This window comes from Pinus tabuliformis, chromosome 9 (assembly GCF_031772625.1).
Source record: "Pinus tabuliformis cultivar Carrire ecotype Pingquan chromosome 9, CPIR1, whole genome shotgun sequence".
Taxonomy (NCBI): domain Eukaryota; kingdom Viridiplantae; phylum Streptophyta; class Pinopsida; order Pinales; family Pinaceae; genus Pinus; species Pinus tabuliformis.
This window is the reverse complement of record NC_142307.1, coordinates 38,566,948-38,639,036: the sequence shown is the minus strand read 5'-3', so window position 1 is coordinate 38,639,036 and position 72,089 is coordinate 38,566,948. Positions and strand designations below refer to the sequence as shown.

General features: G+C 35.9%; 1 protein-coding gene across 5 annotated transcripts; it reads left to right on the top strand.

Annotated features, from left to right (window-relative positions):
* Positions 1 to 16,305: 16,305 nt before the first annotated feature.
* Positions 16,306 to 58,524, top strand: LOC149147031 (high mobility group B protein 9-like). 5 transcript variants are annotated; one of them, XM_089439486.1, is made up of 8 exons: positions 16,306 to 16,536; positions 16,758 to 16,884; positions 17,246 to 17,882; positions 49,707 to 49,785; positions 56,518 to 56,680; positions 56,853 to 56,936; positions 57,054 to 57,460; positions 57,566 to 58,524. In XM_089439486.1, the coding sequence occupies exons 3-8, from the start codon at positions 17,296 to 17,298 to the stop codon at positions 57,932 to 57,934; spliced, it is 1,689 nt and encodes a 562-aa protein (XP_089295612.1). In that variant the 5' UTR covers positions 16,306 to 16,536; positions 16,758 to 16,884; positions 17,246 to 17,295; the 3' UTR covers positions 57,935 to 58,524. The 5 variants fall into 5 exon arrangements, with proteins under 5 accessions (XP_089295612.1, XP_089295613.1, XP_089295616.1 ...); XM_089439487.1 differs by having other exon boundaries at positions 16,758 to 17,108; XM_089439490.1 differs by lacking the exon at positions 16,758 to 16,884.
* The last annotated feature ends 13,565 nt before the right edge of the window (positions 58,525 to 72,089 follow it).

Genomic DNA, 72,089 nt, shown 5'->3' with positions numbered 1-72,089 from the left:
GGGCTATCAAAGCTAAATATCTTAGTAACTGTCATGCTTTTTGGGATATCAAAGATGGCACAAATACGACATTCTGGGAAGACTCTTAGAAACAATTCTCGCGCTTAAAAGAGTCTCAACAGTTTCAACCCATACAAACACTTTCCAAAAGCCTTGGTGCTCATAGGTTGGTATATTTTTGGAAACCTCTCACAGAGAATCAAGAATGGAGGGTGTGGAAGGATAGAGATGATTGGCCACGCAATGATGACAACTACCCCTAGAAGGAATTTAAAGAATTACTAGATAGGAGACAGATCAAAGTATCTCAACATCAGGATATTTTACGATGGGGACATCAATAATCGGGTATATTTTCGTTAAAATAAGCATACAACATAATTGCAAGTCTCCATACACGTGACAATGCAGTTTTCTGGAAGAAACTGTGGGACAACAAATGCTGGCCAAAACTTACTACTTTTCTTTGGTTGCTTGCACAGGGATGTACCCTTACATGGGAATGCTTATGAAGAAAAGGCTATGAGGGACTATCGACTTTATCTCTATACTTTCAAGCAGAAGAGATGATGCAACACATTTTTATGACTTGCACATTTGCGTGCTGCGCTTGGGACATTATCTCACAAATCATTTGATGCCCTCGACCTTATTTCAGAACAATTATAAATATATTAACTCAATGCTTTGAAAATAATTTCAATAATCCTATTGCCTTACGAGCTTGGCGATTGGCCTTTGGCTTTGTATTATGTAATTTACGAAAAGAATGAAATTTCAGAGCATTTGCTACAGAAAAGAGGGATTTTCTAGTTTATAAGAGATCATCATTGGAAATATTTGAGAAACGATTGTTGCATCCCCTTTTACAAAGGATGATTGATCAGTTGTTGAGACAGAGGATTACATTTTCAAAAAATTGGATCTATATCCCTCTATGTTTATCTCTTCTTCCTCTCTGCTGCTCGGACTAAAGCATCACGGCCCCAATATTTTCACACCTCCTCCAGAAGGTTTTAGGATATTAAACTTTGACGGAGCATCGAAAGGGAACCCGAGGTTGATTGACTATGGAGGCATCTTTCAACATGAGAATTATTTGCCAATGCATGTATGTGCATTCTCCTACAACATTACAACAATAAAATATGGCATAATTTCTTTGCCTGGAGAAAGAACTGAAAATTGTTGCTCAAAACGGATATAAGTTGCTACAGGTACATTGTGACTCTCAACTTTCCATACAATGCTTACAAAAAATGTTACATGGCCAACCAAAAAACAAGTTAAGTCACAATTGGCAACTACATGAGGTGATTACGAGTATTAAAAACTTGCTTACTTCCTTTTAGTATATTATTCCACACCACACACAATGGGAAGGTAATAGGGTGGCAGGCATATTAGCTGATTGGAGCAACCAATATCAATGCCTAGCCTTCGATGAATCTTGGTCGACTGCGGCCCTCATTGAGGATATTCATCAAATCCAACAATCCATGCAATATGATAAGTCACAAGTAGAGGGAAGCATCCCTGATGGGGGTGAAATTAATGCTTCAAAGGCGTGACGATTACCATGATTAACATGCGTGAAATGACAGTGGTGAAAAGGAAGGTGTGCATGGGCACAAGAGCCAAGGTATCCACCTATCCTAACCTCGTCCTCATGTGGCATCCACACCGCCTTCAAGCTCAAATGCATCAACCATCATCAAATCAATTTAAATGTGGGCATGTGGTGGGAGAGGGGTCTTAGTACGACATTCCCCTTATTTGTTGTTTTCGACCATTGTAGCTGATCATGGATTCATATAAATGAATATTGCATATGAATTGGGCTTTTAATGTGGGTATTAACATGCATCCCATGTCACACACTTGTCCTTATATGGTTTTTGCTTCCTTAGGCCTTCTCTCTTGCCCCTTCGATCCTCTCTTGTTGGTTTTCCTTTATAAACATATGGACCTTGTCCCAGGGGAGAGAATTTTCAATATGAATAGCAGGACCACAGAATATTTCCAACTCTCCTTCGGCTCTTGGTTACCAATGTTGGAGCGCAATGATTTATGCGAAGGTCTGTTTATGTATTCCCAACCTTTACATTCATTTCTTGTTGTCAATTCACTAGCTATTGTGTATCGTTTCACTTTGTCTTTATATCTAGTTATCGCAGGTGCCCATGTTCTTTGTTTAGTTTCTCCATAACATAGCAATGGGTCCCTCCTTTGAGCTAGTCGTTGTGTTACCCACTGTGTCCTCCTAAATTGCTGACTCTACAGGTATATCATTTAGGTTTCCCATATTGGTATGTGGTGTCTGGTATTCAGACATATTTTTGATATGGTGTTGATAGTATCACGGGTCGTGTCTTAGATAATCTGTGTCTCCTAGTTCCAAACCGTTAGTTTCTTCTGCAAATTCAGTTTGAAAGGGAGGTGTACCTAGTAAGTCATTTAGGGTCATTCTTCCTTTCTGTGGTTAAAGATGCCCTCATTTCGTTCATTCTTCACACTTTTGTAATATTGCTTGATATTATCCCTAATTGTCATCTCATGTTCTACCCATCCTAACCTATTTACACACATTTCCCTTACTATTTCATGGCTCCTAGACAACGTCTACCTAGTCTTCGGGGTGGCACCTTAGGTGCATCCTCCTCTCGTCGTCAATGTCTCTTTGGTTGGCACTCTGTGGCTTATCGTTTTGATTTTGTCCCCCCTAAAGTGAGGAACGAGATTCTTCACTTGGAAGCTAATGAATTTGGGGATCGAACATACTTTTATGACTTACAAATTTTGAAAAAGGAGGCTTCATTTTCTTCACTCATTAGTTGTGCATCCTTAGCTAGAAACCTTGCTTCACATGATCATCCATGACCAAAAAATCGAGAACTATTAGTTATTTGCAGGACAAGAGGAGATTAAACGAATTCTTTGGGACATTAGATACAATATGAACGATATTGTGGCCAGATTAACACGGGTGGAGTGCTATGCGGTGTCTGATTCTGACTTCGGATCAGATTTGCAACCTCACACACCAATTGTTATCAATGCTCTAGCAGAGGATCCACCCCAAGGAAACAATACTTGCTGAGGTTTTGCAAATGGGGTAGCAAGCTAAGTGGGCTTGATTGTGGGGAAAACTCCACAGTTAAGCGCGCTTGATCGAGAGGCAATCTGGGATGGGTGACCTCCTAGGAAGTCCTGGTTACCGGGTGCAAGCCTCGGAAGTGATGATTGACGCTATGTGATTCATTTCACTAGTTTCAATCCCACTTCTTCAGCCCTGTAAGCATCACCTAATGCAATGAGTGTTAAGTGGACTATTCAAAAATCATGATAAATTAGTCAGTTACGACTACCTCTCATGGAAATGGCCATAGATGAATGACTTACTTAACACAGTTGAATCCCCAAAATGATATCTAATATAATGCACTGCGAAAACCCCCAATACTTAATTCAAAAGAGTGAAGGGAACTCTACTTGAATGGTTCATGAGGCACAATACTTGCTAAGGTTTTGAAAATGGGGTAGCAAGCTAAGTGGGCTTGATTGTGGGGAAGACTCCACAGTTAAGCACACTTGAGCCAGAGGCGATCTAGGATGGGTGACCTCCCGGGAAGTCTTGGTTACTGGGTGCAAGCCCCGGAGGTGATGATTGATGCTATGTGATTTATTTCACTAGTTTCAATCCCACTTCTTCACCCCTATGAGCATCACCCGATGCAATGAGTGCTAAGTAGACTGTTGAAAAACCATGAGAAATTAGTCAGTTACGACTACCTCTCATGGAAATGGTCATAGATGAATGGCTCACTTAACACAATTGAATCCCAAAAATGATATCTCTCCGTTGGGCCTAGTAATCCGGGTTTGGGATATGCGGTAAAGCCTGGAGAGTGGGTCTCGGTTTAGGGCCTAGTGATTCGGGTTTGGATTGCGGTAAAGCCTGAGAGACTAGGAGACAAGAAAATTTCTCACGCTGTAGGTGGAGAAATTCGGTGGCATCCATGCTTGTTTGGCCTAGTGATCGGGTGAAGATCACAGTAAAGCCTATTATGATGTGTTCATTGTGTTGACCTAGTGATCATGGATAGATTACGGTAAAGCATGGTTTCTATTGATGATGTGAGGTGGCTTAGCCTTGGTATGCCTTGGTTGAGTTCTTTTGGTTTGAGTCCCACATTCATGCTTGGAATATGGCATGGGGGTGAATGACTGAAGAGAGATTTGGCTCATCCATTTTATGGTCGGGTGGAACGTGGTACTCCCATTTCCGGTTGGTTGATTGCATTTATTAATGAGAAATCCATTCCCTTGATTTCTATGTGCAAATGTATTGATGTATATATGGATTTGGATGGCTGATATGTTTATGGTATTTTTGTTCCTATTGTGTTGGTTATATGTACATTTGTGACAACGGCTATGTATGGATCTCAGCATGTTTTTACTTATATTTGAATGGATATGGTATCTATGACCTAATAAGTGATAAACCAACAAATGGCGTGAGGGAATAATGGTTCATAATGATTCTCAGATAAGTATGAGATCCCTACACTTAATTATGTTGTTTACACCTGTAGGCTGGATGTTGACAATATGTTTGATGAAATGCCTGTTATGGCTAGTATGGGTATGGTTAAGGTCTTGATCAACTATTTACTTTTGCATCATTGTTTCCCTGTACTTTACTTGATTTTGAGCTTTCATTCCATTCTGGGCAGTGGCCTAGGCTCTGGGCCTGAAAAAGTGGCTTAAATCCTGGGGTCGTTGGCACAGAACTGGCAAGTTTGGTCCACATTTGCTGGCATGTAGGCCTATGAGAGTGACTTTAGGTTTGTGGTCGCTCCCTTTCCCATAACATGAGAGTGATTATGGCCTCAGAGGTCCAGAACAACAGTAGGACCTAGGGACAAGTTGTCTGAGTGGTTGACTTGTCTCCTGAGGGTTACGTTGATGATGTTGGATGACTATGTGTGATGTTCCTTTGATTCCACTCCCTTAAGGTTACCTAGGAGGTTGAATCTGATCATAGTAACCTCTCGTTTCATGTTTACCCCAGTTGGCATGGTTACTTGGGTGGATGTGGGAGGAGGGTGTTACAAAACTAAGCAGGCATTTAGAGAGATGTAAAAGCTTAGAAAACATGACATCAATGTAATCATTATATTTTTATCTTATAGATTGTTAAATGTTGGGTGAGTAGAGTAACTTGGCAAAGAGATCTCACAAAAGATCTAAGAGAAAGCTATAATGAAAAAATATTCACCTTTGGGACATATTAGTTGGGGGTAAGAAATTTGTTTGTTTGTAATATTTATTTGAAATGTAAAATTGCCTCATTACCAAAATGGAGTTCCACCTATTATACCTATTCATTAGGCCTTGAAACACATGTTATCATCGAGATCGTAGTTACAAATTTCTACTCGAGTAGTGTATTCTGTGAGTGATATCTTTGAATTCAAAGAATCTATGTTTAAGTAGCCCTTCTTGTCTACAAATGACGAGGTTGCAGTTACCAGTTCAAGATATGTAATTATAGGCTTGCAATTTTTTTTCTATGTTTTCATTAGTTGTTGTCACTTGATGTTTTTGACACTTGATTTATATGTTGCTATTGCTTGGGATTTATATGTCACTACTATATTTTGGGTTACATTTAATTTGGATTGATTTACTTGCAGGCATTTGGTTGGGCATATTTCAATAATCGACACAACACATGGGAGAAATTGTATGTCTATTGGATTACTCCCTTCATTGGATCCATTTTAGTAGCTTGGACTTTAAGACTCATTTCTCCACCCAGTTCATCAAAAAAGGAGAATAAATGATAAGCATGTCTTCCCACAAATTATCTACCTTTTCTCTCTTCAGAATTAAAGTAGAATTAGAATATATTTGAGGAGAATTCAGCTAAAAATTGTCACATTTGGTTTTTGATAGACTAAATTGGGATTTCCATAACACCATGGTCATGAAGGTGAGCATTTATTTGTAATCAAATTTTTAATTTATGCCTTCTGTTATTTATTTGATCTTAGTTCCCAACAATATTTGTTTGAATGGAAAAGGGAAAAGTGAATATGCATATCCTGCCAGATTGAAATCTCCAAAACGAGGTCATTCTTCTGAGTCCATGATGCTTGCTTAAAATGACACTCTATTTGGTATTGCAGTAAAAGACTATCGTTGTATATTTTGCAAATTCTCTTTATCATTGTTAAAAAACATGTACATGGGTACTTTTATTCCCTAGGGAATCCTTGTATCCACCATATTGGGCATCCTAATGGTATTCTCTACCAAGGGAAATTGATGTACACCTGTGCCCATGTTTCAAACAGTTTCATCCTTTTTGCACTGACACCTGCACCCACACCTACCTATGCACACATAGGTGAGAAACATTGACTTCATCTTCTTTTATCACCTTGAATGGGTCATCTCTTACATTATAGGAGCATCAATTTAGTTGGATTACATTTATAAGTGCATCACTTTAGAACTTTAATATCTTAACCAACCTTGCATTGTTTGGGCCTTGGTAGTAGGAAGGATATAGTTGCATTTATTGATCAATTTAATCATAGTAACAATCACACTGGAAAAAGAGATGAAATAAATATATGCTTCTAATAATGTACGAAGCACTCAGATTTTGTATATCAAAATTTACTGGCATAATATTAGTGATGGAAAAAGCTGAAAAAATCCCTGAGAAAATCCCTTCAAAAATATGAAGAAGAGGTCTTCAACACCCTTTTCATGAAGAAGTAGAGTAACAGAGAGCTAACAACACTCTGTTGTACCATTCAAGTTGGGTTCAAATAATCAAGCTACAAGGTAAGTGATTATCTATACCTAATATCATAGGTTATAACTTAATACCAATCACACAACTTAAGTAGATCCATGGAATTAGTACTATTAGCTTCCACTGAATATGTGATTAATGATACCAAGTTAAAGTTATAGGCCCCTGTAGCCAAGTTAAAGTTGCAATTACAATGTTGTTGAATATAATCCAACCATGCCGATGGGGCCAATCTTGTCCAAAGTGTGTGAATCACTTGGGCATCCACTAGGCTTATGGACTACAATTGTTTATCTCTTGAAAACCTTAGCTGGGGAAAAATGATTCCTCGTCCAAAAAAAGCAAGAGGGCCAACATTTATGTTGAATCTCCCTAGAATGATTTTCATTTTCACATTTATGTTCTTATTTTTTTCAAAAGTCATTTTTTGGGTTCTCAATCGCTTCATATCATGAATGGGCTATCAGCTGCAATTAATTTTCCTTATGGGTTTTTGTGGCCAATTTTTTTTCTTCTTGTTTTCATGGGGATGTCTTCTTGTTTGATGTTATTCAATGTGCCTCTTGAATATATTGCAAGCTATAAAATGCATAGATGTTTTTACTTGATTATCCCGATTCAAATGAAAGTTTTCTTTTATGATATGGAGGGATTTGTTATGATTCACCAAGGCCATGGAGCTATTTATCTCACTCTCTCTCTCTCTCTTTCACGCACACACACACACATACACGTGCATATGCATTTAAGCACTATTTGTTGTTTAAACCTAATTAAATCAACATTTTCATTGTGATGAGATTGGTAATTGATACATTCTGGTGAAGTTTTAGAGCATACATCATTTAGAGGCTTTTGGAATTAAGGCATTTCCCATGTCATTTGCTTCAGCTTAATAATGGCTTAGAAAATTTTGTATTTTTATGGATAAAAAATGGACTTTATGTTTGAATTTGTCTGCTTATTACTCATGAATGACATAAAATATGGAGTAGTCTGCTTCAATAGATGCCTTCACCCAATAAATATTGGTCCATTGCATCATTCTTAGTGGTCATTGTAGCTTAATTTTAATGTATATGTTTTCATATTAGGAACCCATAAGTTTGTATCTGAACGAGAGTTGTTTGGATTCTTTGAGAATGATGACATGCAATTTTCAGTCCCCAAATAGGATATACAAGTTACAAGTAACCCCTTGTTGTAGCACATGTGGACCATAAGCTCATAAACTCGAGTTCTAGTTATTATTGGGTTACTCAAAGAAATCCACTTGCATTACTTCTTGTTCTCTATATTTTTTTCAAGAGAGACATGGGCAATGAAAAGTGCAACAACTTAGTCTTCTGCCTACCTTACAAAACCTTTGAAATCTTCCTTACTCAGGAAAAACATATCTTGAAAATGAAACCCCATACATAGTGTTGGACCTCACAGGTATTTTAGTGCACAAAGAACACCACCCTAAAAATTCTATACTCTTAATCACAAAAATAAAATTATGACAACATGTTGGAATTGACATAAAAATGACTCAAACTGCACATACATTATCTTGAATCCATTCTAACAAAAACTATTATCAATTGCATTGTTAATTGAAGGTAATATGATATTATTTGTGCTATGAAATATTTGATTTAAATAATTACTTATAACAATTGTGAATGGTGCACTTCCAGAGCATTTTCATAAATCCTTTGGAGTTAACGTGTTGTGCATTACCTTCATTTTGAACATATTCTTGAATATTGGCTTCGTTAGAATCTCCCTCGAACATACCATACGATAAAAAAAAAACGTTAGTAAAGAAACAAAAGTGCATAAAATTTTTACTTCTTTCTTCTATGCTATTGCCTTATGACGTTTCCTTTGCAACATTTGGTGCAATTGCTAGTTTTATTATTTTTAAATGTAACACTATGCTACATTTCCCTCACAACGGACTATAAAACACCTCTCAAGTAATATACCATATAAAATTGATATTTTACCATGTAAAAATTTTACATTAAATTTTTTCATATTAATTATGACGACATCAATGAAATTATCTTTATAGTATTTAATATTACATTATTTTTATATGAAATTATCTTTATATTACTCAATATCATATTCATCTTTGTATTACTTAATATTATATATATATTTTTATAAATATATTGGATTGCTTGATTTTATTATTTTAGGAGTTTTTTTTAGAAATTTGTCTTTTGGATTCATCACATAAATCTTTTATATTTAAAAGATTTAAGAGAGATCCGAAATTACTCTATTCACAAAAATATCCATTCAAATATTTTTAATTTGATAATCTTGGTATGATGCTCAATTTAATTTTTCCCCTGACATAAATTTATGCCAATTTCACCGAAATTTATATCCATTTCATAGTGATATTGATATGAAATTAAAATTTGATAAATTTTAATACAAAAGTATTAAAACGTTGACAAAATTTAATTTTTAATATTTATATTAAATTGTGTTGATATAATTTAATTTAGAGAGTTTTATTTTAATTTATGATAATTGGGAGAATATAATTTATTTATTTATTTTTAACTATGTTAAAAGTTGGTGTGGTGTGATATGATCCTCGAATAATTGTGACTATTTAAATATTAAATTAGAGCATGCATATAAATCAAATGGTTGACAAATGTGTATAAACATCAAATTATTCATATTAAGCATAATGATTTAAATAATAAAACTACCCCAATCATATAAATTAAAGGTTAACAAATGTCTATAAACATCGATTCATAATAATCATTGAGACACATACCTCGTGACACATCTCATATTGTATACGGAAAAAAAATTAAAAACTTGAGTTTAAGTTGTTTAATTTGTAGAATTTGAGTGCGCTATGATTAATGTTGAATCCATTTATGCATTCAAAAATGTATTTTAAGTAATAAAAAAATCACATTTATGCATTCAAAAATGTATTTTAAGTAATAAAAAAATCACATTCTTGAAATTGTACTACAGATTTCAGTGAAAAACTATTTCGTTTATAAGTTAGACTATGCTTATATATATAATAAGCAATAAGAGTTCAATAACACTTGTTAATATGACATTTTTTTAATTAAATTAAAAGATGTAATAACAAAATGCATATTAAATCAATAATAAAGTTCAATGAAACTTGCCCACTCGTGTAGAATAGACGCTGATGGGGTGTGTTGTTAAGTCACTTCGTGACGTGAAGGTCACCGGTTCGAAACCTCGTGGGCAAAAATCCAGTCATGTTAAGGGCTGGTGTCGCCCCCGAGTCATGATGGATGGCTTAGATGCCCGTGGATCAAGCTTTCTCAAGCCACAAGTCAAACTTGATGTAATATGTGCTTGATGTAATCTGTGATGAACTCATACCACTAGACAAAAAATAAAAGAAAAGAGTTCGATGGAACTTTCAAATATATTTTTTGTTTTTTAAATTAAATTGAAAAGCAAAAAGAACATAATTCATTTTGAGATAAATCTAAACTATTATTCAAATATCAAATCTCTACCATCCATCTAATAATTATTGATAATTAAATTAAAATTTTGAAACTTTTATTTCAAAATGGCTTAGTTTAATTAATAGATGAAATGACTTTTTTTGGATATTTCTTTCTAGTTAATTTTGACAATCTTTTTTTTAAAACTTGAATTTAAGCCATTTACTCTACAGAATGCGAATGCCCCACACATTTTTCAAGATGTTGAATTTATTTATACATTCAAAAACATACTTTAAATAATAAAAAATAAAAATCTTGATTAAAATTATATCACAAAATTACAATAAAAAAATTATTTCATTGGGTTTCGAAATAAACGAGTCTAATTACTTACAAATTTTAAAAACCCTATTTTAATATAAATAAACCTATCCACATAAATAAAATATTGTAGTTAGACTTTAAAACACTGGCTACTCATCAAAAATAAAAATAAAAATGACGAGATCTAGAAAGCGATGCTAGACTAGGAGAGACTAGTCTAGTTGCAATGTTAAAAGAAATCCCAACATGTAATTAATTTAAAAGCAATTTAATTATTCCATATTTTGTATTTTTAATCTTCAATTTTGTTTAAAATTATAAAAATTTATTAAAATTTAAATAACAAAAAATTTAAGTTTAAATTTTGTAATGTATATTATTAGTATATTTTATCATTAATCACATAATTGGGATTTGGGTAAAGTTTCAAACCAATTAATGTGATTTATTCTTACTATAAAAGTGAAAAAATCAATCAATCTTCAAAAAATTAACCATTAGTAAATTAGCTATTCAATTAGTTAAAATAATATTATAAATTAGTTGTTAGAAATTAGTTACTAAAATATTATTTTAGTTATAAAGTAGCGATTAGGAAATAAAGTCGCTGTTAAGAATTTATTTATTTTAATTATATATATTAAATAAATAAATTTATAATATTATAAGAATTAAATAATAATTAAGAATTAGCCGTTAGTAAATAATTTTTTAAATAATACAAATAATATTTAGTTATAAACTTAGTCTTAATTTATTTTAAATTATATAAATCTTCATTAAATAAATTGAATTATAAGAATTAAATAAAATTAATCATACTATAAGGGTTAAAATAAAATATTTACTGAAATAAGTTTAATATAAGACACCACTGCATGGTTAAACCATAGGGATATTTACGAGAATGTTGCATTGCAAAACATTAAGAATATTGTTACTTCTAAGTTCAAAAAAAAATGTGGTGTGAGAAAGATTTAGCAGCTAAAACAAAATTAAGATATTATAAGGAGGTCATCAATCCCACCCTAGAAGATCAGAAGTATATCTTTGTTTTAACTAGCTAAAAGAAGAAAATTAATATGGCCAAGATTAGAACGAATTCTCATGAGCTCCATAGTGAAAGGGGTCGTTGGGCAGTTCAAGAACATCCAGGATGAAAATCACTTCCTCTTAGAGTGCCTCGCGTACAACCACATTAGATCTCAGTTTCATAATCTTTGTTGCAATACTGACCTTCCTAGGCTTTTACGATGTCAAAATTATAGTGAGCTTGGGAGTTTTCTCTCCAAGCTTTTTGAGCATAGGAATAAAATCTTAAATAATTCGTTTCTTTAGGTCCAATAGACCAAAGTTTGGTCTCAGTGGACGTTAACCAGCACCATCATCATCATCAAGAAATTTTAAATTTAAAAAAAATAACTTAATTTAATTAATAGATGAAATGATTTTTTTGAGCTAGTTAATTTTGACCAAAATCTAACAATTTTTTAAAAAAACTTGAATTTAAGTCATTTACTTTATAGAATACGAACACCCCACACATATTCCAGGATGCTGAATCTATTTATACATTCAAAAACATATTTTAAATAATAAATAATAAAAATCTTAATTAAAATTACATCACAAAATAAAAAAATATTTTAATGTTTTTCAAAATAAACACATCTATCTACATACAAATTTTAAAAACCCTATTTTAACATAAATAAACCTATCTACATAAATGATGATGATGATGGTTAAAGTCCACTGAGACCAAATATAAAATATATAAATATCGTAGTTAGACTTTAGAATACTGGACACTCATCAACAATCAAAATAAAAATGACGAGATCTAGAAATCGAAGGACTACCCCTAGTTTCAAAGTTGAAGAAATCCCATCACGAATAAAACTTTATGTAATTATTTTAAAAGCAATTTAATTATTCGATGTTTTGTTTACCTTTGCACGCTTCCCTTACCTTTTGGGAGGCCTACGCCCCATAGAAACTGTCTACTTGAGACTGTCCCTTGGCCCGTATTAAAATTTAAATAAAAGAAATTTAGGTTTAAATTCTGGAATGTATATCATTAATATGTTTTATATTTTTTAAGATATTAAATTTATTTATAAATAGTAATGTTTTTGGAATTAATCAAATTGTTGGGATTTGGGTGATTCTTCTAATCAACTAATGTGGTCTATCCTCACAATAAAGGTGAACAAATCAACTCATTCTAAAGAATAAATAATATGAATACATCATGAAATTAATCATTAGTAAATTAATTATTCAGTTAATTAAAATAATATTATAAATTAGTTGTTAGAAATTAGTTACTAAAATATTATTTTAGTTATAAAGTAACCGTTAGGAAAAAAAGTAGCGGTTAGGAATTTATTTATTTTAATTATATATATTAAATAAATAAATTTATAATATTATAAGAATTAAATAATAATTAGAAATTATCAGTTAGTAAATAATTTATTAAATAATACAAATAATATTTAGTTATAAACTTAGTCTTAATTTATTTTAAATTATATAAATTTTCATTAAATAAATTAAATTATAAGAATTAAATAAAATTAATCATACTACAAAGGTTAAAATAAAATATTTACTTAAATAAGTTTAATATAAGAAATTTTAATTTTTAAAGAAAATGACTTAGTTTAATTAATAGATGAAATGACTTTTTTTTGGGTATTTTTTTTCTAGTTAATTTTGACCAAAATTCAACAATTTTTTAAAAAACTTGAATATAAGTCATTTACTCTATAGAATGCTGAATCTATTTATACATTCAAAAACATATTTAAATAAAAAAAAATAAAAATCTTGATTGAAATTATATCACAAAATTACAATGAAAAAGCTATTTCATTGCCTTCCAAAATAAACACATCTATGTGCATATAAATTTTAGAAACCTTATTTTAACATAAATAAACCTATCCACATAAATATAAAATATTGTAGTTAGACTTTAGAATACTTGACACTCTTAAAAAATAAAAATATAAGTGATGAGATCTAGAAAGCTAGAGACTCCATCAAACTTTATGTAATTAATTTAAAAGCAATTTAATTATTCCATGCTTTGTTTTTTTTAATGGTCAGATTTGTTTAAAATTATAAAAAATTATTAAAATTTAAATAACAAAAAATTTAAGTTTAAATTTTGTAATGTATTTCATTTGTATGTTTTTATCATTTTTAAGATATATATATTTTTTGTAAGCTTGGTAGGACTCTCCTATTTTCCAGTTTACATGTCCATATGGGAGGAGGGTAGCACAAAATTCGAACCTAAGATCTCCCGTTCGGTAAGACTTCATTCCACAGACGCTATCCCAAGTGGACAAGATATTAAATTTATTTATAAATAGTAATGTCTTTCGAATTAATCACATCATTGGGATTTGGGTGACGTTTTGAACTAATTAATGTTGGGATTTGGGTGACATTTTGAACTAACTAATGTGGTTTGACAAAGGTGAAAAAATCAATCAATCCTCAAAAATAAATATAGATGCATCAAGACTCAGATTTAGCCTTTAGTAAATTAGTTATTCAATTAATTAAAATAATATTATAATTAGAAATTAGTTACTAAAATATTATTTTCGTTATAAAGTAACTGTTAGGAAATAAAGTAGTGGTTAGGAATTTATTTATTTTAATTATATATATTAAATACATTAATTTATAATATTATAAGAATTAAATAATAATTAGGAATTATCAGTTAGTAAATAATACAAATAATATTTAGTTATAAACTTAGTCTTAATTTATTTTAAATTATATAAATCTTCATTAAATAAATTAAATTATAAGAATTAAAAAAAAAAGAGACACAGGTGGAATCAAGAAGAGTGGGCTGAAATCCAATTCCTACTTAATTTCCAACCATCATCCCTCTTGAGATTGATTGCATGCCTCTGAATCTAGATAGCCTCTCTAACCTTCCTATGGTGGAAGTGATCAACCATAGGAATGACTCAATGTAGACATGGTGCTTGGATTTCTCCGCATGTTCAGGTGGAGCTGATGAGCGGGAACAATTGTGCCTGATGTCTGCTGCATGCTCATGGATTCTTTGGTTAATGGAGTGACTGGTTTCTCCAATTTATGGAATCTCACATGAACAAGGGATCAAGTAGATACCTTTTATGTCTTTAGGGTCTTTAATAGATCCAAGAAAATTTCTAATGGTATTCAGAGGTTTGAACGAAGATGAAACATTATTCTTTTTAAGGATATGGGCAATCTTGTCTGTGGTCCCTTGGATAAACGGGAGATGAATCTTAGAGATAGGATCAACACGAGCAGTGTTATCCCTTAATTCTTTACAAACTTTTTGAAAGGCCTAAAGGCCTTGAGGCCTAAAAGCCTTGAGGCCTTGAGTTTTGCCGTATCCATTATTTTCAAAAACTTCAAGAAGATGATATTTCTCCTGCTTCAGGTGGTTCTCATAAGAGATTCTCAGAGCACCTGTTGCAAGAGTGCTAAGAACAACAAATTTATGCACTGGAAAATGATGAGAACTAGCATGAAGATGCTGTTCCATGTGAGTTTTTTAGCGAAAAACTTGGTGAGAAATGGAACCATCATTCATTATGGAGAGGAGAATGTCAAGGAAGGGAAGACACCCATTCACCTCAACCCTACATTGGACAAACTGGTCGCTCCATTAACCAGAGAATCCATGAGCATGCAGAAGACATGAAGCACAATCCTTCCCGCTCATTAGCTCTAGCTGAAGAAATCCAAGCACCACCAGAGTCATTGCTAAGGTTGATCACTTACACCCCTCTTTTTTTTTAATATGGATCAATTTTATATTTGGATTCTCTTTAAAAATTTATAATTTGTTATATTAAACTTATTTAAGTAAATATTCTATTTTAACCTTTGTTGTATGATTAATTTTATTTATTTAATGAAGATTTATATAATTTAAAATAAGTTAAGGCTAAGTTCACAACTAAATGTTATTTGTATTATTTAATAACGGTTAATTCCTAATTTGAAACAAGTTTATTATTTAATTCTTGTAATATTACAAATTAATTTATTTAATATATATAATTGAAATAAATAATTTTTTAATAGCTACTTTATAACTAAAATAATATTTTAGTAACTAATTACTAACAACTAATTTATAATATTATTTTAATTAATTGAATAACTAATTTACTAATAACTAATTTCTAAGGGTTAATTTTGGGACTATGATACATCCATGCTATTTATTTTTGAAGATCTAACTACATTAATTGGTTCGAAATATCGACTAAATTTTAATATCTGAAAACATTACTATTTACTATATAAATCACCAAAACCTGAGGTCTATAATTTATGCATATTAAAAATAATAAAAAATTATAATCACAAAACATTATATAATAAAATAAAAATAAAAAGAAAATGAAAATATAAAATACCACCTCATTAATTATAAATATATTTATCATTTTGAAAAAGATATTTGAGACCATAAATGACCAGTCTCCAAAATTATTAAAAACGTATCTCCGAAATAATTGCGAAGCATATAATTTAAAGGCTGAAATTTAGCCATTCAAGAAACTGACACCATCAACCGCGGCGCCGTTAAGATGAACGGCGAAACTTCACGACGTTTTGGGCCTTTTAGTCAGCCGTTTTTTAAATTTTAATTTATCACAATTTGCGAGGTTTTGTGGTTTTGCGGTTTTCGATGTCGAAATCTTGGCGTGGTAGCGATCGACGGGTTGGAGTTTTGGTGGCCGCCGTTGTTTTTGGGGGAATTGAATTTGGTCCGAAATTGTGCTAAATTGGGCCGATTTTGACTCAGTCCTTTAATAGATTCCCATTCCGTGAATGGGTTGTGTTCAGATTCCAACTTAAGACATTAATTGTGAGGTGGGTGGAGTTGATGTTGATGGTTTGAGTAACCTGTTTATGAGTAGCAAATTGGCCGTGTTTTGAGTTGTATTTTGAATGCTCTGAGAGCCCGTTTCGTCATTTTCCCGTGATTTTTTGGAAGGTCATTGAAGGTTTTTGGGTATGTTATCTTGAAATGTTTTTATGAATGTCCTGCAAGTCTATTGAAACATTTGGGATTGTTTGGGTTCCCATTGCAGGTCCCAGGGGTTTGTTTGGCCGAGCTCTGAAGGTTTTAGGACTCCAATGAAGCATGTTTCAGGCCTTTTTGAGTACCCACTTAATGTTCTGGGTCCTTTAGGCTTAGTTTTGAAAGTTTTTGTCAAGGTATTAGGAACCGTTGAGCCTTTCTGTTTTGGATGTTTACGAAGGTCTTGAATGCATGGAAGCTGCTATCAGCCATTTTAATATAGTTTGATATCCAATGAAGTTCAAGTGCCATTGTACTTTGATGAAGGTTTTCCTACCTGCATTTTGAATATTCGTTAAATGACTGTTACAGAGGACCCCACTATGTGTCCCTTCAGGGCCCATTCATATTATCCGCTACAGTAACTTCTCATCGTATTGTCTTATGTTCTTTATTTTTTATCTCTGTTGTAGAATGTCTCAGAAAGTGTTGCAGTCTGAGAGTTTTTTTATTTAGTATATTTCTCAGCGCTTTTGTGTTCTTTGTGTTTTCTTGTAGTATATGCAGCATCCGTTGATTCTCGACTGTATATTAAATACCCACCTGCAATGTCTATACAATCTCCCCCCCGTCGTCCTCATTCCCAAGCTCCTGTGCTGGAGCACCAATCCGATCCACAGCAGCAGCAGCACCATCAAGAACACACACAACAACAATCATCATCTGAATATCCACATCAGCAACAACCGCATCCAAATCCGCATCACCATCACCATTCCCATGAACAACAGCATCACCATCAGCCAAACGAACATCAGTATCAGCAACACCCTTATCAGCATCAGAAACACCCACATCACCACCATCATTATCATCATCAACAACTGGTAAATGCAGAGACAGTATGTGTATATCCTGAAGTCAGAACAGCTATTATTCCTACTGTGCATGCTGTAACAGACCAAATGCAGCTGGCGTCTTCTTCAATCCATCTGGGCAGCACTTGTGGTTCTTCATCAGGCAATGCTCAATCACCGCAACAACAACAGATTGTGCATACTCCTGCTATTATTCGTCCCATTGCTCAGCATGTTTATCCTCCACCTCTTGCTAGCCATGAAGAAGTTTTGGCCAACAGGGACTTGTTTATGAGCACACTTACGAAACTTCACACGACACTTGGAACCAGGTTGATGTAAGTTTCTATCCTCTTCTTTCTTCAACACCATGCAATCTTCATTTTCGATTGCCAAAGGCTCCAAGATTACAATTTTTTTGGGTCGAGAAATGGCTAAGATTACGTTTTTGATATACTTGACATCTTTTTGTGGGTTCCTTCTAACGCTATAAATACATGCATTTCTATATGGGTTCTTAGGTATCTTTACTTGCATCTCTTTCTTTGAAAGAAGCTCGGTATATTAGAGACTTGGTCCAACTGGTTGGACAATTGTTCCAATTTTAAGCATATGCGGTTTTGCTAATTTGTATTTGCTTCCATGAAGATCAACTAGTTTCAGAACTCTAAATTTGAAATCTTTTACCTGTAAACTTTAAACTTAAACCTTTTACTTGTAGACATGTCCTTAACCAAAAGTCCGGACAGGGTTCTCTGGCAAGGTACCCACGCCATTAGTTTTTTATTCTGATGACAACAGCTTGCTATGGAATAGCTATATTTTGACGTCATTAAGTCACTCTGGAAGATCTTCCCAACTGCATCAAATGTTCTAGAATATTTTCGAAATGGTAATAAGAAAAAAAAAAAATCAATTTTGCCGCAACATTTTCTTTATTTGCTGTTATGTACAAAGAATATCAGTCTTGGTATGTTGAGTGCCTACTATACATACAGTTGTACTTTCGAAAGTTTTAGCTTTTTTGACAGTACTTCCTTTAAGCTCAATGAAAAATGTTACAACTGGCACAAAAATGTCAGGCAGCCCAAGTGGCATTGCTTGTGCGGGTGAAATAAACCTCAAGGTGGTATCCATTCTGTTATGATACTACAAAAGGGGTGAACTCCTGTCATAAGCACCTAGAATTTTCTCCTAGCCCCAATTGCTTATCTATTTCTCTGGGGAATTGAACCTTGGCAGGTGACATAACTCAACCTTTGTCTTCACCGCTGAACCACAAACCCTACTGGAAATCTTGAAAGTTGAAACCAATGATTTTATCAAACCTATGGGCAAGAAGGTCATCTTTGCCATGTAAGCTTTTCTTTCGGTTTCATTTTTGTCAAAAAGAAGCATGTGCTTTTTGATCAACATCTCGAGCACATGCCCTTCATATTGTAATCCTTGTTCTTTTGTCGAAATCTTTCTTTTATGTGTGTTGTCTCGGATCTTTGTAGTGTGTAGAACCTTTTTTGAGTCATCACTTTATGTTTCGTGAATTGCAGTAAAAAAGTTGAGCCAACACTGCATGTTCTTCTGATGATAAATACGAAGAGCGTGGACTAAGGTCCTATTGACTACATCAGTCTAGCCATTAGTTTCTGATGGAAAGAAGTAAAATACCGTGGCTGACAGCCAACCATCTTCCTTAATGATTTCCAAAAGTGGCTCAAAAGTATAGAATCCCAATATGATACAATGGTGCAAGGCAAACCAAATTTGATCCAAACATGTTGAAAAAACATCTTGGCAAACTGTAGGAACATTGACTGATTTGTAGTATGGAATGAAAAAAGCCATCTTAGAAAAGCTGCAAACCACCACACATATACAATGATTTTGTCAATGAGTGGTAGATAATCTTCTAATGAAATTCATGGAAATGGATTTTGTCATGTTCCCAATAAATAAATTTTCAAAGTAAATCCTCAATTTTGCAATTTTGGCTTTGAGAAAAGATTTTCGTGTGTAAATTTAGGAAAAGTGGGTTGAGGAGTCACTTAATTTTTGGAGAAAAGGAGGAAATAAATATAGATAAAAAAGGAAAATTATTTTGTTAGTGGAATGTGGGGGCCACTAAAAGGGGATTCCGATTTCCTTGAGATATTCGCACTAGGAAAGGAGGGAGGAAGAAAAGGGAGTTCAAATTAGTGAAGAAGGGCGACCCAACAAGGGAAAAGGGACCAACATCTATTTTTTTTTTCTCCGCAAAGACTAAAATCTATTAACTGAAAAGAGGAGTAATTTTACAAGGAGTTGAGGCCTTAGAGAACAGAACCCGAGAGCACTCAACACAACAGAACTGCCCCAGTACAGAAGGAACCTAGGGAGACCAGTTACAAAGAGCTAGAAGACAGATATAGAACCCAGAGATAGACCCGTAGAACGTAGGTAGAAACATGACAGCAAAAAAGCCTAAGTACTTGGCAAACCAGACGGTAATTAAACAGCCACTGCCCTGAAGGAAAACAAAAACAACAGGTTGAAGATGCTGAACCTTGACTGTAAACAGAGTTGCCTGGAAGTAGTCATCTGAGCGATATCAAAACCAAAAAGGGAGAAAAAACAGACCCAGGTGGCGTTAAACTTCCACATCCTCACCAGGAGTCTTCTCCGCTACCAGACACGCGCTGCCAATCCTCAAATTTTCATTGCCATCCGTCTCGCTTGCTGGGTTCGCCAAGGAATGACTTGTAGCTCCAAAAGTCCCTTCCCCGGCCACTGGATTTATGTCTTCAAGAGGCGGAATGATTTTGGGAATTTCATCCTGACCAAACTTATCATTCATCCGATTCTCCTGGCTTCCCTCATCCATTAAATGCTCACTGCTTTGAGAAGGATCAGGAGCCATGCATGACAGAGGAGAGATTTGATTTTCTTCTTCCGAAAGGATTATAGTGATATGAGCAGTAATCAGAGGCCTATTCAGATTGCTTTGGAATTTGAAATGCATGGTTTGGAAAGCACTATTTGGAATTGGCTTGCGCACAGGGCTCGGAGGAGGCACATCCACATGAGAGGAGGGAAGATTGATAGGCGACTGTTCAGGGTCCACAGAATGACTAGCGGTCGGACGTTTGCCGCTTCCACGTCGCCCCCCGGAACGATTCCTCCCACCCTGGCGAACCATTATGAAGAGCGAAGGGGAAGGCACAGAGAAACCAGAGACAACGACAGGGGGATAAAATGATTGACACAGAGACCAAATCAAACGCACAGAGAATGCCCGAGACGGAGAAGAAACTCGTCCAGTTCTAAATTCAAGAGCTTTAGAAAGCTTACCCCTTAAAGCCGTGCTAATCTTGCCGTGGGGAACCTTAGCATAATAGTACCTCTTCCAGAAAAACAGAGAGCCGGCCTGGAGCTTGCCTCTGTTTGCAGAGTTCTGCCTGTCACCAAAAACCACATCAAACCAAGGCCCGGAACAATAAGACTGAGCGTGAGGTGTGAAGAGAACAAACAGGATCGCCATGATTATAACAACCACAATTTTGCTTTGAACAATGCACTCCATTAATGCAAAAATCCTGCAATATCCATCCTTAATAATGCTATCCCTCTTGCGCGAGGTGAGAACCTGGGAAGCCACGTTGCCCTGCAGCTGGCAGTACCTGGTCTTACAATCTGTCATGAATATCATTTAATTCGTTTATGTCACCCACATCCGGGGAGGACCAACATCTATTAATAGCACATGGGGGCTCCATTTTTGTATCTTTTTTTTCATTTATTTCTTGAGATCAAACTCCCTCTTGAAGGCTCTTGAGCACAAGAGGAGTAGAGTTGTTTAGCTCAAGAGTTTCAAGCGAAACTCTCCTTCATTTCAGAGAACTTCGAGTGTCTCCCTAGTGAGGCTTTGGGGGAGTCTACTTCAGGGCTTCCACAAGAGTTATTTGCAAGAATTTCTCTGAGATATTCGCTCTACCTGGGTGCAAAAGCAAATTTACTGTGTTTGATTGGAGAAGCTCCCTTTGATAGTAGGATTTGGGCTTTTACAGGAGATTTCCCTTTAGGGCATTTCACTTGTTGGGCGCAAAATTGGTTGGTTGGGAAATTCACACTTTTTAGGGCCTCTCGTGTCAGTTGGAATTAGATCAAGGTATTTGTAGGTTTTGGTGGAATGGGTGTGAGGAGTCTCCAGTTAATTTTTCAGAATTTTTGGAGCAGATTTGAGGGTCAAAATTGCAGTTCTCATTCAGCAGCAGTAGTAGAATTTTTGCGCAAGACAAATTGTCAGTTTGAGCCATTGCAGTTGGGATTCCACATCATTTTCACCTGGATTTTGCATGCTTGTAGTAGCAAGCCCAGGTTCCATTTTCTACCACTGATGTACTCATATTTTTCAGATTAATACTATGGCTCAGATTTTTGGCTCCATTTTCTGTATGTACTGATTGTGGTTGTGTTATTAGAATTTTAATTTGCTATAGATATTGCATGCATTTGATATTCACTATTATTTCCGAGTTAGGAACATTACATATTGCCATAGTCCGAAAGGCATTGACAAAGGTTGATATAGTCTAATACTTTCTTGGATATCTTTGATTAGATGCACACATAATATCTATGCACACATAATATCTTGAATTATTTTCTTCATTTAATGGCATCAAAAACATCTTTGACGCTACTGCAATGTTTTGTGCATGCCAAAATGCCAATCTTAAGAAGAGGGGTGTGTCTCCTTCATCAATAATTGTGTCGTTGGTTTGCTAGGGACAAAAGTGTGATTTATCCGTGAAACAATGATCTTGAAATGTATATGCAAAAACATTCTTGATTAACAATTATAGACTGGTCGGCTACGTGGAAGATAGGTCAGTTGGGAGTGCTCTTTCCAATCATAATAAATAGCATATGGCAGCGAAGATGTTACGAACATTGACTACTTTATCGGTGGCTCTGTTTTTTACTCGATCTGAGATGAAATTGCTACAACAAAGTAACCAATTTGAGATGGCATTGTTATTGAATTTTTGGTTCAAAATTCAGTAACTACAACTAGTCATTAGTGTGCAAGATGGTCCCCTTGTCAAGCAAGTAATTCTTGCATAATTGCATAGAGAAGTTTTCCATATGTGCCATAATTTAGTTTAGATAGTGACAAAGTCTCCAAATGATAAATTGTAAGATTTTCTCCTTATTGACGAATTGTGCCTATGGTACGTTGCGAGGCATTTTGTCTCAACTTGTACAATTGCATAAAACTCTTTGTCATAATTGCCAAGTTTAGTATAAAATATGAGAAGGTCTTTTAATGATAGGTTATAGAATGTCCTACTTATTGAGGAGTTGTGCTTATTGTATGTTGGGAGGTATTTGTCTCTACCCAAAAGGTCTCTTGTAATATAGGGAGCAACAATATCGGAGTTTAACAATGTGCATCTTGAACTTTTGAGAAGTGGTTTGACATATTGCTGTATATGTGAAAACCCCTTGATTAGTAAGTGGATATAGAGGCCAAGTAATATAAGAGAAGCTCCCAAGAAGCTTTTCCGAAGTTGGGGTAGGATTTTGTGAATTTGGAAGCACCATGACTTCATTTAGATTTTCTTGAACTAATAATAGCCAAGACAAATCCATTCTCCTTCATAGGGGGTTGGCCATAAAAGTATTCTTCATTTCGCAAGTTGTTGCGTTGGACCAAATCTAATCCCACTTACACTTGGTTGATGCAAATGTTCTCCCCTAAAGTTAACACAAAAGAATATCATTGAGATGAGACCTAGAGACATGATTATCTTTTGAAAAGTGTTGAAAAATGTAGCGAAGTAAGATCTTCTGGCTTGTGCCTTAGCCAATGAAGACTTCAATATGTCTTTCTCCAGCATGCATGCGAGATCATAAGATAGACTTCAATGTGATGAGTTGATTTTCAGTTTATTGGAATGGTCATTAGTAAACTGCATGCATAGTGTTGGAGCTTCAGTTCTGTGAAGTCTTCTTCAGTTAAACTACAGGATGTGTGGGATGAGTTAAGACTTCAAAGACAAGTGAAGATGGGACGAGTTAAGTCCTTAGTTAACTCGGTTCACAACTAGAGAAAATCAAGGAGCAATTCGAGCCAGTTAACTGAGAACCAGTCTATATGTATAACTGGGACTTGCTGTAGTTAACTGGCAAAAGCAACTCGTTGCATTAGTGTGAACAACCATTTGAACCTGACCTCTTGCATGCATTGAAAGTCTATTAAAGCAGAGAAAGAAAAAGGCACAAAGACTCGATGATTCTTTGTTGATGGCATAGCGCGTTGATTGAGGAGCGAAGATCAAGAATTCGAAGAGTAAGCCAAGTGTAGGTTCAGCAGGAAACGATTGTTTGAGGGCTGAGATCAAGAGGCAGGGCCGACAGCAACTTTTGAAGTCCAAGAGAAGTGATCAAGGAGCAGGGTAAGAACAATTTGTGGAGTTGAGATTAGTGAGAAGAAAGCCTAGAGCTTTCTTAGAGGCTATTGTTAATTTTTTTAGCATTGGATGTGTTCTAACCACGAAATTTGGTGGAGGCTAGAATACGTGAGATCACCAAAACTCAGAAATCGTTTCTGGAAATTCTGCTTAGAGATGACTTAATAAGATTATTAACCTATTTTTTTAATGTTTCCTAAATCTAAACTTAGGAAAATTGGTTAATTAATCAGAATTAATTAAATCAAGGTGAGAATAGTCTAGAACTCACATGGATTAGATCCAGAAATGATTTGAGCCATTGATTAAGATTTAATCTTGGTCGTTGGAGTCCCAATAGGAAGATATAAGAAGGGATTAATGGGCACTTGGAGAATACACTAGACTCACTTGGAGAAATCGATTTTCCAAAGTAGCAGTGGTCAGTTGCTGGAGAGTTCGAGCTTCGATGAGGAAGCAGAGATAGTGAAGGCCAGGGATGGTGATCAGGAGGAAGTTTTCTAGATCCAGAGAGGAAGCAACAAGTGACAAAGGTGATCGACGCAGAGGCAACGCAGAGGACTGCGTAGTTGCCTAAGGTAGTAGTTCGATTTAGCTGAGGAGGAGGTCGATTCAGTTTCCAAAGGCCGAGAAAGTCTTCCAGAGGGTCGGAGAGTCACTTCCTGTAGCATAGGCAAGCTAGACAATTTCTCAGAGGAAAAATTGAGCCACATGTGTGAGAGACAACACAAAAGGGCTCACACTGGGGTTTGGACGGTCAGATTTCTGTAGAAGCTAGTGCCGGGATTGCTTGTGGAGTGAGAATTTTCTCTCTAATTATTTTTGTCAAATGCTTGCTGATTGGATTGCTAGTTGGGCATCCATAGATTGTACTCGGATTTCACTGCTGCATAATAATATAAAATCCTCGCTGCTGCATCGGTTTCCCCAAGTTGGGTTTTTCTAGGGACAATTGTCCAAAAATAATGGTGTCATTTTTATTGTGTGTGCTAGATTTTCTCAGTTTCCAGCGCTATTTTTCTTCCGCAATTATTTTGTGAAGTTTGGAGTAGTGAATTATTTGTTGTTTGTGTGGGCAAATAGATTGCTAAATTAAATTAACAATTAGAAGAATAATTTGCAGTTTGTTGCAATAAGATTTCAGTTTTGGAATTTTCACATGGTATCAGAGCATTCAACTGGGAAGCTCAGAAGCAAAAGAAAGAATTTTGCTGCTCAGGAGGAGTAGTAGGCCGAAATTCTTGAGGCAACCCAGCTTCTTGACTGGTAGGCCGAGTTGCTAGGGGTAGTAGTTTGATTTTCAGTTGCAGGTTAGCAGAAAAGGCGATTTGCTTGGGTTGGTGATTTCAACAATTAGAGGGAGCAACTGCAACTCAGATTTTCGTTGAGCAGATTCTTGGTTGGACGTAGAGGGTTTCGCTGCAGGTTGCAGAAGCAAAATCCGTGTCGGTGGAAGAGAAAAGCACACACTATAGAGGGAAAATTTTCCTCAGGGAACTTCAAGTTTCAGAAGTTCGAATTTCTAGTTGTAGATTAGCAGTAGTAGCTAGCAGAGCCACACATTCTAGAAGGGAGTGCGAATAACATAACAACAACCGAGGATAGGGAAAGAGGGAGTTTTTGACATTTTTAGAGATGGCCATTGCAAGGCTTAGAGATCAGGATAAGTTGGATGGAGCTTCAAATTATGTAATTTGGAAGGCTAGCATGTCCTTCCTTCTAGATGAATATGGCCTAAAAGCCTATATCGATAATGTGGTGGTAGTTCCCTAGGATGCGGATCAGCTAAAGGAATATTGGAAAGAGATAGCACGGGCGAAGCGGTTGATCCTAGATGGAGTCTGGGAGCATATAGTTTCACCTAGTGGCCAAGGGAACAACCAAAGAGATGTGGAATGCGCTCTCCACGCTATACCAGGGTACTTGCGAGCAACGAAAGATGTTCCTAGAGGAAAAGCTGTGATGCATCATGATGCAAAAGGGGGAAGGCATAGATCCCTTTCTCACCAGGATTCAGGAGGTCTGCAACCAACTTGTAGCTGTTGGGGTAGCGCCTCAACCTTCAAAGCTAGTGCGATTAGCACTCAACAATGTTTCTGAGGATTGGCAGGTCTTCGTCCAAAGCATATTGGGCAGAGATACACTATCAAGATGGGACAGAATGTGGGTCGATTTGCAGTAGGAGGAGTTGAGACAAGCCTTGTTGAAGAGCTCCATCAGTGGTAGTAGTAGCAGCTGATAGAAGGTGGTGAAGGAGGAGGAGAATGTGGCCCTTGCATCTAAGCATCCTAGTCAGGGGCAAGGGGAGCAGAGAAAGAAGAAGAAGGACCTATCTAAGGTCAAGTGCTTCAGGTGTGGTGAGTTTGGCCACTACAGTACCCAGTGTCCTCTTAGAAAGAAGGACAAGGAGGAGAAGCAGGACCAGGCAGTAGCACATGTAGAGATAGATAGGTTGCCCTCTAGGTTGGAGGAAGACTTTCCTATGATTGCCCATATACCTCCAGGAGTGAGGTGGGGTGATTTGAAGTTGTAGTACTAAAGAGCTACAGATTGGGCAGGGTCCTTGAGGAGTCCACCTCATGGTCATTACCTAGCTATAGGGCCCAAAGTGATTAGTAGCAGGATGGATCAGTGGCAGTTGATGCAGTCAGAAAATAGAGTGATAGTTGCAGAGACTAGTAGTAGTCAGATGTTGGGGAGCACAGTGCAGAGTTGGCAGTAGTGTAGATGGCACAATGCAGAGTCAACAACAACACATATTCTCCAGTAATAGTGTAGATGCTAGTAGCAATTACAGACTTGGGAGACAGATGCATCATACTGATTCAGTATTTTGGATGTTTTTTCAGTTGTAGATGCTGCAGTAGCAACAAGAATAGAGTTGTAGTGCAGATGCAATGTTGGCAGCAGTTCAGCAGGGCCAGCAACAACACAGATGCAACACATATCATAGTTGTGTAGTGGTTGGTAGGTAGTGGCAGACAATCACAGTGGTCAAACATCAATAACATGATAGGAGATGATACAGAGACAAGGTGTTGTGACAAGGTGTGCAACACTAGAACACATTCCTCGCTAAGAGGGAGTGTTAGTTTTTTGTAGCATCATATGTGTTCTAACCACAAAGTTTGGTGGAGAGGCTAGAATACATGAGATCTCCAAAACCCAAAAATTGTTTCTGGAAATTCCACCTAGAGATGACTTATTAGATTACTAACCTATTTTTTGAATGTTTCCTAAGTCTAAACTTAGGAAAATGGGTTAATTAATCAAAATTAATTAAGTCAAGGTGAGAATAGTCTAGAAATTCACACTGATTGATCCAAAAATGATCTGAGCCATTGATTAAGATTTAATATTGGCTGTCGGAGTCCCAACAGGAAGATATAAGAAGGGATTGATGGGCACTTGGAGAATACGCTAGAGTCACTTGGAGAAATCAATTTTCCAGAGTAGCAACAGTCAGTCGCCAAAAAGTTCGAGCTTCAGTGAGGTAACAAAGATGGTGAGGGGCAGGGATAGTGATTCGGAGGAGTTTTTCCAGATCCAGAGAGGTAACAACAAGTGATAGAGGTGATCCACGCAAAGGCAGCGTAGAGGACTGCGCAATTGCCTAAGGCAACAGTTCGATTTAGCTGAGGAGGAGGTCAATTCAGTTTCCAGAGGTCGGGAAAGTCTTCCAGAGGGTGAAGAGTCACTTCCAGCAGGAGAGGCAGGCTAGACGACTTTCTCAGAGGCAGAATCAAGCCACACGTGTGAGAGACAACATAGAGGCAGTGCAAAAGGGCTCACGCTAGGGTTTGGATGACCATATATCTGTAGAAGCCAGTGCCGAGATTGCTTGTGGAGTGAGAATTTTTCTCTCTAATTATTTCTGTTAGGTACTCGCTGATTGGATTGCCAGTTGGGCATCCATAGATTGTACCTAGATTTCACTGTTGCATAATAATATAAAATCCTCATTGCTGCACTGATTTTCCCAAGTTGGGGTTTTTCCGGGGACAATTGCCTAAAAATAATGGTGTCATTTTTATTTTGTGTGCTAGATTTTCTCAGTTTTCAACGCCATATTTCTTCTGCAGTTTATTTGTGAAGTTTGTAATAGTGAATTATTCGTTGTTTGTGTGGGCAAATAAATTGTTAAATTAAATTAACAATTACTAGAATAATTTCTAGTTGTTGCAATAATATTTCAGTTTTTGAATTTTTACAACTATTTGCTGGTTGCAGTAGCAACACACTAAATTGTAAAAGATCTGTTTGCTCAAAGACCAATCAATAAAAAGACCACAACAACGGAAGCAGATTTTCCCATTTGGGTAACCTGGGTAAAACACGGGTGTCAAATTTATGTGTGCATATGTTTTTATTTCAAGTATTTTTCGCTGCATGTTTAATGTCAAGAAACTCTGTATCTTGGTGAAAGTTAAACTTGGTTTCAGTTTTTAGTTGCCTTGATTTTTCAACAAATTCATCTAAGTAGTTGCAATGTTTCAAGGGAGCAAGTCCAAGGGCAAAAAGAGGCAAGACAAGGCCAAGTCCAATCAGAAAGGCAAGAAGAAGAAGAAAGATTTGAGCAAGATAAAATGCTTCCCTTGCCACCAGGTTGGGCACTATGCCACTAAGTGTCCTAATCAGAAGAAGGGGTCCAATAAGGACCATGTGGTAGCATCAACTGAGGTAGATGAGTTTAATTTTCAATTTAAGAGGGATTTCTCATTGATAGCTTGCATGACAAGGTCAGTGGCCAACAATGTGTTGTATATTGATAGTGGAGCATCCTTTCACTTGACTGGGAACAAGAGTTACTTTAGCCAATTAACAAAGAAGGATATGTAGTTCCATATAGAGATGAGAGATGATGGAAGGTACATAGCATAGGGCGTAGGTACAGTCAAGTTTGAGAGGAAGTTCAGAAAACCTCTCTACCTTAGAGATGACATTTATGTCCTAGGGTTGAAGAAAAACCTTGTTTCAGTCTTAACCTTGGAGAACAAGCGGTATGAGATTATCTTCAACAGAGGGAAGGTCGTCATCAAGCATCTTAACTCTAGAGCGGTTAAGTAGATTGGAAGTAGAGTGAGGAACCTATATTGGCTACAGTTTGAGACCGTTGCACCCTTGAATAACAAGGCAGAACGTGAGCATGGCAGAGACATGGGAGAGGCATCATGGGGCATTGAAGATCCTTTAACAAATAGCCATAGGGCTACTTCAAGGCAACATTGACCAACATGAAGTGTGTAAGGGCTGCACACTTGGAAAGTATGCCAAGTGATTTTTTCAGGGCCGAGACAACGAAGCTAAAGGGATTTTAGAGTTGGTACATTCAGGCGTATGTGGGCCCTTCTCTTCTCCATCGCTCATGAGTTACAGGTACCATGTCACCTTCATAGATGACTATTCTTAGAAGACATGGATCTTCTTTATGAAGAAGGAGGAGGTCTTCTCCAAGTTCATGGAGTTTAAGGCCTTGGTAGAAAACTAGACTCGGATGAAGATCAAAGCATTGAGTGACAATGGCGAGGAATATGTGTTCATGGAGTTTAAGGCCTTGGTAGAAAACTAGACTCGGATGAAGATCAAAGCATTGAGTGGCAATGGCGAGGAATATGTTTCCAGTGCTTTTTGATATGTGTGTGCCAAGGAGGGCATTATGAGAGAGCTTACAACACCCCATAACCCTCAGCAAAGTCAATGTTGCAGGATCCATCCCCCCCAAGGATCAGGAGGCGGAATCGCGTCCCGTACGGATCTGCCACAAATCCTCCTAGTGATTCCTAGAAAATCCGTTTCGTGAGGGCTTGGTCCACAGTTTCGGTTGCTTGATCCACAAATTCTGAAAGGATCAGTTGCGAATCCGTGGAGGTTCAGGCATGTATCCACCGCAGATTGCGAGTGGATCCAAGAGGTGGATGGTTCATGCGGTTTCGCGAGGTGTTTTTTGTTTTTCTGCTTTTGGAAATTTCGAACTGTTATGTGAGTAACTATGCTTTCCGAATACTCCCAAGATGCTCCTTGATGCGCCCTAGACGCTTCCTAGATGCTCCCTAATGGTAATGTTAAATTCTTAAAGTAAAAGGATGAAAATGAAAGATAAAGGATCAATGGGGTTGTGGCGTTTCATTGGATTATATCATGTATGAGGGCATGTGATTTGCATTTAACCAAGAGCACTGAGCCCTATATGTACCCCAGTGTTGTTGTTGTTGATTGTTGAACTCCTTTGTCATGGCCTTAGCAAAAATGTACCCTTCACTCAAGTCAAAATCATTGATCAAGCATGTTAAGCTTTTTATACCATATTGTGAGGCTTGAATTAGGCCATTTGATCAAAATCAGACAATGTTGACTAATATCCCTAGAGAATCGAAGTAGAGGCAAAGGCTAGACAAGAAAAGATGAATCTAGATTCTAGATGGTTGATGCTGAAATAATTAATCATTGATGTACAATGGATGCCATATCTATTTGATTTATTAAAAATATGCATGTTTTCATGTCTTCTACAACTAATTTGGTATTTTCAATGTTTTTTAATATAAATGCAAAAATAAAATATATATATATATATATATATATATATATATATAGTAGACATTTTCGGGATGCTTCGCTTCCTAGATTTTTGGGAAATGATGCTTTCGCGGATCTGCTTCCAAAAACATCGCCGCTTTGTGCAACATTGAGCATAATTGCATGGCCAGGGGTTGCCCATGTTCTTGTGGGCAGAGGCATGCAACACTGTAGTCTTTCTGCAGAACATGAGGCCACATAGGGTGCTTGGACGAGTTACACCGAAGGAGGCTTTCACAGGCAAGGAGCTTGATATTTCTCACTTCTGCATCTTTGGAACGAGAGTTTGCTGCCATGTGCCCAAAGAGAGGAGGAAGAAGCTCGAGCCCACAGTTGAAAAGAGAATTTCCATGGGTTACCGTGAGATACCTCAGGCATACAAGGTGTATATACCATCACTCAGGGAGACAATTATCAGGCGGTATGTGAGGTTTGTGGAGGGTAGAGCTTTGAGGGAGTCCTTGGAGTGAGAGCAGGCTGGAGTGCCTGAGGAGGAGCTTCTCGCTCCTAGGCAGAAGCCTTAGCCAATACCACAGATTGAGTCTTAGCCAGGTGGTAAGCAAGCTGTACAACAAGAGGACAAGGACTCATTGCAGGATGAGGAGGAGAGACCGAGACAAGTGGAGGCAACCACTCAGTTAGTGACTCCCAACACAGGGAGGAAGAGAGCCAAGTGGGCTGAGAGGTTGATTCAGGAGGTCCAGGAGGGAGTTGAGACTCCCAACTCTACATTCAAGCAAAGCAAGCAACCACAAAGGTACACTAGGTACATGGCATTGATGATTGAGTTGTTAGAATCAAAGCGTTCTTGTTACGAGGATGCAACCTTTCAACAGGTTTGGCGGGATGCCATGGTGGAGGATATTCATCCATCATGAAGGACGCTGTTTGGGATATTGTGCCATGTCTAGAGGGAAAATCAGTGGTAGGATCACATTGGGTGTACAAGGTGAAGCATGGAGCAGATGGGAGTGTAGAGAAGTACAAGGCCCAATTTGTGGCCAAGGGCTTCTCGCAGGTTGAGGGTAGTGACTATGATGAGATGTTTTCCCTAGTGGCTCGTTATTCATCCATCATGACGATTCTGGGACTTGTAGTGCAGATGGGGTGGAAGATCCACCAGATGGACGTGAAGACAACATCCTCAACGGAGTGGTTGAGGAAGAGATTTATATGGAGCAACTAGAGGGGTTTGAGACATTCAACACAGACACTCACATCTGTTTGATGAAGAGAGCTCTTTACGAGGTGAAGTAGGCATCTAGAGCAAGGTACACTCGCATTGACAACTACCTTTAGGGATTGGGCTTCACTAAGAGTGAGGCGGATAGTACATCACGGTTGGAGGGCTTCCACTCATTCTAGTGCTCTATGTTGATGATATTATCTTGACTGGAGTAGACAACTTGATTAAGGACTGCAAGAGAGTTTGAGATGAAGGACATAGGGCTTATGCACTATTTCGTTGGGTTGGAGGTATTGTAGGGTGATCAGGAAATCTTCTTGGGGTAGGGGAAGTACATTACAGAGATCCTTAGGAGGTTGCATATGCAGGATTGCAAGCCATGACCATGCCTTTAGTCACAAATTCACAAATTAGAGAAAGGTGGATGCTAGCAGGGCAAAGCGAGTAGATGCTATGTTGTATAGGTGACTCATTGGGTCGTTGATGTACTTAGTCAAAACACAACCTAACATATGTTTTGTAGTGAACCACTTGACCTAGTTCACTTGGCTTTGTTGCCAAGCATGTCTTAAGGAATCTCAAAAGCACGAGAGATTAGGGGTTATGGTACAAATAGGTTGATGGAGTTAGGCTTGAGGGCTTCAATGATGCAGATTGGGCAGGGAGTGCTATAGATCAGAAGAGTACTTCAAATTGTTTCTTTAGCATTGGGTCAACAGTTGTTTCCTAGTTTAGCAGGAAGCAAATATTAGTTGCACTCAGCTCAACAAATGAGGCAAATATGGTTTCCAACTTGGCAGCTTGTGAAGCCATGTAAATGAGGAAGTTGCTTATGGGTCCTTTCAGGCGGATTTGGAGCCCACAATGATTCACTGTGATAATTAGAGTTGCATTAAGCTCTCTGAGAATCCAGTGTTTTACGATCGCTCCAAGCACATCGAGATCAAGTATCATCATCTTAGGGACTGTGTGCAAAAAGGGATAGTAAAGCCACTATGCTTTCCCAAAGATGAACAAGTTGCAAATATCTTGATAAAGGCCTTAGTCAAAGGCAAGTTTGTGTTTTTTAGAGATAAGTTGGGAGTTGTATATAATTTGTTCCTCGCTAAGAGGAGTGTTGAAAATGTAGAGAAGTAAGGTCTTTTGGCTTGTGCCTCAACCAATGAAGAGTTTGATCTGTTTTTCTCTAGCATGCATGGGAGATCATGGGATATAATTCACTTGTGATGAGTTGATTTTCAGTTCATTGGAATCATCATCAGTAAACTGCATGTGTAGTGTTGGAGCTTCAGTGCATTGGAGTCTTCTTCAGTTAATCTACAGGATGAGTGGGACGAGACAAGTTCAGTTAGGACGAGTGACGACTTTAGAGACAAGTGAAGATGGGACGAGTTAAGTCAGTTAACTTGGTTCACAACTAGAGAAAAGCAAGGAGCAACTTGAGCCAGTTAACTGAGAGCCAGGCTAGGTGTAATTGGGACTTGCTCTAGTTAACTGGCAAAAGCAACTCGTTGCACTAGTGTGAACAACCATTCAAACTTGGCCTCTTGCATCTATCAAAAGTCTATTAAGACAGAGAAGGACAAAGGCACAAATATTTGATGATTCTTTGTTGATGGCATAACACATTGCTTGAGGAGTGAAGATCAAGAATTTAAGAGCAAGTTGAGACTAGGTTCAACAAGAAACGATTGTGTGAGGGCTGAGATCAAGAGGCAGGGATGAGAAGCGATAAGGGTGTTGTGAATAATTTGTGGAGCTGAGATTAATCAAGGAGCAGACTAAGAACAATTTGTGGAGCTGAGATTAATAAAGGAATAGTTTGAGAACAATTTGTGGAGCTGAGATTAGTGAGAAGCAAGTCGAGAGTTTTCTCAGAGGCTATTTGCTGGCTATAGTAGTAGCACACTAAATTGTAAAAGATCTGTTTGCTCAAAGAATAAACAATAAGAAGACCACAACAATGAAATCAAGTTTTCCCATTTGGGTTTCCTAGGCAAAACATGGGTGTCCAATTTATGTATGCATGTGTTTTTATTTCAAGTATTTTCCATTGCATGTTGAATGTTAAGAAACTTTGTATCTTGGTGAAAGTTAACTTGGTTTCATTTTTCAGTTGCCTTGATTTTTTAGTAAATTCATCTACGTAGTTGCAACATTTCATGAAAATTAACAAAAAGTAGTAGGGGCATTAATAGATCCTGGAAGGCATTACCAACCTTTCACAAAGCCTACTAACCATTCATAAAACCCAAACTTGGTCTTAAACCTTTCATAAAACCCAAAATTGGTCTTAAAAGTAGTCTTTTAGGTGCTTTGAGAGTCAATATGGATTTGATGATAGCCAAGTCAATTTTGGTGAAGAAGCAAAGACTCTTAAGTTGGTGAATCGTGATTTGTGAGGCCTTTAATCATAGTGAGAGGATGATAATTATTCTTTGTTATCTTGTTTAGTGCCTTGTAATTGTGCATAGTCCAATGTTTTAAAACTTGGAATTGGACTTTGAATCGACCAAGGGTCAGTCCAAACTTGGATCAAAAATGACTTGGTTTACAAACCGAATTACTAAAAATACATCAAATATGAAAGCTTCTTTCAAGGTGAGTATGCAAATATATATATCCAACTTTATAGACCTCATCATCTGTGTTGATTGCCTAATTGCAGGAATAAATCATGCCTTTTGGTTGCTACATTACTTGTGAATTGGCCCATCATTCATTACAATGCAGATCATTGCTCCATAGACTCAACCGCACCATAGTAGATCAAATTAATCCAAAAAAGTCATGGATCCGATTGAGAAATCACCCGTATGCTTCATCATCAAATTAAACTAGAAAGCACATAACACTTCAATAAAAAAAAAGCTTGTTTCATACGCTTGGAACATAATCATTGCACTTATCACATTGGACTACCGTTGCACTTGTATGCAGACCAAATGTGCTCACCAATTTTGTTTTAGAGCAGACCTTTACATTGCAAACCAAATCAGAGAATTGTCTCAGAAAGAGGTCAAATTAGCCCTTGCAATCTCCATAGAAACAATCACAATAAGACCTTGAAGATAGGCTTGCAAAAAGGGCATCAATCCCAACCTTTGGAAGGCCTAAAATAGAATAAATATCCTTGCAAGAGCTATCTCAGAGTGTCGAAAGACTGCCATAAAGAGGCCTCAAGGATAGGTAAAAAACAATGCCTTAGACCAGCCTTCAAACTGCTCTTGACTTTGTCTTTATCCAACGAATAACATCACAGAAAGATGAAAAATTAAACCCAATAAACCTTGCCTCAGAGCTCAAATGAAACTCATTAGCCATCACAAAGCAATCCGAAATCATGCCTCAGGGAGACCCTTAAACTAGACAAATTTGCCAAAAGGGAGGTTGAAATAGTCTCAGAGACAACCCCTATAAGAGGCTTGAACTAGTGTCAAAACTGCCTTGTAACTAAGGTCTGAAGAGGCTCAGATAGGTTTAGATTGAGCCTGAGAACAACAATGAAAGATTGCCTTGAAACGAGCTCTGATTTAGCCTCCTTAGGAGTAGCCCTTGACAAATGAAATTTTCACAAAACGATGAACTCAACATACTTCAAAACTCAGCCTTTTGCTCAAGATCCTTGTGACTTCTACTGGCTCAGGAAGATAGACGAATTAGATTAATATCAATGGGAAAGAACAATTGCATATTGGGGAGATTTGAACCTCTTATTTATAGAGGAATGCAGGGGCTAGATTAGGGTGACCTACCCTGGAAATGCTCCAAAAGATAGAGAGCCGACCTTAGTAGAAGAAACACTTATATTTTTAAAATAATTTTTTTTAATGAGACAATCTTGAAATCATTTTATGGAACCAATTTTTTCAATGATAATTTTATCCTTTTATGGCCAATTTGGGCTAGGATATTCCCCATTTAGAAGGCTGATAAGACCTACACAAATTAAGAAATTTTTCTTCAATATTTAACCAATCATCAAACTTCCTTTCAACATTCAAATTGGGGACCTTGACCACACTTTCAGGGAACAAACTTTGATTAGTCATATCTCCTCAATTGTGAGAAGTTATGAGCCATGCCACCTACCGTTGGAATTGGCATGACAAGATCTGTCATTCTATGATGGTCTTGCTTGCAACGAGATCTTCCCATTCAAATTCCTAATGAAATGCAGGGTATCATGACCACACCACAGGGCCTTCTCATCCTTCTAGGGCTTCTTGACCATTGGAGCTTCCAATCAATGCAATCCACAAACATATATTAAGAGCGTTCAAAGATTGTTGTTGGCACCAATGACAACACCATTCAACAAGCTTGAGACCTACCCCCTCATGTGAGGCCATCATCATAGTCCCATGCTTATCATGATCTATCAAAATACAATGGACTTAAAGAATATTGAAACCCCCATGAGCAATGAACTGCCCATCCTAAAAAGGGATTTAAATGAAATCTATGAAAGATTCTTAAACAATCTAATCTAAGCAAAGTAAAAGGTTAAAGGGTGGAAAAACCAATGCCGAGGAAAGGGTAACTCAAGTAATGCAAACACTCTTTCCACAAAGGCGCTCATGGATGAAGGTCTTGTATAACCCATGTATAAGACTATGACACCACTTATGAAGTTCACCCCAAAACCATATCACTTATAATATTCACCTATTAATTGAAGGGTTAGCCTAGATACTATTACTTCCTTCAAGGATTTGGGAGTGCCTAATAAGGCTAGTTGGTAGCCCTCTTGTTATTGCTATATTTACCGGATTGTTGAAGATCATACAATCTACTATAGTCGGGACACAAAAGGGACAGGGGCCCACTGTCACCTCAGCCTAAGTGTTGACACCTAATCCGAAACGGATGAGGTGAAGCCGGACAGTCATCTAGAAGATGAACTGATCCGTTGTGTATATGTATAAATAATGTGTTAGCTAATGAATAAAATCAATCAGTGTTTTCTCTTGTTCAATTGCTGGAGTTACCCTGGCCTGACATGGTATCAGAGCACAGGTCCCAGGTTCCAGAAATTAGCTGTAACTCCTGCTGGCCACATCTGCTCTCTGCGCTGCCTCTGACATACCTGTCTCTGCGCCTCTGTCCATAACTGCGCCCTTTGTCATGAGCGCCCCTGGAATGCGCTGTTGTATGTCAGGCTCTGCTGCCTCTGCTCCCTGGCGCACCAGCGCTGCATATGCTCTCTGCGCCCTCTGCCATTAAGTACGTTGCTGCCAGTACTTGAATTGAGGTATCGTTTTTGGAGGTATGAGCTGTGGACTGTGTTGTTTAACGTTTGGGCTATTGTTCATATGGACTGCGTTTTTAAAAAAAAAGACTCCTGCGTTTTGTTGCTGAAGACTCCTGCATTTTAATGTATTGAGAGCTGTGCCTTTAATGTTATTGAAACCTGCGTCTATTGCTGCGTGTTTATGGACTGAACGCTGCTGGTGTATCCTGGTCGAAACTCCATTGATCGGGTTGTGAAGCTTTGGTGAATGGTGAACTGTGGTGACTGCGCCTTAATACATTGAAGCCAGCGTTTATGCGCATCGAAACCTGGCCTGACAGAAGCCTTGGATCATGATCCCACAACGGTCGGTATTGAAGCTTTGGTGAAAGAAGTGACTGCGTTTATAGTTTTGAAGAAACTGGCCTGCGGATATATATATATGGAAATATATATATGGTTTTGGTGACTGCGTTTATGGTTTTGGTGACTGCGTTTAATGCTGAGATATATTAATGCTGAGATATATATAACGATGTATATTAATGCTGAGATTTTATGCTGAGATTTAATGCTGAGATATATATAACGATGTATATTAATGCTGAGATTTTATGCTGAGATTTAACGCTGAGATATATATAATATATGCTGAGATTTAATGCTGAGATATAGGCTTGCGGATATATATATTAATGCTGAGATATATATACCTACGTGTGCTATTGACCTGCGCAGTGATATATATTGAGACCACAGTGATGAGCGCCCTTTTTTACAGTGATTTTCATATGAGCGCCTTTGTTTAATATATGTAAGCAGTGACATATATATATGCGCCCTCTTTTTGTTCAGCAGTGATATATGTAAGCAGTCATATATGTGAGCGCTATTTTTTTTGAGATATTGATATATGGAAAAGCAGTGAGCGCCCTTATTTTTTTTGTTAAACAGTAATACAGTCATATATGTGAGCAGTCTTTGAGCAGTGAACAGTGTATTGAGCACCCTTGTTTTGTTGAACAATGATATATATATATGAGCAGTGATATATATATACTGTTGCATAAGGCAATCATATAAGGATTTTTTTTCTCTCAACAGAAGTGTTTTTGGCAGAGATAATTTTTTTTTACAGAATGCATTCAATCATTTCAATGGTCGGAATAGTTCTCACTGGCAAGGAGAACTATCCTGAATGGTCTCGGATGGTGAAACACACCCTCATCTACAATGAGCTGTGGAAAGGTGTGTGTGTCGGAGAAGAAGACAGAGACCCTGTGCAGCCCACATCAGACAAAGAACTAGCCATTTGGGAAAACAAGAACGGCAAAGCCTTTGCATTGATCGCAGCATCTGTAAATGAGGAAGTAAGTCGTCATATTTCATCCTATTCCACTGCCTTTGAAGCTTTACAAAAGCTCAAAGAACTCTATGATACACATTCTGCACTTGAAGTTGTTCAGCTCATGATTAAACTCTTCACTCTTGAACTGAAAAATAATGATCCTCTTACTCTTGCTTCTGAAATAAAGTCTATAGTGCATGACATTAAATCCACTAAGGTTGAGCTTGATATCTCTCTTATTGCCTTTCTCAAAGCACTCTATCCTACCTACTCTAACTATCTTGAGTCTTTACAAGCAAATGGAAATCTTAAAGATATAACTTTTGACACTCTTGTGAAAAAGTTTGCTGAAAGAGAGAAAGCCTTTGGAAAGAAAACAGTCCCTGAATCTTCTGAAGAGACTGTTTGCCTTGCTCATAAAGAAAAGCAGTCTGCTCAAAATTCTACAAGAGGAAGAGGTGGACGAAGAGGAAGAGGAAGATACTTCAGAGGCAGGGGGGGCAGACATCCTCAAGCAGAAAAGTCAGATCTGCATTGCATTCGCTGCAAACGAAATGGATCACATGATGCTTCTACATGCAAGCTACCATGGGACAAAGTTGAGCAGAGAAGAAATCAGCAGAAAGGTAAAACTGATGACACAGACAAAGGTAAAGCACCTGAATCCGCTCACTATATTGAGGCACAATGTAACATTGGAGTAAATGAAGACTTGTTTAATGCTTCACTTGCTTCTTCGAAAAATGACTGGTTGCTTGATTCAGGAGCAACCTGTCATATGACTCATAGGAGAGATTTCTTTGAAGATTTCACTAACAATGTTGATGGAGCAGTATACTTTGCAGATCAGTCAAAAATCAAGCCATCAGGGCTTGGCACAATCAGGCTTAAACTGCCTGGTCTTCCAGACTTTCTTCTGGATCATGTTCTATATCTCCCACAGCTGAAGAGAAACTTGCTGTCCCTGGTCCACATCCGCCAGCAAGGTCACTCCATTCACATGTTTGATGGCAAGCTTGAGGTAAGAAAGGCATCTGACCACTCACTTGTCATGAGGGGTATAGAAGAAGAAAGACTCCTTAAACTGCAAGGAACCTCTGCTCATGCACAACATTTCTCATATATTTCTCATCATGAAGAATGTACACTTCCATCAAGTTTATTATGGCATGCTAGATTTGGACATCTAAACTATGATAGTCTCCGCTTGTTGAAGAAAAATGGTGTTGCTGGTTTGCCTACAATTCCTAGAAAACATAAACAATGTGATGCTTGCATTCTAGGAAAGCATAGCAAACAGTCTTTTCATGATTCACATTCAAGAGCACATAGGAAGCTTGAACTTATTCATTCAGATTTATGTGGTCCAATGCCTGTTCCTTCTGCAAATGGAAATAAGTATATCATGACATTTATTGATGATTACACCAGAATGTGTTGGGTTTATTTTTTGAAGAACAAATCTGATGCTTTTCAAACATTCAAGAATTTTCATAAGTGGATTGAAAATGATGCACAATCTCATATTGGGTCTATTCGCACTGATAATGGAAAAGAATATACATCAAATGAATTTGAACACTATCTTCGCCAACATGGGATTAAACATCAAACAACTGTGCCTTATAATCCTCAACAGAATGGTGTAGCTGAAAGAATGAACAGAACAATTTTGAATATGGTACGATCCATGCTTTTCTTCAAAAATGTAAAGACAATGTTTTGGGCTGATGCTGTTCTATGTGCTGCATATATAAAGAATAGATGTCCATCTAGTGCTATAAGAAACAAGACTCCTTATGAATTGTGGTATGGACATGTTCCTTCGGTAAAACATCTCAGGATATTTGGTTCCACCTGTTATGCTTTAATACCAAAGGTACATAGAAACAAACTTGGTGCTAGAAGTCGTAAGTGTATCTTCCTGGGGTATTCAAACACATCTAAAGCATACCGCCTTTATGATGAAGTAAATAAAAAGTTTGTTTTATCTAGAGATGTCATTTTTCTTGAATCATCCAAATCTGACAGTGTTGTTGAGCGGCAACTTGATCGCTTGGATAGATTCACAAAACCAAAATCATTTCAAGAGTTTGATAATCAGATTCCACATCTTGAAGGGGGGATTCCTATACTAGATCAACATGTGGAATCTTCTTCTGAAGAACAATCTCCCCTGCATGACACTCCAACAACGGATGATGCTTTAAGTGATGTAATTGATAGAATTGGGAGACTCAATCTTGATTCAGACCCAACTCCATCAACAGAACAGCCTGGACCATCTCAGAAAGGTCCTCCAAAGTGGCTGACAAAGACACTCGAAAGTGCTCATCCTGATGAAATTGGAAAAACAGGAACCAGAAATTCAAACCGACAAGATGGAGGTGATGTAGATAACTCTAATTCACCTGTTGATATGGATGTTACTTATGATTGTGAATTGAACTTGTCTACAGATTTTGAACCAACTTCCTTCAAAGAAGCTGCTTCTCATGATGAATGGAAAGAAGCGATGCAGAAGGAGTATGATGCCCTCATAAAGAATGGCACTTGGAAGCTGGTTGATCCTCCATTTGGAACCAAACCAATTGGCTGCAAGTGGGTCTACAAGAACAAGTACAAAGCTGATGGCTCACTTGACAAGCACAAAGCTAGGCTTGTGGCAAAAGGTTTTGCACAAAAGGAAGGGGTCGATTATGAGGAAACTTTTGCTCCCACAGCAAAATGGGCCACCATCCGGACGCTCTTTGCACTAGCTGCTCAGAACGGTTGGAAAGTCCATCAAATGGATGTAAAAACTGCATTCTTGAATGGAGATCTAAAAGAGAATGTTTTTATGTCCCAGCCTGAAGGATTTGCTGTGAAAGGACATGAACACAAAGTATGCAAACTTGTGAAGTCCTTGTATGGCCTCAAACAAGCACCACGAGCCTGGTATGAAAAACTAACTGAGCATCTTCTGAAACTCAACTTCAAACATTTTGATCTTGATGATGCAACTTTATTTGTCAAGAAAGTTGGCAAAACAGTTGTATATCTTGTGGTATATGTAGATGATCTTTTAATGACAGGGAACAATGAAAGCTATATTGCATCCATAAAGAAAGAATTAGGAAATTTTTTTGAAATGACTGATTTGGGCTATGTTCATTACTATCTTGGCATTGAAGTAACCCAACATCCAAAGTCCATATTTCTTTCTCAAAAGAAATACATTGGAGATTTGTTAAACAGATTTGGCATGACAGAGTGCAATCCCCTTTCTACTCCAATGGAACAAAACTTGAAGCTCACATCTATTGAAGGAAAGGAATTTGAGGATGCAACAAAGTATAGACAGCTTGTAGGAAGTCTCATCTACCTCACTACTACCAGACCAGACATTTCATTTGCTGTTGGAATCCTCTCAAGGTTTATGCAAAAGCCTTGTGAAGGACATTGGTTTGCTGCAAAAAGAGTTGTAAGGTACTTGAAGGGAACTCAAGACCTTGGAATAAAGTATACACAGGTGGATGACTTCAACTTGATTGGATACTCTGATTCAGACTTCGATGGAGACAAAGAAACTGGGGTATCTACTTCAGGATATGCTATGAGTCTTGGATCAGGAGCTGTCTCCTGGAGATCACGCAAACAATCAGTACCAGCAGATTCCACAACAGAAGCAGAATATGTGGCAGCAGCTGAAGCAACGAAAGAAATTGTGTGGCTCAGGAAAATTCTTGAAGATTTGCAGGTAAAACAAATACAATCAACTCCACTCATGATTGATAACACATCTGCAATAAAGTTGGCCAAGAACCCAAAGTTCCATGATCGCACTAAGCACATCAATACTAAATATCATCTGATCCGACATCATGTTGAGGCCAAAACAATCCATCTCCGTCATTGTTCCACAAACGAGCAAATTGCAGACATCTTCACCAAAGCGCTTGGAAGAGAAAAGCTTGAAAGATTCAGAATGATGCTTGGACTCACCAACATCCCTTCAGATTAAGGGGGGGAATGTTGACACCTAATCCGAAACGGATGAGGTGAAGCCGGACAGTCATCTAGAAGATGAACTGATCCGTTGTGTATATGTATAAATAATGTGTTAGCTAATGAATAAAATCAATCAGTGTTTTCTCTCGTTCAATTGCTGGAGTTACCCTGGCCTGACACTAAGTCCCCACTCTTTAAGCCTCAACTTGTACTGCAAGGCTATGGGTGGCTTCTCATGAGATACTCCAATCAACCCACTAGAAGACTAGTGTCTTCTCATGGGATCTAATTGGCTGAAGGGAGGAGCTTTTTCATAGCTATTCCGCTGGCTTAATGTAAAAATTTGCAATATGTATTAAACTAAAACAGCCGACAAGTACACTAAAAATTGACGGAATTCTTCAAATATATAACAAAAAGTATTGTACTTGAAATATACGAACTAGAAAATGAATTTAATCTATGAAATGGTGCTTTGTTAGGGGAGTTGATGAACAAGATTGTTTGTTGTCCTGTTTTAACAAGGCTTCAAATCTGCAAATAAATCTATAACAGAAAGCATATAAACTCAATATTGTGTTAGATAGGTCATGCAAATAGTCAAGTTTGATGTATTTTAAATGCCCCGATCAATTATAGAAATGATTAAGTGATTGAACACTTTGTTAGGCAGGTTTCTTTGCTGTTTTAGCAGGGCTGTAATTTGTGCAGAAAATGCAGAAATTAGCAAGTGAAATACTTTAATGAGCGACCCAAAAGTGCGAGAGTAGTTCCAGATATTAGATCTAGGGGTGGAGAGGTCAAAAGACTAAAGGATGGTAAATTTATAGCACTTTTAAACCTTGAACCTGCTGTAAAATTGAGTTTCTAGTACGTTGGAAATTCAAATTTAGAGGTCATGGGGTCAAAATCCCCTTGGGAACACGACTTAGAAATTTATTTCAGCTTATAATAAATACAGGCTGAAGCAAATGATTCTAAGTTACAGATTTAAAGTATAAACTATAAACTTGAATTTAAGCTAAAACAAGATAATCAAACGTGGTATCTAGTGTCTTGTTGAGTACCTTTTTGAGTGAAATCTGCAATTTGGAATTTTGCTACAACAATATATACCTGCAAATTTGCACACAAAAAGCTAGATATACCCACATAAAATATGCAAAATAAAACTAAGAAAACATATATATCCATCCCTTGGTTAATATTTAGATTTAGGCTCTTTTCTCAAAGGGTTTTACTAGCTAGAAAGATACAATTTTTTTGACAAGCTAGTAAAATAAAATATAAATTAAAATAGAAGGGAAAAGATTTTTGGAATTTTAAAAAATAAATAGATGGTTGAGAGGTGAGTGTAGTGACCGTACTAAGTTAAAGAGCCATTACTGAAACTGTAAAGATTACTGAAACTGTGAAACTGTAAAGATTACTGAAACTGTAAAGATTACTGAAAGAGTTTGAAATTGTATTAATTGATTTGATGAAGTACTTACCTGGTCTGCTACGGATGTTGTGATGAAGATGCTTCAGAACTTCTCCAGCGCTCTCGTTACCGAATGACCAAAAACCACCCAGCCAAACCGAGTATACCTAGATACTCAATCCAGTATGCTTCTCAACCGATGCATACCGTTCCCCCGTGCCCAGAAACTTCAAAACAAGCAAGGCTCAATAGTTCCGGATTATAAGCAGTATGTATAAATTTCCTCTCCTTCCTCCTGCCCCCGTCTTCCGCTTCGGCCTCTCCTTATGTACTGTTCATTAGCGGTGGTCGCTCTCTCCACCAACGAGCCCACCGCTTCCTTTCTCAGCGACACCTCCTCAAAATCCTGAGTCGTATCTTTCTTTTAAGGATATATTGACATGTGTGATTTTGCTTTGATTAAAATTTTATTTGTTTAATTAAAATGTCCTAAGTTCATACATAGGAACTTTATTTTGATTTAATTTATCCCTTTAATAATTTATTGACATACTTTATTAAAATTCTGAGATAGATAATTATATAACTTGATTTTTAAGAATTCACATAATTCTTTACATTTATTTTCTTTATAACCCTTTTACTTTATACTTTTAAACTTAATATCATTGGTAATCGCTCATTAATCATGAGGAATTAAGTAATATGTGCTGATGGGTGAATGCGACTTTTCTATTTGAAGGAGTGTCAGGATATTTAATATTTTAGGTAATTTAGAATATAGTTACCAGTGCAGTGCATGCGATACATGCATATGTAGCTATCATATGCATGCTAATATTCTCGTGCTCTCTATATTAATGATGGGTCACTACAGTTAGTCTTTACGTTTGCTTTTGGTTACCACTATGCCAGATTGTGATCACAACCATTCGTTTGTCAGCTTTCTTGTGAGGAACTAGGAGTGAATGAGGAGTTGGGGGTGAAACTATCCCCTCAAATCAATATAGAATAACTTGTAATAAATTTGATCCCACTAGGAGGATCTACTCATTCGAGATGCCCCAACTGTTGTAGCAATAATGCCATCAATATCCTACAAATTTGGTTGAAGATTCCTCCTAGAGGGCTTATTCAACACTTAGATTGCGTCTTCTTGATGGTAGCTAAGGGTGAGTTGATAATATCCCCTTCCACGAGAACATTTTTCCCTCAATGGATCACTACAATAGCTTTGTGATAACCAAACTATACTCACACATTTGTCTATTAAGCATAAGGGCTGAAGTTAAGAGAATAAAGCATGGCAAAATCAATCCAATACATCAGTATTTTGCAAATTGGTTTCTTATTGCATGGCATAAAATGATTGTATAGTTGAAAACAACAATTTGGAGGATGAACTAGCTTTTTATACAACTTTTCTGTAACTCCTTTCATAAAATAATAATCTTTGACTTGTAGTTGACAATTAGTTTGGATACTAAGTTGACTCATGAAGAGAAAATAATATTTTAATACAATGAGTTTGCCAACCTAGTGGGCTGAATTGCTTCAACACTCCAAGATAGTCCCATTCTCCACAAGAGAAAGGATCTGAAAATTAACAAATAGGAAATAGCGATCAAATCTGCTCCAATGTTCCACTCTAAGGCTCCAATGTTCCTCCTAGACAACTCAACCTCTCCTTGGAAACACGAATGATTATCTTAGCAACTCACTCCAATAGGAAAGGCTTAGAAACTTGAATTTTAATGATTACCTTTTGTCCACAAAGGTGTCTTCTAGGAAATAATAACCTTCAAAGACTAGTTTGATCCCCTTAACAATTATCCTCTGATTGAATTGAGTTTTCCATGCATTAATAAGTCAAATTTGCTACCTCTTCAAGATCTCCAATGCCACAACCTTGTTGGCTAAGCATTTTGGAGTATTTATCATATGCTAAATCACTTGAAAAAGTCCAACGTGTTGCCACATAAGCTTGGTCAAACCATTGAAATTTGTTCAAACTGAGGATCTCCAACGACCTTGAGGAATTTTTTTTCTTCTGATAGATAGTTTTGTTCCTCTAATCGAATAGAAAACTTGGACGCAATGCATGTCCAAAATGATGCAATGCTTTAGTTATTTGTACCTGGAAAGTTGTGCACTCCTAATGACTGCCTCCATAACTTGAGAGTACCTCATCCAAATGGAAAATTCCCCGCAGCGTGTCATCCTCTCATTGAGCTTTGCAATTTGGGACCCTGGTGAATTTTTGACTTCCTGGACCACTTTGCATTGGGAAGCATGAATTGCCTTGCGAATTGTGTAAATATCGTTCACTGTGAGACTACCATATTTGAGAAATATTTGAGGGATATGAAACCAAAGCTAAGGCCTCCTATAAACTCAATAGACTCATAAACATGTGGAACGACATAGGTTCCCTTGACAGGGGTTGGAATGGTCGCTACATTGGTGATCACCCCTACAAAAGGAACGCTCTTCGAAAATCATGAGTCCACATATAAGCACACCTAAGGACCTTCAATCCTATCTAGGATGAAAGGAACTTGAAATTAACTCAAAGGGATTGGCCATGGTTCGACCATAACAAGATTGACTCAAGATGATATAAGGTCTAGGATGCCTATAGGGTCTTGCAAGGTTGTTACAAGGCTTTGATTTGTGACCTTGGGCTCCCAATGGTGTTTAAGAATGCTGCAATGAATATAGGTACCCTTGCTGAAAGAGGGGTAACACCTCCTGTACCTAAATTTGGCAACTTGTATATGGTCATGAGATAGTGTGAACTTTGAATAAGATACCTAATCTAATCCACTTACGTGGCTTATGCATTAAATATTTATCACTTATGTTTTACTAGCTCTTGTGTACATGATGGGTCGATCGCACTCTATTTCCTAAGTCGTGCTTAATGAAACCATACTTGTACACAGTCCTTTGGAGGATGTTGATGATGAAAGACTCACACATTATGGATGACGCCACACCACTAGGATGATGGATATTGGACACTTGATGATGACTTGGCATACCTCTAGAGACCCTCCTCCACCCTTGATACCTTGGACGTTCCCTTGGTACATGGTGGCTTAGATGGATAATGTTGTGTCTTGATGGGGCACCTTTGGTGATGAGACATGACCTTTTGATTTTGAGACATGCCTTTTGGACAATTCATTGTACCTTTCGTGGAGAGACATGTCTTTTGGAGATGATGTCAACCTTTTGAGGCCTCTACACTCGCATGTGTGGCCTTTTGGAGGGAATTTTCATGTTTGATCGTATTTTCATATTTGAGGCCATTATGGGGGTCGATTGGAGATGTATCCACCTTGTATCACAATTTTTTGACATTTTAGGGGCTTTTAGTGAATTGTTAGCTTAATTGAGGAGAAGTTCTGGGTTATGCTAGTGTAAATAGGGGAGTGCTCTCCTCACTTGAGATCATTGCACATTGGAGAGATATCACTTATGTTAACTTGTCTTTTTCTCTAACTTGCTATGGAGCACTAGTTGAGCAATGTTTCTTTTGGGAGAGATGGTTCTCTTTCATGGATGATTATTGGTGAACTTGGATGATACATGCTATTAAATGTGAATTATCTTTCCTTGATCTTGTTTATTGTTGATAGATAGTGGTTATTAAATATGCACTAGAGTTATGTTGTTATTTCTATCTTTCAATTCTCCTTGAACAAGGTTTTCATCAAGTTCTTTTGAGGTGACCGAGGTTAAGCTCACTCCCTTATTTGTCCAAGGAAATAGAAGGATGTTGGGGTTAGAGGATTAAGGAACACGAGTTAGTCTCCCTTGGTTTCTTTGAGCCCACATCTATCTCTTTCTTCCAAGGATTTGTTACTCCTATACTCTATTAGTCCTAGATCAAGGAAGACACTAGTTAGATCTCGTTATAATGCATGCATTTACAATTAAAACATCTGAGAAACCAATTTTCCAAAACATGGAACACAAGTTAACCCAGAAATAGCAACCTTTTAATTTAATAAATAATTATAGGACAATGTATGCCAAGATGGTTGCTCAACAAAGACTCGAACAACTGAACTCTGAAGCACAATCGTGGACCCTTGATGGAACCACCAGAAAATTACACCCACTGGGTTTTCGTCCCTGGAATCAAACTGGAACTGGCCTTGCCAAGTTCTCAACAAAGAAAAAATAGATAGACAACTCAGGATGATCTCACTGTCAGGTTCCTATCCCCTTTTACAGGCTTGATGGACTCTCTAGAAACTTTATTTTATTGTTTTCCATTGAAAAACGAAGGAAAATACCATGGGCCGATATCATGGGAAAATACCACTGTAAATACCATGGACAAATTCTGTCCACTTTGACCATATCAAGAAAAGGGAATATTACATTGTAGCGTATATTTAGTTGAGTTTTAGGGATGGGGTATGAATTTTGAGGATGATTATCTTGAGAAAAACCATATTTCAAGAGATGACACATAGTGAGCTACCAAACATTAAAATAACTATAGAAAATAGTGAAAAATAGTAGTTTTATTGTTGGTGATTAATAACAAATAAACACAATGCAACATTCAATTAAACAATGTCCTATTAAAAAAGGTCAGTCATTGTTCTCATTATTAAATAAAATGATAATATAATCATACATGCATACATCATCATCTAACCTGACTACGTTTTATATGATGTATATTCATATTGATTGTCTTACTTAATACATAGCACATCATAAAAAATAAAAAAATAAAATGAAAATGCTTGTAGATTGAAAATTTAGTGCTTAGCAGGGTGTAGGAGCCTTCCTTTGTTCATAGGGAGCTTTCGTTGCAAATGAAGCACTACATATGCATTGAATACAGTGATGTGCTCCCAAAAGAGGACCATTGCTCAGAGATGCTCATTTGAGAAGTTGTAGAGAGTGGGGACATATTAGTCAGGGAAAATATTAGTAAAGAACAAAGGAAATGATCACGTGAGACAAGATTTTAATGCAATCAACAGAAAACAGCCTTAAACCATAGTTACTATAAATAATCACCATAAACTAATTTAGCTTTTACCCAGAGATACATTACGCACCCTTTATTTTTGTTGTTCTCACCATCGCATTAACTAGATAACCATAATCAAAGTTTCCATGAATATATCCAATGCCAACACTTCCAATATATGAATCCTAGTCAACTGCACTCTTTATTAAGGGTCCATATACAAGTACAGCTTAACTACTCAATGAATTGTTGAATACCCATAGGTTGAAGCTTAATAATAAGATGACCTTCAAATGTTTGGGCAGTCAAATTTTTTAGTTTTCATATCTACTTCAGGATCCCTGAGAATGGACAAGGTGTGGGGGACATATTACTATATTAGTCTGGGAAAGTGTTAAAAGAACAAAGATTTCCATGTGCTCAACATAAGATGGCCTGAAACCATAATTACTATATGTAATCACTCTCAACTAATTTATTCTCTTTCTCATACTGTCTTGTTTTCTTTTAAGGTCCATCTGCTGGTCTATAGGACCTCTTTCATTTGAATCTCAATTGGAATTTAAATTTAATAAAAAAATGATGGAGAATGTCAAGTTTATAAGACTTTAGCCATGAAGTTTCCTAGTACATAAGATTTTAGCCATGAAGTTTCCTAGTACATTTATGTTCTCGTGGGCCAAAATATGTCAGAGGGAGGTTTTATCTTTATATTTCTTCTCTCTTTGTAACTAAGAATTCCGATCATGCTCGCAGGTAGTGATTTTCTCTTTGTGGCACTCTTTGTAAGTGGGATGCCCTTTACTGAAATCATAATTTGTCTAATGTTTTATCTTATGGATTTATTTGTTCATTGTTCATCTAATCATCATATCATGTTTTATATCTTATGCTGCTGTTAAATATAGAAGATTATAATCTCCATTTTTGAACTGCTTAAATTTTCAACATGCAGAATCCCAAAGATAGGAGGTAAAGATTTGGATCTTCATCTTCTATATAAAGAAGTAACTTCCCGAGGTGGACTAGATATGGTAAGATAGGTTATTAGAGCATTCTTTTGTGCAAGGAATTTCTAATTTATCATCTTTAATTTCTTTGACTATTAATATCTACAAAATTTTTGGGGCTTCTTAATTGTTATATTTCTGTTTAAAAGGACCATGATACTGTACTTATTTCCAAACTACTGTAACCTCATCATTCAGAAAACAATGATATAACAAAAATAGAAATATGGAGCCTGAGGCATGTTAAAATATATCCCAATCTAGTAGGCTGTCTTTTGAAACACCTCTAAATATTGTTGCACATCACTGAACTATATTAACTGTCGAAAAGCTCTTTTTAGTTGGTGACTTCCTTTATGGCTGAAATGCAAGTCATTGATGTTTTATATTTGCAAAGGAATGGAGTATGTGTAGATGAAAAAAGGTATATGGATGTTTCACAAATTCATAAGTCGTCACTGTGGGTGTTTCAAAACCTCTGTTACCTTCCCAGTGAACTTTACTTCAAGTTTTATTCTTGATACACTTCTGTATGCATAGTTGAGCCTCATAATTTCAATATATAACAAAAATCTGGTTTCAAGCTATTATAGTCAACTGTGAATTCTATCCTTGATCATCAACACTCATAACAGTTGAATCTAATTTTTCTTGGGTATCAGCTGTCAACATGACAGATTAGTTCAAATCTCTACATGTACCAATCACACCCGACCAAAGTTTGATGCTTTTAAGAACAAAACACTCTGGAAACCTTGCTCCTTTCAATCACCTTGTTGGTTGAAGGATCATACAAGCAATAAGCCTTGGAATTTCATTGTAGTCCACTCGAATGCAGTGTTGGCTTGTATGTTGTAAGTTGTTGCACTTCTTTTTGGGAATATGGGCACATGCATGAGATCGAAATGTGAAATTTTTATTACTATTGCAGTTACTGGTTATTATTCTCCTATCAAATTTGATTATTTCTTTTCTGCAATTTCTTTGGGGCAAATACTGAATAAAACACTAGTACAACTTCACAAAAAATTAAATATCTGAATGGATGCCGATATTTTTGGATGAATGTCCCTGGAAAAACCCTAGTGTGGGGAAAACTAGTTCTTCAGGTGAGTAGTTTATTTATTCTCCAGCAAAATCTGTGATTGAAAAATTACAACTCTTTGCCGTAAATTAGCAAACCTCTGGAAAATTGTTTCTTTCACTTCTGCAAGTCGATTTGGCTTCTTGGAAGCAACTCGGCCCTCACTGGCAACTCGCATTGACTGGGAAAATCAACTCGGCCTCCTTTGGAATTTGACTTCTACTGGGAAACTTGGCTTCTATTGAGCAAATTGATCTCTGGAAAATTTCTTCTTTCTTCGGCAACTCAGCCTCTCTGAAGCAATTCACACTATTGGGAAACTTAGCCTCTTCTGCAGATAAATTCAACCTCCCTCTATCTCTAAGATATTGGAAATTGCTGTGAAGAATTTTCTCTGGCAACTCTGTCTTCAATCACTGCTGATCTCAATCTGCTGGTGCCTTCATGCTATCATTGTGCCCTTGCTCTCGTTGCAAATCTGTGTCTTTGATGTGTTCTCCAAATGCCCATCGATTTCCTCTTATAATCTCTCATTGAGCAACCAATGGCTATGATCTAAGCTCAATCGATGGCTAAGATCATTTTGACCCCTTTAAATGACTTTTCTAGAAGTCACTAGACGGAAAATCAATTTACCTCAATTAATCCAGTTTAATTAAGCCATTTCCCTAAGTTAGACTTAGGAAAGTTAATAAACTGGGTAATTAATTCTAATTAAGGTAATTCTCCTTGGAAACTTTTTTTGGGTATCTGAGAAAATTAATCCACTTGTGTCTTTAGCCTCATAGACACCATCTGAGACTAGAACACCTGTTTGAGCTACATAAACTAACACAAAAGACTTAAAAATGGGCAACAAGGTTTGTAACCTTACATTTCGCAAAAGGAGTCATTTGCCAAACATCTTGAGTAGGTGCCTAATTGATGATATGAGCTGCACAAACATTGCTTCTCCCTAGAGCTTAAGAAATATCTGATGAAAATGCAACACATAGAGAGCCATTTCCACCATGAGACACTTCATCTTGTTTAGGGCTGGCTTCAGCCAAATAATGCCATGTGATGTAAGAAATGGATGAAATACATCACCAAAGTGTATCGTCATGGCCAGTGTTGATAGATTTGATTGTATAATTGCTGTGATTTTCGACCAAGAATTTAATTTTTTTGAACTTCTCGAGGGCTTCATCCTTGGATTGAATAGTATACATCCAAAGAAAGCAAGAGAAACCATCAATGAAGGTGAGGAGTTATGCAGACGTAGCAAGAGGAGTGGTCATAGCCTGGAGATGTCACTATGACCAACTCAAGAGCAGTGCTATCAAAATGGATCAGTAAACCCCAAAAAATGGAACTGCATTGGAACTGTTAAAAAACCAGATACAAAACTGGTTGACCAAAAAATTTAAAATTTTGGTTAAAAAATTCATGTATATTCATGTGAATTCAAACCATTAGATTCAAATTTGCAAATTCTTGTCATGTATATAACAAGTAGAGGTGCATCTAACCAAAATAGCAGTGAGTGCAATCCATATCTGAACCAAAATACATAAATAAAGAGGCTCTAAATGGCCTCTAGAGTCTAAAAATAAACATGGTAATAATTAGTAACTATAGTCTAGAGTTAGAGTCTAGACTTTACAGTCTAATCAGATGACAAAATTCCTAAATCTTCATCTCCACATCGTCAACATGAGTAGACTTGAGATTGAGCCTTCCTCAACAATAGCTCCAAAATAATAGAAAAAACAGCTCTATAACAGTCCAATAAGTTCTCCAAGTCAGCCCCTGAATTGACTCAAGAAATTCTCCAAATTAGCCCTTCAATCAACCTATCCAAATAAGAACTCTCCAATTCAACTCCAGAAATCAACCCAAGAAACCCCAAACCAGCAAAAGGAATGATGCCGAATGAAGATGAACATTGAGCTCAAAATCTCAAATTGATGAGGTGAGATGTGTGAGACAAATGTAGCATGGGGACCTTATTAAATAGCAATGGTAGGGTTCGAGGTTTACTTTTAGGGTTTTACTTTTTATTTGTTTGTTGTTTTTAAAATATTTTTGGGGGGTTTTGGTGAACCCACATTGTTCATACAACTATGTATGGAATAGGTCGATTAGGCAAAGGAGTTCAGTTTCCTATGGAATTAACCAATTTCCAATTTAACTTTGTGATTTGGACTAGAAATGGTATGGAATTTGTTTGGCCAACTAGTTCTTGTAAGACAAGTCGAGGATATGAGAGTCGCTCGGCTAGACTTTTTGGAAAGGTCTCGTATGTTCTCCCAACATACATTGGGTGGCTGAATCATTGGAGTGCCATTTTCCATACTTGCCCATATAATGCAAGGTCCCAAAGTTGATATGACTCGAGTGTTGAAGTCATAGTCTAAGTCACATGGCATGAGAACACGGGACACAAAAGAAACGAAAATACGAGTATTTGACACGTGACACGACAATCCCCCAGAGCATGACACGGAGGACATGTTCTTCAACCTTTCAACCAAAAATACATCAACAAAGAGGCCCAAAAATGGCTTGTAGAGTCCAAAAAAAATCATGCTACAACAAATAACTAGTATTACAAATCATCAAAATCATTGCATACATTGGGATCCTCATCATCAATATCACCCTCTAGACATTAAAATAAGATAGAAAAAGCTTAACATATCAAATCAAGATTTTGTTTGAGTGATGGGTATATTTTTACTAGGATTGTGACAGAGTAGTTCAATAATTAATGCCACCAACATCGAGGTACATAGAGGGCCTGGTCCTCTTAATTAAATGCTAGCTCTATACCATCATACATGATAGACTCCATGAAACATTGCAATCCCCCCAATCTTAAAATCTTGAAAACTGTTAATTCTGTTTGATTTTGAGTGGGATCTAAAATTTTACTTTCCCCATATGAAATCCAATGAGGTTGGAACCACTCTCGAACATCGTGAGTCAATTAATGTAATGTTAAAAATTTAAGTCCACTTTAAGAATATAACATTACCATTAATTGCATGGCATTAGCAGGGCCTGAACAAATCCACTTTTCAACATTTGGAATCCCTTCTAACATTGCTTAATTTCCCTTAGATGCACTACTGAAACTTTTGAGATCTCCAAACCGATGACTAAATTGCATGAGCATGATGTAATAAATCGATTTTAAGATGCTTTTTCACTCGACAAGTGTCCAAATTTGAGGACACCATTAGGGCTTGTGTCCAACACGAGTCAGACTCGTGTCAGACATGTGTTGTGTCTGACACGTGAGATACATAACGGAAGGTGTGGGCGAGGACGTGTCATGTTACTTAGGTCATAGTTTGTTGGTGTCATTTGTATTCACAACCATTATCGAGAGTTAATTTTGTTTTGAAAGGGATGAAGATTTCTGCAACTTATGAAAAGAGTTGTCGCAATAACTGGCATTGATCACTTTAAAATTAAGTTGCATGAAATGTGGAAACATGTACTAGTTTTAGAAATGGGAAATGCTCAAAAACATGATCCCTTTTATGAAGAGTATGTTGGAGGAAACTATATATATATATATATATATATAGAGAGAGAGAGAGAGAGAGAGAGAGAGAGAGAGACCTTTTTTAAATAACACATTATCTTGCAAAAAAATAAGAATGATGGGATAATTTGTACTTAAGTTTATAAACAAAGTGTTCAATTTGCCGTAGTTTCCCATAGATTAAGGTTTCTTAGCAAATGCCCTTATGGGCACGTGGGTGTTTTCAAGATGTTTCCTTGTTTCCCAGAGTTTTTGGTATTGGTACGTGGGCACTTTAAGAGTTTTGTGCAACGAAGCCTTGAAATCATCGTTTATAATCTTGATAACCTATCGATCTGGCTAAAACATCACTCTTTTTTGTTGGTGTGAACAACGTCATATATAGAAAGAAGATTTGGTCCAATTCCAAGATTAGGGAGAGACCCAAGTCAGGAGCATTTTCCATCCATGGATCAAACATTAGCAGCACTGCTGTGAAAAATCTACGGTAGGTTTTGACTGAAAATAAGGGGAAAGTATTTGCTGCCTAAAAAGAAGCTTGCTGGTGAAGATAGCGATAAAAAACCCTAAAAATTAATGGCTGTTTGAAAATAGGTTTCTAAAAAACCCAATTTCAGAGTTGTAACAGCCTTCAAACAGTGTTGAAAACCCTAATTTCAGATCTTAAAAACAGCCTTAAGGTAGCATTGGATACGGAAGAGTTCGACAGTGATCTTTTTATCAAATCCTAATCCAACATGTAGAAACTGCAGAAATGTATCAACAATTTAACACAGATCACAAGATGATGCTCACATGCCATAACTTCATCGATATAATTTACCCAGACAAGAGAGATCCACCAATATACAGAAATAGTACAAGTGTCTTTAGGGAAAATAATGAATTTATTCACTTGAACGCGATGATGCAAATGAGAGTTCGAGAATGAATGATTTACTTGAATGAGATGATACAAATGAGAGTTTCAGTTGTTTATTTACACAACTTAAGTGAGGCATCCCTTCAAGAAGGGTTTATGGGCTCACAAAACAAGGGCATATACCCCAGCCATAAAATGCAATAAATGAGTATAACAACCCAAAGGTTGCCCCATTAAGGGCATCAACCACCCACATAGCTGGTTGGCACATCTCCACAAGTAGAGTTTACACACATATTCTCAACATATTCCAGGGAGTTAATTCAAAGGGCATTAAAACTAGACAACTAAGAATTTTATTACAGGTTATTTTCTCTACATTAAAGATGAATGTGTATGTAAATTTTAGATTACAGTGTATGATGGTAAATTTGGTTTCATGGGTACATCTTATTTGATTTTTTTTATCTTAGTCGTTTATGTCAAAGTTATGAACTATATTGGGGTTTTGTGGACCGCAAAGGTTTTTTAAGCATCATACTTTATGAACTGAAATGCATATCTGGAGTCTGGACATATCATTGTCTTGAAATGAACATTGGACCTTTTGATACTGAAGCTGTTGCCCAGATTAAAATATGGCTCTATTTTGTAGCTTGCTTGGTCTCCGAATCTTCTTGATGATGCTTTCATGGGACTTTTTTTTCCTGTTTCTTTGTCTTGAGATCACAAAATATGACTTGTTTACATTTCCCAATGTTGGTCATTGGAACAACTATTGCCTAGAACCTATACACATTTTCAGACAAGTAACCTGCCCTTTGCACATGTTGCCAGCGACCAGAATGGTTCTAACGCTTCTTTGCTAAATATTTATGACGTGTTTAGCATTAATTGTCTTTGTAACTTTTGTGACATAATGTCTATGCTCTTGAATACATCAATTCAAGGGATTGGCTTGTGCATTTTGTGTAAAAACATCCTGGATTTCTGCATATAGGAGAGTGAACTGTGTCGTAGCTGCAATATTAGGAAGTTTTACTTGCTGTGATGCTTTCAAGCTTTTCGATGGTGTGATCCTTACTGCTAAATGTTCTTGCTTGGAAATCAGTAAAAATCAGTTTGCATATCTTCTCCCTCACAATTGGATTATTAAGCAGCGCTATAATGAACATTCGCAGATAAAATATTTTCTTGTCTCTTTAATTGTGATTTTTGTTCACCTTTGAGTCCAGTGTTGAAAGTTTATAATTGTCACTCTGAAACATGTTGCAGGTTGTTAGAGAAAGGAAGTGGAAGGAGATCACTTTGGTGTTTGAATTTCCTCCAACAACTACAAGTGCTTCTTTTGTTTTACGGAAATATTACACCAATCTGCTTCACCATTATGAGCAAGTCTACTTCTTTCAGATAAAGGGACCTATCATGACACCTCCGGGTAATAGGCTAATTTAATTTGCTAAATTAGTTGATGGTTATTACTAATGGTAACATGGTTTCAGGCTGTCTTATCTTGATCACATTGAAATCTTATGTCTCACATGGTGATTTCCTTCGTTCTTTAGTAACACTTCCCTTGACTAAAATGTTCACGCCTTGTTTATTCTCAGAGGCCGAATGTACACGTTCACCTTCTACAGATCGTGAAGTAGACATCAAAAAGCAGAAAGTTGATTCTGCTCAAGCTCTTGGAGGTAATTTTACTTTTAACCTACGTATATTCAATAATTCATTTAGTAGTGTTTGCTTAAGCTGTATTTGTACTTGGAACCTTAACAAAGTTTTAATCTTATAATACCAATCTGGTGCAGTTGACCCAGCATCATCTATTGGAAGTGTTATTACTGGATATATTGATGGGAAATTTGATTATGGTTATCTAATTAATGTGATGGTTGGAACAAGAAAATTGAGGGGTGTGTTGTACCACGTACCGGTTTCTAACACAATACCACAGGGTGCAACTGTGTCTGCATTTATGAATTGTTTGGGTGCTAACCCTAAAACGTTTGGTACGGAGCATCAATTTGAACGAAAGCGTAAGAAAAAGGAAATAACCAGGAAGGATCCAAATGCACCTAGGCAGAACAGAACTGGTTATAATTTCTTCTTTGCCGAGCAACGAGCTAGGCTGAAGTCAACGCAACCTGACAAGGATAGAGCAATTAGCAGGATGATCGGAGACTTGTGGAATCGCCTCTCAGAGGAGGATAAATTAGTATGTAATACGAAATATCTTTTTTTACTGTTATATGAAAACTTTGATAAATAGTAGTTGGTAGTCTATATTTTTATTTTTCTACTAAGCATAATTTTGTGGCAGCCTTATCAAGAACGTGGCATAAAAGAAAAGGAACGTTATCGAAGAGAGATGTCTGAATACAAGGAAAGACTCAGACTTCAGGTCCATGGTGAGGATGCAATCAGTGGCTCTCCAAACGTTTTGCAAATGGAAACAAAATATACTCACGGCGGCAGTGATGTTGGAAAAGAACTCAAATTGAAGGAAGCTAAACAGGAAACTACATTCTCCCAAGAACAGGTTCTTAAGTATTCATCAGAGAGTGGTCCTGTTGTAACAGATAATACTAGCAATCAATCTCTTTCTATCAGACATCCCAGCATGAACCTGTTTGGAAATATATCTGCCAAGGAGGGAAATCCTTCTTCTGTTGAGGACAAAGGCATTTGAAGGAAATCATCCAAGGCCTGTACTAAACCATAGTCTGCAGTTTAGGTACTTGGGTGTCTCAACCACCGGATTTTGTTGTACTATATCACCCATTAGACAACCATATTAAGTAGTTGCGAATGGGAAAGCAGCTGTATCAAGCCCCTTTAGCTATGTGAATTTGGATTAGTGAAAATGGACTTTTATAGTTGCAAACAAGCAACAGATTTTGTCCCAGTAAAGACATTTCACCAGAGTTACTAACGTTGCTGTACATTGCTGATTACATAGGTCAGGCAAACTTGCAATGACATACTTAAGCTCAAAGAGCAAGTCATAGACATTGCTGTAGTAGGGCTTCACTTTTCCGCAAGGCAAATATGTTTTTGTTATTATTTCATATGATCAATTTGCCTCTGTTTTCTCTGGTTTTTGCCAGTAAGAATGCTGCCAAATTGGCTCTGGTACGCTATGTATTTTTGGGGCCTCCCTCCTTCGGTACTCATTAGGCATAGATAAAGATGAGAGCCCATGTAAAATGATAAATGATTGTAATGATAATGTAACTGTTAATGCGAAAACAATAAACATGATCTATTTTATTCATTTTATATAGTTGGGTATGTCGTAGCCTATGTTACCGGAAACACCACATCCCTAGTTTCACGTTTTGGACGATTCTGCGTTTTGGAGATGGATCCTTTTACAGAATACCTTTGAAATACGGCTGTAACGTTTTAGTGAGGATTCAGATTTTTGAAACGCCATGCAAGCCGTTTTAGTCGGCGTTTAAGTCACTTCTGCCAGAGCTATGAGCACTTTAAAAAAAATCTTAATCCCAATTGCTTACCAAAGCTACAACTATACCCCCAAGGCCTCCAGTTTGGTTTTAATTCCTAAATTTGAAATGATCTTTTTTTAAAAATCTTAATCCCAATTGCTTACCAAAGTTACAACTATACCCCCTAAGGCCTCTAGTTTGGTTTTAATTCCTAAATTTGAAATGATCTCTTCTTTTTTTGAACGAAAGTTACAACTATACCCCTAAGGCCTCCAGTTTGGTTTTAATTCCTAAATTGAAATGATCTTTTTTTTTATTATTAATTTCTAAATTTGAAATTCATGAATGGTATTATGAATGTTTCATTATATATGTTTTTTATAAGAGGCCACAAGTGAAAATCTCGGGGGTTAGATTACGTACACTTACTAAAATTTTGATAGTTAAATCCATGTGCCGAGGGGGTCTCTTGTCTCACATACAAAGAGGTTTCATACATCAATTTAGTGTCTAGCTTGATTGTGATCTTAAAATTAGATTTTTATTATGATTATATGCATATTTATATCTTTGCAACTTAGATCAAACTTGAACGGCACTTGTTATCTCTAGACATTAGCAGGAACTTATAAATGTGTAATTGATGTTTGCAAACCAAATTGAAGAAAATAATCCACAATCCAAAAAAAATATAAAGATAATATCTTATTTCAACGAAATATGGTGAGCCTTTGCGACATGCCCACTTTGTAAACTTGTAAAAAATATAAAGAAATTCCCCCACTACAAGTGATAGGAAGCCTCTTGTAAGCACACCCCCTCTGGTTCATAGTTTCTCTTCTATTGTAGGTTGTTATATGAGTGTTCCTCATGGTTTCAAAGAGTTTGAAGTGAATAAGGATGTTGTATTGTAGGTAGTTTATCACATAGCAATGTTATTCGAGTGTCTTTACGATTTTAAAGAATTTGAGGTGAACATGTAAATATTGTGCAAGGATATTGCATATGTAGTTAGCTGATCACATTTACATATGCTTTTAAGATTTGTGCATTGTTTGGTGTCTTTGTTAAGATTTAAGTCTTTGATGTTAAAGTGAACTAATGAAATTAACTTTTTTAATGCTAAAACCCAATTTTTTGATTTTCAATTTTTATATTATAAGCGAATTTGAGCTTTTTGTGTATAACTTGATATTTGGATTTGTGTACACGAACTTATGCTTTGTGTTGTGTGTGTATAAGGCAATGTGGAGTTCTATGGAAGTGTATTACCACTATCATGGACCTTGTGAATATTGATAGATTGTGATAGATATCATCTCATGTTAAGGTTATGGTAAAAAACATTCAATTCAAATTTGTTTATGATGTCTAAATATGTATATTGTTTTGAAAGTGCTCTCTTAGAAGAAGCATTTCAAATGGGTCGAAGAGGCCACATACTACAAGTGCCTTGCTTGTAAGGGCAAGATGGCCCTTAGTGAAAACCAATAATCATAAGCATTTATTTTTGTCAAGCTATCACTATAGAGAGTATTGTTTTACAAATTTTACCTACTATTCTAAAAAAAATATTTATGGCTTGCACTTGGTCTCTACTACTCAATTGTGTCTTGAGAAGGTGAAGAGGAGTGGGGACTTGAACCTTGGTGGGTGGCTTTATTAAATGGTAGGCTAAATATTCCAATTTAAATAAAGTGCACATTAGAGAAAACTTTGACACCATGTCTAATGGAAAACCCTCATAGGTTAGAAAACTCCACTTTAAACAATTAATTTATTAGATGATTCTATGGTGCGTGATAAGGTGTATTATAGTGGGGTTCAAGGCCCCGTTAAATATTGATAAGGTAGAGGCTCACTCTACTTAAAGTATGGAAAATGTTAGCCACTGTATTATAAAGGATTGCTAAGCCACCTTCTAACTACCACATTAATCACAAAGCATTAGGGACTTACATTATTGACATCCATTGACCATTAAGTCAAGGTTAGTTGATATATTTTCAACATACCCTTTAAGATAGACTAGGGGCACAAATAAGGAAATATGACATAAATGCTTTTTGACCAATTAAAAAGCACATCCCAACATTGCCCTTTAAGATTCACTTGGAAATATATGGTAAGTAAAAAATGGCCAAATAGACATTATATAATCTGCACATAATGTTTCAACTAGTAGGATAAAAGAATATCCAAAAGTGACAACAATAACATGACCATGATGAAGTGCTACCAAAGCTTGCACACAAGTGGTCAATGTTTTGATCTGTTGAAGTAGATAAGTGTCATATCAACAAGAGTGCTTCAATCACGCAAACTATAATTTTTTTATCATATGCTTTTCCAACAAGAAGATGAAATCTCACCAAGTGCTCCAAATAACACATGCAATGATATACTCTGTCATCATGAGAATATATTTTAACTACATGTGCAAAATGAGGACAAAGAATGGCTAGGATTATAACATTGTTGGTAGAAGATGACTACCACAATTTAGTGATCAAAGAGTGATGAGCATTGTACAACTCTATAGTTAATGATGACCTTCTCAAATAGGTGCTTAAATGACACCATGACCAATCATGGATCCAACCACAAAAAAACCCTTTAAGAAGAAACTGATCCAAGATTAGATATGTTTCTATAGATTGTTGATGTTGAATTATTTGATTTCAATTATGCTTGCATAATCTTAGATGTCTTTGCGGACAATTGTGTGACATTGCATTGTTTGGAATATGGAGTTTGAGACAACTTCATTTTTAGTTGAGTATGTAAGTTTTAGCTTTTATGCAAAGATGTACATGATCCTAGAGGGAATTTGATTATGATATTCATGCATTAATTTGTGTTGATGGACTAACATATAATGTGGATCCCACAAGGCTTTAGTGTCGGTAATGTTGTGCACAATGTTTTTTTTTCTAAGTTAAGACTAACCTAAGTACCCACAAGGGATTTGAACCGGTGACCTATCACAAGGAGTGTCTTAACAAGGCACCCATTCACCATCAATCCAAAGCCCCGTGGGCCATGTTGTGCACAATGTTGATAGTGTGGAAGCTATCATATACTTTTATAATATATATAGATTAGACATGTATTTAGTGTTGGTAATATCATATAATATTGATAATGAGGATTTTATCATACACTTTCATGATATATGATTGAATGATTTGTATGGTAAGTTGTGTTGTGCATGATACAAGAAGTTTGCTTAAGCAACCTTTCATATTTGATGTGGTTGAGAATGTGATTGTAGAAAGTAGTTGTGAGAGGTTGAGAAGTGTATTATGGTGTGAGTGTGCATAGAAGCACTAGGAGGGGTTGAGATATTACCCATTATTTATCTTTTAAAAATAACCTTGGGGATTGTGGGGATGTTGAGTAGTTTTTTAAGTTAGTCCCTCAAATCATCATATCTCTTAGAAAAATAACTATTTAAGGACACAAATATATGACGCCCTCCTCCTTACTCTTTGCCCCATGACTTGGAGGATCAGTGCCATGATGAGTAGATTTTGAAGTATAGGAAGATAGTCGTTTAGTTGGGATTGTCCATATAGGAAGAAAAATTAGAGATGATGGTCAGGGAATCATATATATATATATATATATATATATATAAAGGAGAAATGAACATATACATCTCAATTAAAAAGTAAAAGAGTACTAGGGGTTTGGATTGATGGTTGAGCTCCACCATTTATATTAGTCATAAAGAGATCTAAAAACATATGAGTATTCAAACCTTGCTTCTTCTTCCTTAGTGAAGATTGTACTTGCATTCATTAGTGGAACTCGTTGAGACAACACATTTGCTCAAATATTTAAATCTTTGTATATAGTTGAAAATATTTCTTCAAGAAACTTATTTCCAATTCTTTACTTTTTGGAGAGAAGTTCTAAAAATTAATATCATCATTGGTTCAATGAGTGACTAATTTTGTGAGTCTCTTAGTATTTGAATTCATAGGGTTCCTTTCCCTTTTGTCAACCTCATTTGATTGAAAACCTTGGAATAACATTGCACCATCCTCACACAATTTTTAGAAGTGAAGATGAGGTTGAAGTACTAAGCTAGTGTATTGGCACCTTCTAAGGGAGATCTTTTGTCCAAATAATTGTCCATAGGGTACATTGATAATTGAGACAAGGCTCAAGAAGGTGCTAAGGTATATAGGATGCACAAACCCCAAGAAAAGGTTGGGAGGAGAATGTTTGATAGGGTTTGAACCTAAGCCATCTTCACAACCATTGCACCAAATGGCAATTGAGACCACACACACACACACATATATAAACCTCTATTAATGATTGCATTCTAATGATATAGAAGTGGTTATATATGATTAGTTATCACTATAAAATGTTAGTAATCTTAACTTATATGTGAGTAACATGCTACCTAAAGTTTATTGTTAGTATACACATGAGTAATTGTACTGAGCTGTAAGTATACTAGATATATTTCAACTTCAGATCTATCTAGTGTCAGCCTCAAATGTGCCAATTTTCTTTCAATTGATGCAGGAGCATCCGAGTGAAGAGGCGACAACTGGGAGATGTTTTTTTTAATTTTTATTTTATTTTCATTTTATCTTGACAGATAGGGAGGAAAACACTTCAAGTTTCTGTTTCATTTAGTTACATTTTGTGTCATTTTTAATTAACACTGAATCAACGATTTTTAGTTTTTTAAATTAGACAAAATAGGACTAGTTAGGGATTTGTTTGAAGAAACTGTTTAGTAACTGAAACATAATTGAGGAACATTACCTCAAACTGTAAAGGAACTGCCGACAATGTATTGAAAAGGAAAAATTAGAGATGATGGAAGGGCTGCCATCCAGAGAGGAGAGAGAGCGCAAAAGCTGTAACATAGAAATATTTGAACTTCTATGATAACTAACAATTCAAATATGTCATTTAACACAGTAGATTAAATTTCATTATGTTCTATGTGTATAGATGTCTCAGGCATCAAAATGAAAGCAAGACAGTGAAACCATTTTTCTTTTCAAAGATTCGAACAACCATCGACAAGCATTCAATGACAAGAAGCATTTTCAAGACCAAGAACCGAACAGAGGTGCACCAACACATAGATTTCATTCCTCAACAAAACAAATCCCAGGTACTAATTACATTCTGCATTTAAACAAAAGAAATACATTTCCTATACATGGCAATTTCATTTTTCGTTCAATAAAAATTCACTGTACAAAAATCTGTAATCTGGAAATCGTGAAGGGTTCCAAACCCATGAAATCAAGACACATTATAGTCCACAGGTTATGCCTAAAACTTCTAGCGAGGGCATGAACACCTCGAAGAACACATACAGATACGAAGGACCCAAAACATCAAGGTTATAGCCGAGACACAAACAAGAGCAAGCGATCGAATAACTGTTGCAAAACTAGACACACAACAAAGCAAGCAAGGAAACCACTATAGCTATGGAAGGACCCTACCCGGGTTTCCCTAAGCCCACGAAACAGTCACCAGGATGAAGCTGTGGAGCAGCACTTCTCTGGAGAGACCTGCACACCACCACAGAGAGGGTAGCGGTCAGTATTGAGCCACGAAAATAAAAAAGATAACAGTGGAAAGCTAACAGGAAGGGGAACGAAGATCTTACCTGGAGAAGAACCGCTTTCGAAACGAAGGATGAGAGCCGAGACCCACAACAGAGGGTTTCCACCAGTGACTGAGCCATGAACACGCTCTGCCTGCTCACCAAGGAGCCAGAGCGTTAGAACCTTTAAAAACTGGAAGTGAAATTGAAACCGGAAGGAAGAGCTTACCTGAAATTGAGGGCGCCGAGTCGTCCTGTGCAACAGCCAAGCAATGACCTGAGATTTGCAGAGCCGAAGCATAACCAGACCCCGCATCAACAAACAAATCACCACAAAATGAACAGAAACGAATTCGAAGCAAATAACGTAGACAAACAGACTTGCGAGAGGGAGAGGACCTGAAACCCTTCAAACACCAGAGCAATGAGTCGCCACAAGAAACGAGCAGAGGCATAACAACGACAAACCACGGAGGACGAACAGAGACATAGCACCAATACACCACAGAGAACCAACAAGACATATTAAACTGCCATACGGAGTAGACAGGGCAAAATACTTACCAGCCATCGCGGAAACCAGGCGAGAACACAGAGTAATCGCAGAGAAAAACCATCGCACAATAGAAATGACCTCCAAAACCCCTCGGCGTAAGTGAAAACCCTTAGTCGCAAGCCCGAGGTCAGTACAGAGGCAGCAACAAAACATTAAACCGCAATTAAGACATACACCTAAAACCCTGCCACCAAACCCAACTTGGAAACGGAGAATTAAACGGTCAATAGCCACGCGTCCCTCCTCGGGATCGCCACCACCAATTGTTATCCCTCAAGAAAGTTTATAACACCACATATTTAATCCAAATTGCAATCTCACCAATAATTAAAATAATACTCAATATGAAATCATCCCCACAACGTACATAAAAAAATTAACACTTATAAACAAAACTTATACCATATTCACATACAATGCAATAATCATATGAAGTAATCCCTAAGCACACACAATGTGCGCTCACACAGAAACAAGGCATGTTACACATTCACATTTAAATGATATGTTACAACTCACACCCAAAGCTTGTTACACATTCACATTTAAATGATATGTTACAACTCACGCCTAATTTTGTGTTACATAAACACAACATTTTAGCAAAAGTATACTAAAAGTTGGTTAAGTAAACACACAACATTTTAGCAAAAGTATACTAAAAATTAGAATCCAAGTGGTTCAAAATTATGTATTATCTTCTCGTTACATAAACACATTATATTTGAGCAAAAAGTATACTAAAAGTTGAAATCCAAGTAGTTAAAAAATGATCTATTATAAAGAATGAAAAAAACAACAAAGGAAACTTTCATTTTTGTTTTCCCTTCTTATATTTTCACATTTAAAAGAGTTTAATGACTTTCAAAATAGTGATAAAATTTTGTTATTATTTAATTTGAATTTATTGAATGATTTTTTATTGTTTTATTGGTGAGTTAAAATTCAATATTTTGACATCGTATTTATTTTGGAATAAAGCTTTTAAAATTTTAAGATTCAGTGTATTGTAAAGATTTAATACATAATAACATATATAAATCAAATGTTGAGATTTATCTCCAAAGTAATTGTCTCTTTTTTCTTTTTTAATTAAATTGATTAATTAAAATAATTTTATATGAAAACTTGCTATATGGAGCAAGTTATGGATTTTTGGGCTTGTAGTATTGATAAACCATAGTATTGTAACAAAGTTTATTTTTGACACGAGAGGCTCATTCTACATCTCTACAACCCTTAAAGCTTAAACCTTATACTTAAAAAAAATATTTTAACAACTTTATACATATCTATATATAGGAAAAAAATGTTAAAATAAAATATTTTAATATGGATTAATATTGAGGTATACTTAAAAATCTATTAATAAAAAAAAACCAGTTTAATGTGCCATGATAAAATAACTCGATGCACATGTTATGTGCTATCTATAACATTAAAAAACTACACATTGTTTTTTGTACTCTAAAATAAGTTTGCATATGAATAAATTTGATCCTCTCGGCTCATGTTAGATCAGTCATTAAGATAGATCTATATTGGTTTATTTAAAAATCTCCATAATAAAACTTGAGTAAATTTTCATGGTTGAATTTTATTCCATGTTTCTTAAATATATATGTATATATATGTTCAACTTGTATATTAATTCTTGATATAAATATTATTAAAATAAAGCTAAAATTTAATTAGTTTTTATGATTATTTAATTTTAGCAATGTATGTATTATGAAGTGTTTTGATTTTTATTATGATTGATGCATATAGATGTTTACCAACCATTTAATTTATATAGGTGTGCTAGTAAATATATTTATTTTGAATAAATTTATATAAATCATACACATTTGCTTTTTAAATAAAGTTAATATCCAAATGTTTTTTTTGTTATATTTTCTTAAACGCTTATCAACATAGAATAACACTTTTTTTAAAAAGGGCTATAAAATATTATAAAAAATATTTCATCAAAATAAATATATCTATGCAATAGTTAATGTAAGTGTGACTAGAACAACCATATAAAATAAATGTTTTTTTTTAAACATCTATCAACATAGAATATCACATCTTTTTTATAATTGCTATAAAATATTATAAAAAATATTTTATCAAAATAAGTATATTTATGTAATAGTTAATGTAGCTGTAACTAGTGTAGCCATATAAACTGAATGCCTATAGGCATAAAAACATTTCATAATAGATCTCATATTGTCAAAATAAAAAAAATAATCATAAAAATTGACTAAATTAAAATTTTATTTTACATTATTATTAATCCTAAATTTATCAAATACCTAGAAAAATAAAATATGCAAATCCCACAACTAGGTTCAAAATAATACATCCATTTACTGATTATCAATCTTATTTTTAAAATTTTTAATATATTTTAAAATAATTTATATAAACTCAATCTTATTTTCAAAAATTTTAATATATTTTAAAATAATTTAAATTAAAAAAAAAAATAAAGCACAACTCCCAAAATATTAATATGTAAATAAACTCACTCCATCATATATTTTAAAATAATTTAAATTTAAAAAAAAAAATAAAACAAAACTCCCAAAATATTAATATGTAAATAAACTCACTCCATCTTTAAAGATTTTGATATATTTTAAAATAATTTAAATTCGTTAAAAAATAAATCAAAACCAAAAAAATTTCACAGGTAAATAAAATGAGGTTATTTTAAAATAATTAGAACTTAAAAAAAATTCAAAACCAAAGTTTATTTCTTTGGAACAAAAAAATCAAAATTAATCTATCCCCTTTGGTTTGTTGAAATTTGTGTTTCTTCTCTCTGACATGTCACACACTTTAGTTTGTTGAAATTTGTGTTTTTTTCTCTGACATATCACACATATCATACACTGATTGATAGGGTTTCAACTTGTAAAGTTTGGAATATAAATTTCAAAATATTTATTATATTATTAATTTTATATTTAATTATTTTTAGTAAGAAATTTAAGTAGGTTGATAATTATTACGGAGTATTATTTGTGAATGTACGCTGACTTATCACTAACATTATATTGTCAGGGACTACTATTTGTCAATGTAAGCCAACGCATCACTCACATTATATTATTTGCTAGTGACTACTATTTGCTATATAAACTAATGCAGCACTGACATTATATTATTTACTAGTGACTACTATTTGCTATATAAACTAATGCAGCACTGACATTATATTATTTACTAGTGACTACTATTTGCCATCACTGAGATTATATTGTTAGGGACTACTATTTGCCAATGTAAGCTAACGCATCATTTGCTAGTGATTACTATTTGCCATATAAACTAAAGCATCACTGACATTATATTATTTGCTAGTAACTACTATTTGCCATATAAACTGACACATTATTGACATTATATTATTTTCTAGTGACTACTATTTGTAAATGTACGCTGACTCATCACTAACATTATATTATTTATCAATTACTACTATTCGTGAATATAAACTGACTCATCACTGATATTATATTGCCTTCCCCTCGAAAAATGAAATTATAGTTTCGAAAAGAAAAACAAAGATGACGCAGTTAGGCCCAACGCCACACAAAACGCAGGTCAGTGATTCGTATATCCTCAAAAGGCGGGTGACATTTACTGATAATTCCAATTTAGAAACAAGTATAAGCCTACTTTCTTCGCAACAAAATGTACACATCCCTTTCTGTTGCTCGAAATCATAAAGTCGGACAAAAATATTTAACAACTGAAAAGATCAGAATTGTGGAAGAATCTGAAGCCATTATGACTAAAATAGGGATTGTGTACAATACGATACGCATGGCCAAATTTAATGGAATTTCTGGTCCCACCAAGCAATCACAAGTGCTATCAAAAGGAGTCTGTAAAGTACTCACAAATGTGACAGGGAAAACTTCGTGACAGTTCCACGGAAATAAATATCTCATAGATATCAAAATATCCATTTAGCTTTTTAAAAAATTAGTTTAATTTCATATTGGTGAACAAACAACAAAAGGCCAATATGATTATAATGTGCTACTATTAAGTGAACAACTCTATGATACGTTCCAATTATATCCTTGTCTTGCCAAAGCAAGACTTTATAACGATTGTAACAAAAGTATGTATTGTATTTTTATGTCATAAGGTGGGAGATTATATAAATGGAGAGGTCTTCATGTGGAATGTGCATATTAGAAGAATATAAGTGTGAATTGGGAGATTATATAAATGGAGAGGTCTTAATGTTGGAATGTGTAGCTCAGAATGAAATATAAGTGTGAATTGTATCTTATTAAAGATGATATATATAAATAGAATTTAGTTTCTAAGGTTTTTTGGACTTTTAGGAATTATTCATATTCGACACCAATGTTTTAACAGATTAAGTGTCCAACATCTCCCTTTTAATTTGAAGGGGTGTGTAAGAGTCTAAGAAGAGAGCTAAAGTGCAAAAATGCATGCTAGCTAATCACTGGGCGTGTTCTCTGAAATGGTGGTTTAAGGAAGACCACAAACCAAATGAGGTGGGAGAACTCAAGGTCTCTACTAGTGGTGGTTTAAGGTTGGCCACCAACTCTAGAACTAAAGCACGAAATGGTCCCTGGAACAATTCCAAATCTCACTAGAAGTTAAAGTCTTATGTTGGTGGAAGCGCTCCCTAATGATGGTTTAAAGATAACATAAATTGATGTAACAGAAACCAAAGTCTTCTACCGGTGATGGTTTAAGGCAGGCCACCAACCAGAAAGGATGCTCATGGAGCATGACCTTGTCTTTGGATAGAAATCTGAATCTGGCTATGGCTGACTTTAGCTCTAGGCTTTGGTAGCTGGCTCTAATTCAAATTGTGGCTCAATCTTGCTTGATGAATCTTCGAAGCAAGTAGCTAACCATCAATTCCCCCCTTATCAAATACAAGGTGAGAAGATGAAGAAATGTCCACTGCAAGATGTGTCAATACTCAAAAACACATTTTGTGGTATGACCGGTATATCTTCTTGGCTATTGAAAACCATTGCTAAGAAATGATCCATCCAAGGTGAATCTTCATTGTTGCAAAAGTCTTGTTTCTAGAACATCTTTTTGAATGATGAGTGTGCTTACCACAATTCTCACAAGGGTGAACATCAACACATTGATCTTTCACATGGCCAACCAGATCAAAATGTTGGCATTTTACAATCTATGGCTATGGAGGAAAAAAAAGTGAAGATGAATCATCCTTAAGAAACCCAACACTATCAAACTGGATGGGCTTAGAATAGTCCAGAATATGAAAGGACACATTCGTGTCATACCCAAGATCAGTTATATTCCCATTGTTAACAAATTCTTCCCAAAGCCTGGCTTGGAAAATGCAAGCTAAACCTCTGCATCTTTATGCAAATCTTCTCCTGAAATGACCTCAAAAATTTGATTAATCTTTGACTATTGATGGGAGTCAACTTCATAATAAAAAATGGATTTGTTCTAAATCAGATCCATTTCAAAATGGCGACTCTTCTTCTTTAACTCATCTTGATGTAGTTGATATTCAAGTTGCATAAACACGATCTCGTCTTATGCATTTTGCAAACAAGTTTGAATGTGAGAGAGAGTGTCCTTGTTGATTTTCTTTGTGTTATGAATAGTAGAGAGTATTAGAGTGTTTAGTAACTCTAATACATTAGTAATTCAAGCCATCACAATAATTCAAACTCAAAAAATTAAGGGTGTCTACTTCAACTGAAAATGCACTTGCTTACAATTCAAATTCAAAAAGTAAAAGATGGATAGTAGTTGGCACAATATTAAAATGCTGAAGGAGAATAAGAAGAGACAAAAGACAATCCTTCAAGGTGAGTATAAATACCTAGATCTTTAGCTAGTTTTTAAGTACATTGAATACACAAAGCCAATTAGATTACTTGCCTCCCCATTAACCACTTCGTATCTTTTCTCAAAGGTGGCCTCCTAAGAAAAATAATATAATAGTACTTAAAATTGAACAAAAAAAGAGTTATGAATCTTGGAGGGAAAAGAAGAAAACTATATATATATATATATATATATATATATATATATATATCTTTAATTTTATTCTTGGCTTATCTCCTTATATGTTTACTCAAATTTCAAGTGTAAGCACTCGTTGGATGCAGAATTAAATTCCATGTTCAGTGAGTACCCATTATGAATACTTTTGAGAAGACCCACATTGATAAAAATTGAAGATACATTAAAAAAATGTGTTCATTAGACGTGGAATTTAATTATGCATCCAACGAGTGTCTACACTTAAAATTTGAGTAAACCTATAAGGAGATAAGCCAAGAAAACAATTAAAAAATTAGTTTTTCTTCTTTTCCCTCCAAAATATTTACATGTACCTCTTTTTAAATTTAAAGGATTTGATTGGTTTACATATTATGACATGGAAATTAAATGAAAATTTTATGGGCACTTTTAGGCTAAATTTTCCTCTAATGATTCTCGAAAATCCACTCAAAATAAATTCTCTCACTTTCAACCAACTATTAGGATTATGCACTTGGTCCTATTGATAACTTATCTTCTGTGTGAAATCAAAAGAAGAAGGGTTTCAAATTTGCTAAAAGAACACTTTGGTCTAATGTAAATATGCTATCTATGCAAGAAAACAATGTCATTTCTCAGACCTACACTTGGCTTATTCTTTGCAAACTTCCATACAAGCTTCTCAGCTTTATAAACAAATAAAATTATAATAAATTTTGAAAACAATGTGCTTCCACTATTCATATAAAAGAGCACAAGAAATATGTATTAAAGGAATGCGCTGCAACCCTCGAAATCATTAATCATCACTTTATTTACACTTGCTTGGAAAGATTACATGCTTATGGCTAAATAGTTGAACAACCTTATGACTCGAATCCTTGTGTAGCTGGTGCTTATTAAAATAGCTAAGGCAACACAAGGAAAATTTCAAAGCACTACAACACAAAATAATATTTTGTTTGGCACAAATATTAAGTCTGTAGATATTCAAAATCCACAAGTCCAAAAAGAACCATGTTATGAATACCCTGCAAACACCAATATGATGTGAGAGTTCTTTAATGAAATCTACAAGATGCATATTTTATGTTTAAAACATTCCAGTGTAGGGATTTATGCAAATTTATGAGACAAAGTCAATATTGAAATCCAATATTCCATCGATGCCTATCTCAAGTTTTAATGTATAGAAATATTTGTTTCATATACTTTATTACTG

Coding starts and splice junctions, on each gene's coding strand:
- LOC149147031 (XM_089439490.1), top strand. CDS start 17,296: ATGTCTATACAATCTCCCCCCCGTCGTCCTCATTCCCAAGCTCCTGTG. Junction 56,681..56,852: donor ACCTATCATGACACCTCCGG/GTAATAGGCTAA, acceptor GTTTATTCTCAG/AGGCCGAATGTACACGTTCA. Junction 56,937..57,053: donor TTCTGCTCAAGCTCTTGGAG/GTAATTTTACTT, acceptor AATCTGGTGCAG/TTGACCCAGCATCATCTATT.